General features: G+C 38.2%; 6 protein-coding genes and 1 long non-coding RNA gene across 7 annotated transcripts; 4 read left to right on the forward strand and 3 right to left on the reverse strand.

The window, feature by feature from the left end:
* The first annotated feature begins 6,023 nt into the window (after nt 1-6,023).
* On the forward strand, nt 6,024-6,894 carry LOC137716742 (protein GLUTAMINE DUMPER 3-like). Its single transcript, XM_068456120.1, has one exon. It carries the CDS (start codon nt 6,081-6,083, stop codon nt 6,666-6,668), a length of 588 nt encoding a protein of 195 aa, XP_068312221.1. The 5' UTR covers nt 6,024-6,080; the 3' UTR covers nt 6,669-6,894.
* A 9,373-nt stretch (nt 6,895-16,267) lies between these two features.
* LOC137718248 (protein BOLA4, chloroplastic/mitochondrial-like) lies at nt 16,268-18,012 on the reverse strand. The gene is made up of 2 exons (XM_068457763.1): nt 17,933-18,012; nt 16,268-17,010 (listed from the first exon to the last, which is right to left on the reverse strand). Exon 2 carries the CDS (start codon nt 16,923-16,925, stop codon nt 16,449-16,451), a length of 477 nt encoding a protein of 158 aa, XP_068313864.1. The 5' UTR covers nt 16,926-17,010; nt 17,933-18,012; the 3' UTR covers nt 16,268-16,448.
* A 2,718-nt stretch (nt 18,013-20,730) lies between these two features.
* On the forward strand, nt 20,731-22,101 carry LOC137717944 (zinc finger protein CONSTANS-LIKE 4-like). The gene is made up of 2 exons (XM_068457454.1): nt 20,731-21,503; nt 21,589-22,101. Exons 1-2 carry the CDS (start codon nt 20,805-20,807, stop codon nt 21,910-21,912), a joined length of 1,023 nt encoding a protein of 340 aa, XP_068313555.1. The 5' UTR covers nt 20,731-20,804; the 3' UTR covers nt 21,913-22,101.
* Nucleotides 22,102-23,707: 1,606 nt separating this feature from the next.
* On the reverse strand, nt 23,708-29,070 carry LOC137717723 (probable protein phosphatase 2C 59). Its single transcript, XM_068457180.1, has 9 exons — nt 28,873-29,070; nt 28,419-28,688; nt 27,114-27,241; nt 26,200-26,298; nt 25,924-26,082; nt 25,530-25,616; nt 25,359-25,450; nt 25,055-25,129; nt 23,708-24,179 (listed from the first exon to the last, which is right to left on the reverse strand). The coding sequence occupies exons 2-9, from the start codon at nt 28,496-28,498 to the stop codon at nt 24,021-24,023; spliced, it is 879 nt and encodes a 292-aa protein (XP_068313281.1). The 5' UTR covers nt 28,499-28,688; nt 28,873-29,070; the 3' UTR covers nt 23,708-24,020.
* Nucleotides 29,071-32,705: 3,635 nt separating this feature from the next.
* On the reverse strand, nt 32,706-38,610 carry LOC137718351 (uncharacterized). The gene is made up of 14 exons (XM_068457880.1): nt 38,315-38,610; nt 37,926-38,052; nt 37,593-37,827; nt 37,385-37,426; nt 37,144-37,215; nt 36,895-37,030; nt 36,570-36,727; nt 36,347-36,431; nt 35,635-35,837; nt 34,916-35,077; nt 34,132-34,281; nt 33,714-33,974; nt 33,303-33,581; nt 32,706-33,174 (listed from the first exon to the last, which is right to left on the reverse strand). Exons 1-14 carry the CDS (start codon nt 38,370-38,372, stop codon nt 32,926-32,928), a joined length of 2,217 nt encoding a protein of 738 aa, XP_068313981.1. The 5' UTR covers nt 38,373-38,610; the 3' UTR covers nt 32,706-32,925.
* Nucleotides 38,611-41,103: 2,493 nt separating this feature from the next.
* Nucleotides 41,104-41,638, forward strand: LOC137718685 (uncharacterized). The gene is made up of 2 exons (XR_011065911.1): nt 41,104-41,264; nt 41,341-41,638. It is a non-coding gene; the product is annotated as an uncharacterized lncRNA (long non-coding RNA).
* A 7,874-nt stretch (nt 41,639-49,512) lies between these two features.
* On the forward strand, nt 49,513-50,685 carry LOC137718565 (protein ENHANCED DISEASE RESISTANCE 2-like). Its single transcript, XM_068458118.1, has one exon. The coding sequence runs from the start codon at nt 49,572-49,574 to the stop codon at nt 50,487-50,489; it is 918 nt and encodes a 305-aa protein (XP_068314219.1). The 5' UTR covers nt 49,513-49,571; the 3' UTR covers nt 50,490-50,685.
* Nucleotides 50,686-72,089: the final 21,404 nt, after the last annotated feature.

Genomic DNA, 72,089 nt, shown 5'->3' on the forward strand with positions numbered 1-72,089 from the left:
AATTTAGTTAATGCTCAACTGTTTAACATAAAAAATAATGTGCAGTTAAGCCAAGCTCTTGTAACCAAATCTCAAAAATTGAACATTTTATTAAAAGAGGAACTTAGTAGACAGTATCGCGTTTTAGTAGCATAAACGAGTCACTAAAGCAGTGTCAAATCAGCATGATCAGATAAAAATCTTAGTCCAAATCACTCAGATCTTAATAGTTACGAAGAAAACCAGATTTGATATATTCCTCTCTCTCTCTCTCTCTCTCTCTCTCTCTCTATATATATATATATATATATATATATATATAATCCAATTTGTTCTACTCGCATTGGCATCCATGAATCCATTCCAAAAAATGAATCTGTCCAGTGGCCTCCACTGTGCACGTTGACTCTTTTGCGCTGTGAGTGAAAAAGGAAGAAAAAGAACATCCTGCAAACCCTGATCTTTTGTGAATGCCAAAGGCCAACACAGTGGAATTGAACATCTGATTAGAATCATGATTTGGAATAAATAATAGGAACAGAATTTTGGAATTTTGAATCCATCAAATTTTCACACCTTGCATGGATGCAGATATGCAAATATGCAGTAGTACTATGAGAAAAAATAGAAAGAGACATTATCCGAATATTAGCCAAAGTGCGCATAAACTAAGAAAACGACCCGAGTCTGCCCTAGCTGTAGCCTTTACTTCTGAAGCAAATATCTACTAAATTGCTCTACGAAAATGACATAAAACTAACTTAATTCCATATATCTGAGAAATACAACTTTTAAAAGTGTGAGAATATATGCAGCATCCAGGATGTTGCAGAACTCATTGCCCCAATTTAAGAATTGATTTTTGTCCAACGTATGTATATGCTTAGGTACATGAGAGAATTGCTTTGTAATAGTTGCAACTCTCATGGTGCATGTTTTGAGAGAGATAGATACACGGGTATATTGATTACAATCAGGAATAGCTAAGAATCCCCCAAAATACTGAAGAAAAACATACCTGGAATGGAACTAATATTTCTACACCAGGCATGTCGCTCCTTAGTATTGTAGAAACAATCGTCTTATTATTATTTTTTTTCTTTGAGCAAAAACACTTATATTTCTTAGAAAGTAATGCAATACGTGTGTGTGTGTGTGTGTGTGAATTGGTGCAATGCAGTATGTGACGGCTGATGTATGAGCAGTGCCAGTGCTAGTTCCCTTGTCTAAATCAAAAGGAGAATCATATATTAAAAGGATAACAACGTCACAAAACCACTCAGGTAGTGGGAACTAGTGCCCCCTCTTTCTCCTCATTTTCTATGTTGGGGCAGAAGATTCCAACACTAAACCCTCACCAGGGTTTCTTTCTTTCTGTTAATTAGATTAGTTTGGACGCTAACCTTTTGTTAAATACGAACAATTTTTTGCTTAATCATCATGCATCCTATCCAATGTATCCATTACAAGTACTGTACTATCCAATACATTATTACTATAATAATAATATATTTCACATCGTTCGGACAATCCCTTCATATGTATTTTAATTAAATCGATACGATATTATTCTCCTCTTTTAGTTTTAGCTATATGAAGTTTAATTAATTATAGAACTATCATCACTTAGCAATTAATTACTCTTTAAAAATAAAGTGGCCAGGCAGAAACCCTAATTGGTACTGCACTCAGAGTTGGTGATGTCAATCTGAATTTTATATATAGATATATAGATATACATACATATATATATGTATATATATCTGTGTGCGCGCGCAAGTCTGCAAAGGCTTTTTGATGAAAAGATATGATCCTTTCCGGTAATAGTTTTCTAAGTACAAACGAAAATAAAAACTAATTAAGTGGTTAAACAGGAAGGTTAAGTACAAAAGTTGAATGGATCTGCTTAACTATCTGTTTGAGTTTTGTGATGAAAAGAAAGGTGATACAAAAGTTAACGGTGGGGATATATATATATCTCCTAAGTGGCTTTCAGCGGCAGAAAGGGAATATATATTTGACGGGATGAAGTAAAAATGGTCTCAAATCGTGTTTAAAGGCTAATTAATATTTAGTAATGGTTTAGGCTTATATGCACGAAATTAATTAAACTACAATTAATGTAGAATATGGAATCCATGCCACAGCACAAAAAAGGAGAAAGAATATTGTTAAATACTTAAAAGCGTTGATTAACATAAAAACACTTTGGTACATGTCGTGTTTATGTTGATAAAGTTCATATTCAAGCAGTAATTTGGGTACCAAATGTCAGAAAACAAGGAAAGAATAAAGTTAACTTCCCTATTAAGTTTGCGTGCTATGCATGTCCCATTTTCGTTCGTAAAGTTTGCAATTAAACCATACATATTTTGATTGAAAAAAAAAAAAAAAAAACATGCATTTTGGTTTGAGGTCATGACAATTTTTTATTAACCATCACATTTTGATTTCTAACTGTTATGAAGCTTGTATAATTCTGATCACTGTATTTATATCTAAAAAAGTTTTGTCGAATATTTATCTCTAAAATTGATTTTGATCAATACATATGTTTCCATAAGTTAGCAATCATAGTCTTTCTGTTAATATTTTTAACGTCTGACTGACTAATGACTAAAGGACTAAGATTGCTAACTTATATATAACAACATAGTGACCAAATTTGTAGAAAATAAAACACAGTGATCAAAATCGATCTTAAACACAAACACGGTAACCAAAAAGTTCTTTAATCCATTTCTTTTATTTTGGAGGATCTGTAATATCAGGGCCGGTTTAAATGTCTATATGACACAGAACAATTAGATTTATGATTAATTTCCCATAAACCAAAATATACATACACGAGGTAATTTCCCTTTTCTCTACTTGTCTGTCTTCTAGCCACATATCTTTTTGTCATGTTTATAAAGGATCCATTATCATTGACAGCATTCATGTGTAAAAAGAACTGTTAATAAAAGGTACATAGACAGACACACAAATGGACTCGTGAGTCATGAAAGATGCTTAAAGATGATAAAACCCCAGCTAGCTAGTTACAACATCATGCAGCATGCATGCCTTCCTAGGACGAACCAAATAAATAATGAACCCACCTGACTCATCTTTGATCCCTCACTGTACATGAGGAACTCGTGTATTGTATCAGAAAAGGAAAAAGGAAAACATTTCGATTATCGTCTAGAGAAAATTGCAACCGTTACGTACGATTACTAGTCTTATGTATAAAGCATCAGCATGCGGGTTTTTCCCTGAGATTTTCGAACTTGAGACCTGTTCAATTACACATAAAGTGTTGAAATACATATACAGATAGAGATAGGGTGGGAAAACGCAGGGCCAAGTGCCGGAGGCGATGGGACCCGCTGGGCGGAGAGGGTAGCAAGCAAAACATAAAGTGGTGGCTCTGTGATCATGCTGATGCTGACGGAGGTGGGGGATATATTACAATGGCAACGCACCAAAAAAGTCATGATCCCCCACAACATAATTTTCTCAATGTTCCCTGGCCCCTACTCCCCCTATGTAGTCACAGTCTCCACCTGGTCTGCTTGGCTTGCTAGCTAATTCTCTTTACTTGATCAAATAATTGATCCTATGAAATTATAAATGGTTTGATTTGATCTCATTGTGGGCTATGTCTTACAATGGGCTAGCAATAATATGGTTTGACGAGAATCAAATCTAAGACCTCTCACTTATAAGTGATGAGAAATATCACTAGACCATAGTACTAAATGACAGCTGACCCTATCAAGTCAATCCAAATCTACAATTTATACTTCCACAATCAAGTGTTAACTATCTTAATTTTAGTATTCAGCAACAAAGCATGTGTCGATTCTACCACTTACCAGCTAGTTTTATGACTAGCACTCGCACGCGACCTATTTCATACACCATATCTCTCTGTTCTCTCCATGTATCAACCATGCATGCAATATGTTTCATACACTTCTATCTTTGTCTCTTGTCTTGTGTTTTCTGGTTAACCCCCCTACGAAAATTCAATTGGCAGCTTTTTAAATCTGGATTTCTTAGTTCATTCGGCTTTTGGAAAACGAAAGTTAGCTTTCCCTTCCCTACACAACCAAAACCTAGCTCAAAAAAATGGGGCAAAATCTATCTTGTTTTTCAAAGGCTGTGTAGCATTATTTGCCTATCATTTATGATACTGATAGCACAAAAATGTTTAGATCATGGAATACATCACTACATCAGCAAGAGCTACATGATTAAGACCTTACAAAGTATATGCCCTAATCGTGCTTAAAATCTCTTTTAAGTGGATATCAAAGATTAAAGAAGCATGTTTAAGTGGAGAAGTGGGATTCATAAATAATTATGGTAGTTTGAAATTGGACACGCCATCAATGAGATCACTAAGCAAGTGATGCAAGTTTTGCTGCCACTTTAACCACCAATTGCCTATTCTTTTCTATCCTTATCCAATGATTGTTGTCATTGTCATTGGATACACACAATCTAAATTTCCGACCAATTAACTTAGTGGGATTTTACTGTGGCTTCAGGTATGGACCCAAGCATGTAGCAAAACCTTAAAGCAGAAGAAGTATGTCCGAGTGCATTGTTATTACGACATCCTAAGCAACCGACACAATGACGTGTAAATGATAGCGGTGTATCCATTTTATGTATGTTAATATGCTAAAACAATATATTTGTTAGACTTCACCTTGTAATGGAATTCAATGTGAAATAGTAAAAACTGTTTAGTTACATCATCCACCCAAAACATTCCGTTCTAGAAAATGTATTCCTCACCCCACATCTGTAAAAGTAACGAGTACAAATTACTGTGGGAATTGTTATTGGCATTCCAAATTTCTCATTCTAGACTCCAAATTTTCTATATTTAGAAAAAAAATACATTTGTCAGGAGTGTAGAATGAGATTTTTGGAGTGCTAATAACACTTCCCATTACTGTTGTTAGTTGAATTATGTTCTTCAAGTACCTCCACTCTTATCAAGGTAATAAGTTATTTGATCTCTTCAAATTAAGAAATTCTAATCCATTTTAGTACAATATTGACATTTTTATTCATTGGACGACATATTGACCCAAAATAAATACAACGAAAATGGTCATTGGCCAACAGAAGTTGATTACTTCAGCAATAGGCACCATCTATTTTATTCTTTTTTTCTTAAACATATTGGAGCACTACTATATGTTGCTTTATTCTAAATTTGAAAAAGGTGTAACTGGACTCGTTTGGAATTACTTTTAAAATGACTGAAAACACTTTTAAAATAAGTGTTTTGGGAACCAATCCTTGAAAAAATGAAAGTGAATCCTAAAAAAACGCTTGAAGTGCTTCCTGCAAGAAGTATATAACTGGTTTTTTTTTGTAGAAAACACTTAAAGTGCTTTTGGAATACAAAATAAATTTCACCAAAATTGTTTTCAGTCAATTTAAAAATATCTAAAACGAGTATTATATAGCTTTACATCGATGGATATCTTAATAAAATTGTTACAATTTAAACTTCCAAATAAATGAAATGGTCATCTAATAGTATTGTTCCATTGTCAGACTTTTGTGCATCCAATTTTTAGATAATGAATCTGAACCACACATCATGACAAAGTTTTATTTTGATCAATAATTTAGAGTCTTTAAACTCACAATCTAATGAATTTAAATATTTTACTACAAAATATGACAAGAAAACATTAATAAATGTCCTTGAATCTTCTTCAATTTATTCTGTTCGATAGTTAAAAATAAAGAATATTTTAAAAATAAAGAATATTTTGTTAGAGGTAAAAAAAATTATCAATAGCACCACCGAATATATATCCATATCCTGGCCCCATGAATCATTGGTTCATATATTTTATAGGCCCATAAACCCTTAATGCTCCATCGGCATGAGCCAACCGTGAAGTACACACAACCAAAAGAGGCCAAATCCGTGACACCATTGGAGGAGTAGAAACACATGCATTGCCCCCGCTATAAATACCATAACTCACCACCTCCATTTTCATCAGCTCAAATTTCCTCACCTTCTTTCCATCTACTCAAAAACCTTTCTAATTTCCAAAACTCCAATTAAAAACAAAAATATGAGAACTGTAATTGCCTTCTCTACTGCAATTCCGGCAGCGAAATCTCCACCGGAATCATCACTGCAGCCAACTCCTACAACCATGGGGCAGCAGCAGCGCTCGCCGTGGCACTCTCCGGTGCCCTACCTCTTCGGAGGCCTGGCGGCGATGTTGTGTCTGATTGCTTTTGCTCTGTTGATCCTGGCATGCTCTTACTGGAAGCTTTCGAGTCGGCTGGAGGACAGAGAAGGCGGCGAGGGTGACTTGGAGAGCGGCGACGACGAGAAAGGCGACAGGTCGAATAAACCAGTGAAGGTGTTCGAGGAGAAGATTTTGGTTATCATGGCGGGGAATGAGAACCCAACTTTCTTAGCCACGCCGGTTTCGGTTTGCTCGAAAGCTGCTACTTTCGGCGGTGGCGATGAGAAGATGGTGGACGGTCAGGGCATGAGTAAAGACGGAGAGAACGAGGAGATTTCTGAGAAAGTGAAAGACGAAATGGGGTCCCATGATCACGAAGAACCCGAAAATATTCGAAACCAAGACGATGTATCGGAGACTCAACCGAGGAGATTACAAGAAGAAGTCCAACATGAAAACCAGTGAGCTCATCTCAGCTTGCTCTGTTTCAGTTTTGGCATGTTTACGAGAAAGAGAGAGAGAGAGAGAGAGTGCTTTGTTCTTTCTTTTTTTGGGTCTCCTCTGTTGTCGTCCTTTCTTTTTTATGGTGGGGTTTGGGGAATTTTTATGTTTTTGATCCGGAAATGTAAATTTTTGATGAGATTTATTAGTTTTGATGAGATTTAAAATTAAAACATAATTAACTAGTTGATGTTACAGGTTTTTGTTCTTGTTTCCATTTTAATTTCTTAATTAGTGGCGTATTGTACTAATTAAGAAGGATCATTTATCTTTCTTTGCCTTTCTTCCCCACGCATTTTTCCAAACATAGGAAAGGTATGGGTTTGGAGCACAAGAAGTTCTAATGATGTTGAGTTTCATCTTGACTTCTTGAGTTCAAATATCATGAGCGATAAGGATGTAAAATTAGGGATAGAAAACAAACTAGTTACCCATAGAAACCGTATTATTTAAATCTTCGCTTTGAATACCACTAACTCAAACATTATGGGAACGAAATTGGTATAAAATGTTGTGGTGTCATGGAATAATGTTTTAATGAATACATTGTATAAAGATAAAAATATATAATAGGAAAATGAATAAAGTAGAAAATGAAGAAGTTCTCAGAATGAGTGTAACCATAACATCTAAGCAGTAGTTTCTCAAGTCTAACATGCACATATAATATTTTGTAAATAATTGAAAATATTGGTACATTACATTCCAGTTACATAAGTTATTAATGAAAAAATGGTACACCTCCCAACTCCTAATTCGATGCCTAGAAATTTTAAGGTTGGCTTTGTTCGACCTAAATAGTTAAAACGAACTGTGCTAACCTGGAGCAATCATGGATCGAAGTTTTTGTTTACTTGAACCTCAAGGAATCTTCTACACGCTACTAACCCTTATGCATATGTTAGGCGCGAAGGAATTCCTTGTATTTATGTTGGGCTTGAAATTCACATTTTCGGTCGAGTTAATGTTTGGACCCGATTTTGCATGACTCGGCCCATATACTATAAGTTGTTGGATGAGATAAATATTAAGGATCAGGATTGGCTTCTAGATAAAGGTTGAATTAATCACATGATCTATCTAGATTCAAAGTCTTACACTATGTTTGGGTGAAGAAATTTAAGATTACTAAGGAATTTAAAAATGACGAAAATTGAAATGACGAAATTTTATTTTTTAGAATTTGTAAATTTTCTTGTTTGGTTACCTAAAATAACAATGGAATTGAATACGGAATTTGTTATTTTTAAACTCTCAATCATAGAAATTGAGAAATGACACCTATTTACATGGAATTTGAACTTGGGATTTGGTGGTCCCAAATTCCAAGTTTTTTTTCCACGCGGAAATTCTAAATTTCTATGTTTATGAATCCAAACAAGAGAATTGGTGCCTGTCAATTTATAAATTCCAACTTTTACCAAAATTCCATGTTTATTTCCCTCATCCAAACATAGTGTTAGTTGAAGACGACGAGACTTGGCGACGATAAAGTTTCAGGCGAGAACAAATCTGAGTATGTTTAGAGAATATGCCTAGAAATTGGAAGATTATCAGAATTTTACAACTCAGCAGACTTGGTCATCATGAAATTGCAACATGGAGAGGGCCATTCAACTCAACACATAAACCCAAATGCTCTACACAAAACCTCGCTTTACGTGAAACTTTCTCACACCTCCGATAAAAGTACTAAATTGATGAACCTAGTGCAAACGATCTTGAACTTAGTAGTGAATTGAATAACCTTGTCTTCAGATTCTAGAACTCTAGGCTGAGAGTGTTCCTTACTCAACCGTTGTCGCTCAGTGCATAAGTCAACAATGCGCTCGACACCACAGCACCACAACCATTTTACTCTTTCAACCAAGCTCGGTCATAAGTCAGTACAACCGCATTTACAAAACTCATCAATTGTTCGACCTGCACCCCCGCATAAGTTTTGTAATTTCTAAGGTCAATAACTAAATAAAAGAACTCCACAACTCACATGGAAAGCTTCTAAGACCATCTACAAATGAGATGTCAAAAATGTCACATAGATATATAACAGTAACAAATGACGTACCGTTTACTCCAATTGAGATGTTAAAGCTGACATGAAAAAAAGGCTAAGATGATATGAACAAAGAGATGTCAAATTGGAAGCTGCATTGAAATATGGTTTTTACTATTTCTAAAAGCATTCCAGTTGCCTTACATTAAATGTTAGCATATTTAATTATTTTTAAACTAACAACAACTTAATTTTTATTATTTTTATTTAAAAAACATAAACAAAACAATAAATTTTAGTATATCATGTGAAAAGAAAATATTGATAATATATCAAAATATCAATTTAACAATCTTTTGAATTTGACGTATCTTCTGAAAAAGTTCTAAGTGGACGCATGTTGTAGTAAGACCCAAGGGTGCGTTTGACAAGATGGACGGGCGGATTCAGGTTGGAGCACGAGAAAACTGAGGTCAGACTCGGCCATTTTCTTGGGAAGCAGGAGAGAGATACACGCGTAAGTGTCTGATTGGGTACGGGTCCATGGGAAAGCTGCGCGTATGCACGAGCCCTTGGATTGTCCGGCGCGGCACCACGCGAAGGCGCGTCCCCATCATGATATCGTGATTACAGTCTAGTGCACAGAAGTCAGGTGTACATTTGTAACTGTAGGCGTGCAGGTAAATATTCTTATTGGAGTGCGGTCCATTAAGCAGGTAAGGGGCCGGACCAACAAAATAAAAACCACTAGCCCAATTGGGCTGTTAGAAATCACATTAGGCCTTGGTTTGGCTTAACTTAACTTTTTTTTTAAATGGATATGAAAAAAAATTAAAGCATTTTAAGTGTTTGGTAAATACCTTAAATCAGTTTTTTTTCAAAGTTTTAGGTGAAAAAAAAAGGCTGAAAACCAGAAGCTGAAAATAGCAGCTTCAACAAAACAGCTTATTTTGGTAAAACACGGGTGAACAGCTTATTGTGGTACCATCTGATTATCGAATTTTAGCCTTTCTTTGAAATGGAACAGTGCCTTGGAAATGGAGGGTTGTTCACAACGGTTGCACCTTGGCTGCTGTTGCAGTGTGAATGGGATAAAGGAGGAAAACACAAGAATGAAGAAGATGAGAGAGAGAGAGAGAGAGAGAGAGAGAGAGAGATTTATTATTATTTTTTTTAAATTGCTTAATTATAAATATTTAAGATAAAGTTTATAAATATTTTTATTTTGAAAATAAAGTATATTTAATAATTCACCTTTATTTATTAAGAAAATTAAATTAATGGCATATCTAGTATTTTACTTTTTTTTATCATTTCACGCAGTCATAGCTGCTTTACATAAAAGTTTACTAAATACTATCATACTACTTTTTTTTCCAAAAACACTTTTACAAAAAAGTTTACCAAACACTTTACTACTTTATTTCACAGCTGCTTATCTTCATAGCATAGCAAAAATAGTTTTTTTTCAAAGCACAACAATACCAAACCAGCCCTAGGCCCGACCCGGATACAAAATTCGTCCTTCGACTTGGATTATTTTTTATTTTTTATTTTTATCAAACTGAATTTTACTTGAAATTGGTGAATGCAAAATGAGCTCTTAGAATATGAATTACAAAGAAAAGACATTTTTTTTATATACATTTTTTTAGAATATATAATTATGAATTTTACTTCAATCAGGGAGATGTGAATTTAAAATTTTATTTCACTTTTTCTTTAAATGACGGAGTCCACTCTTTGAAAGTGTAATTTATATTTTTCAACCAAGATAAAAAAAATTATATTATATCCAACGAAGAGCTTTCCAATCAAGAAGAAATATAAATACCCATTTCAAAGCATTTGAAATCTCACATTGGCCATTGGAGATGTTCGTCTAATTGTAATTCTCTTCGCGCTCTCAGAATAAAAAATTAATATTGGCAGAAAATAGTTAAGAACTTGTTTAAAAGTATTTTTAAAATGGCTGAAAGTGTTTTTTATAAAATTATTTTTTGAACTAATTTTTAATAAAAATAAAATTGAATCTTAGAAAAGGACTTGAAATGCTTCTTATAAGGAGCACACAACTTGTGCTTATTACAAAAAGTATTTTAAGTGTTTCGGAACTCAAAAATATTTTATCTACTTTCAGTAATTTTAAAGCACTTCCAAATAAGCCCAAAATTCAAAATTTCGAATGCTCGTCTAAGAAAACAAATGTACATTTCATATTAGGTAGTAAATCTATATAGCAATCTCATTAAAATTCGAATCCAAAATTGCAAAAGTAAAAAAAGTCACACTCAAAAAAATCCAATTACGATTGGCAGTTACAAAAATATTAAATGCGTTTCCATAAAATACTGACAGTGTGAAATGACGTTATCACCTTTTTCTGGGTATATAAGGAGGAACAGTGTAGCACTCTTGAATGCTACATTGACAAAGACAAAGATGAAGGGGCAGGCTTTCTTCCCTCTGCTTATAGTCCTCTTGGTTTTCTCTAACGGTAAATGAAATTCTCCTATCTTCATTTCGTACACGATTATACTCCAAACTACTTTAATTTACTAAAAATGTATTCCAAATTCAAGTCCAAGGACGACAGATGCACTGCATTTTAGAAATCCCGTCATCTGTTTGAGAGAAATTATATTAATCAATTACGTATTTAACCTTGTTTTAACATTTTCTTGTTTGCGGATTAGGTACATTGCAAGGAGAGGCTGAACGATCATGCTCCAAGTCCATCCCTCTCGAGGGTTGCTCAAAAGAGGAATGTGTCTTAGAATGCGTTAGAATAATTGGCGTAAGTATCAACGGTTGCTGCATCGATGAACATACATGTTGTTGCATAGAATAGTGTATATTTCTCCATCATCGACCGAGGAAGTAATCGATAAAGTAGAAACTAAGAGCTGATAGAGTAAATGATTATGTCTAAAATGTTATTTTGACTTATCAATGAATAAAATTCGGCTCAAAGGCTTGCTCATGTGCTTTTTATTTTATTTTTTTAAATACAAAGGTATATTTACGCAATTGGGTGGGCGAATAAATTGTTCGAACCGCCATCAACGAGATTCAAACCTAAGACCTCTCAGTTACAGGTTATAAGTGAAGAAAAATATCACTCAACTTTAGTACTGAGTTACTCTCATATGATGAATCTGAGACTCAGCCGGGGAGATGTAAATTTTTATGTTTTTGATCCGGAAATGTAAATTTTTTATGAGATTTATTTGTTTTGGTGAGATTTAAAATTAAAACATAACTAACTAGTTGATGTTAGAGGTTTTTGTTCTTGTCTTCACATTTTAATTTTTTTAATTAGTGGCGTATTGTACTAATTAAGAAGGATCATTTATCTTTCTTTGCCTTTCTTCCCCACGCATTTTTATTTCAAACATAGGGAAGGCATGTGTTTTGAGCATAAGAAGTTCTAATGATGCTGAGTTTCATCTCGACGTCTTGAGTTCAAATATCATTGAGCGACAATGATGTAAAATTAGGAACTGAAAACAAAACTAGTTACCCTATCTCCTCGCTCCCACGTTCTCTCTCTCTCTCTCTCTCCTTCAATTTTAACAACCAAAGTAAAAAAATTTCACAGACTTTTGTGAGTGGGCATATACTTGTGGATTACAAAGAAAAACCTTATTTTTATGTTATTCTACATTTTTAGTATATATAATTATGAGTTCTACTCCAACGAGGGAGATGTAAATTTAACATTCTATTTCACTTTTCCTTTAAAATGACGGAGTCCACTATCTGAAGGTGGAAAAAAGAAATTTTATATTATGTCCATTGAAGAGCTTTCCAGTCAAGAAAAATAATAATAATAATATACCCATTTCAAAGCATTTAACATCTCACAGTGGCCATTGGAGATGCTCGTGTAATTGCAATTCTCTTCACTCTCAAAATAAAAAAGCGTTATTGAGTGAAAATGATTAAAAGCTCGTTTGAAAATATTTTTAAAATAACTGAAAGCGTTTTTTATAAAAATATTTTTGAAACCAATTTGTAGTAAAAATACAAGTGAATAATGCTTCTTACAAGAAGTACATAACTGATGCTTCTTGCATTTTAAGTGCTTTTGGAATCCTAAAAACATTTTCTCTACTTTAAATCATTTAAAAACATTTCCAAACGAGCCCCAAATTCAGGATTTCGAATGCTCGTCCAAGTAAACAAATGTACATTTCTTATTAGGTAGTAAATCTATATAGCAATCTCATTAAATGCAAGCACAATTTAATGCCACTAATTCGAAATTAAAAAATTGCAAAAGTAAACAAAGTCATACTAAAAAAAATCCAATTATGATAGGCAGTTACAAAAATATTAAATGAGTTTCCAAAAAAGACTGACAGTGTGAAATGACGTTAATCACCTTTTTTTGGGTATAAAACGAAGAACAATGTAGCACTCTTGAATGCACATTGACAAAGACAAAGATGAAGGGGCAAGCTTTATTCCCCTTGCTTATAGTCCTCCTCTTGTTTTCTTTACTCGTAAATGAAATTATCTTATCTTCGTTTCGTTGATGATTATACTCTAAACTACTTTAAAAAATGTATTTCAAATTCAAATCCAAAGACGACAGAGACACTGCATTTTTGAAATTTCGTTATCCGTTTGAGAGAAATTACGTTATTTAATTACATGTTTAACCTCATTTTAACATGTTCTTGTTTGCGGGTTAGGTACATTGCAAGGAGAGGTTTTATGCTCCAAGCCCATCCCTCTGGAGGGTTGGTCAAAAGAGGAATGTGTCTTAACCTACGTGAGCATGGGTCACGCAAGTATCAACGGTGGATGCAGCGATGAACATACATGTTGTTGCAAAGATCCAAGGCATATTTCTCCATCATCGACCGAGGAAGTGATCGATCAAGTAGAAACTAAGAGCTAATAGAGTAAATGATTATGTGTATAATGTTATTTTGACTTATCAATGAATAAAACTCAACTCAAAAGCTTGCACGTGTGATTTTTATTTATTTATTTATTTTTATAAATACAATGGTATATTTACGCAATTAGGTGGGTGAATAAATTGGTTTGAATCTGTCACATCCCGGCCCGGGCGGGACTACTTCCCGGGCCCGACTCCACTACCATAGCATGATATTGCCCGCTTTAGGCTTACCATTCCCTCACGGTTTTGTTTTTGGGAACTCACGAGCAACTTCCCAGTGGGTCACCCATCATGGGATTGCTCTAGCCCCCTTCTCGCTTAACTTCGGAGTTCCGATGGAACCCGAAGCCAGTGAGCTCCCAAAAGGCCTCGTAGTAGGTAGAGATGGGAATATACATATAAGGATCACTCCCCTGGGCGATGTGGGATGTCATAATCCACCCCCCTTAGAGGCCCGACGTCCTCGTCGGCACATTCGCGGCCAGGGTTAGGCTCTGATACCAATTGTCACATCCCGGCCCGGGCGGGACTACTTCCCGGGCCCGACTCCACTACCGTAGCACGATATTGTCCGCTTTGGGCTTACCATTCCCTCACGGTTTTGTTTTTGGGAACTCACGAGCAACTTCCCAGTGGGTCACCCATCATGGGATTGCTCTAGCCCCCTTCTCGCTTAACTTCGGAGTTCCGATGGAACCCGAAGCCAGTGAGCTCCCAAAAGGCCTCGTAGTAGGTAGAGATGGGAATATACATATAAGGATCACTCCCCTGGGCGATGTGGGATGTCATAATCCACCCCCCTTAGAGGCCCGACGTCCTCGTCGGCACATTCGCGGCCAGGGTTAGGCTCTGATACCAATTGTCACATCCCGGCCCGGGCGGGACTACTTCCCGGGCCCGACTCCACTACCGTAGCACGATATTGTCCGCTTTGGGCTTACCATTCCCTCACGGTTTTGTTTTTGGGAACTCACGAGCAACTTCCCAGTGGGTCACCCATCATGGGATTGCTCTAGCCCCCTTCTCGCTTAACTTCGGAGTTCCGATGGAACCCGAAGCCAGTGAGCTCCCAAAAGGCCTCGTACTAGGTAGAGATGGGAATATACATATAAGGATCACTCCCCTGGGCGATGTGGGATGTCATAATCCACCCCCCTTAGAGGCCCGACGTCCTCGTCGGCACATTCGCGGCCAGGGTTAGGCTCTGATACCAATTGTCACATCCCGGCCCGGGCGGGACTACTTCCCGGGCCCGACTCCACTACCGTAGCACGATATTGTCCGCTTTGGGCTTACCATTCCCTCACGGTTTTGTTTTTGGGAACTCACGAGCAACTTCCCAGTAGGTCACCCATCATGGGATTGCTCTAGCCCCCTTCTCGCTTAACTTCGGAGTTCCGATGGAACCCGAAGCCAGTGAGCTCCCAAAAGGTCTCGTACTAGGTAGAGATGGGAATATACATATAAGGATCACTCCCCTGGGCGATGTGGGATGTCATAATAATTGTCATATCCCGGCCCAGGGCGGATCACTTCCCGGGCCCGCTCCACCACCGTAGCACGATATTGTCCGCTTTGGGCTTACCATTCCCTCACGGTTTTGTTTTTGGGAACTCACGAGCAACTTCCCAGTGGGTCACCCATCATGAGATTGCTCTAGCCCCATTCTCGCTTAACTTCGGAGTTCCTACGGAACCCGAAGCCAGTGAGCTCCCAAAAGGCCTCGTGTTAGGTAGGGATGGAAATATATATTTAAGGATCACTCCCCTGGGCGATGTGGGATGTTACAGAATCGCCTTCAATAAGATTCGAATCTAAAACCTCTCACTTATAAATTATAAGCGAAGAAAAATATCACTCGACTGGTAGTATTGAGTTACTCTCATATGATATTGAGATGATGCGTAAATAAATAGGAAAACTTTTTTAGGCTTTGCCTCAACATGATGCAGAAAGAGGTATTAGCCCAATCGAAATATAAAAAAAAGATACAGAACAACGAGGGAGGTTGACGTCTAAACTTCACTGCACAACGGAGTAACGAAGAAACTCTTAAAATAATTCGGCTAAAATCGACATATTTCATTGATATTTCTGATATTTCGGTTAAATATCGGAGAAACTCTTATAGTTTGGGACATTCTCTAAAGTTTCATTTTAAAATTTTCATCATTTCCATCGAAAGCAGAAATTTATATCAAAATCTCCATCAACACCGATAATTTAAACACTAGCTGCCACAAAGAAAAGAGAGCTTAATATAGCATTTGTTCTCAAAGACACAGATGAGGTGTTTCTTCCCTCTGCTGACAGTGCTCCTGCTGTTCTTCTCTAATGGTATATTAACATCTAATCTCTTCTTAATATCGGGTTCTTTCTCTATTTTTTGCATTTTCTAAATTGTTTTGCGATTCTGTGCACTTCGAGGAGAGGCATGAAACTGCTCGAATGCTCCTATCCCTGTTAAAAATGCTCGAAATATAAATGTCTTAGCCTGCACCACGACTATAATCAAAGTTTCATCAATGGTGGTTGCATGGATTACCATACATGTTGCTGCAAAGATTTAGAATAGCGTACTCGAGCTCCTCTGCCCGATTCCCCTTCTTCTAGTATCTCTTATGTCCGAAGAAATGGTTGCACCCAAACAACTCAAAAAAATAATCTTATTCGAGGATGCATAGCAAATGCAACAATGTTTTTGCACTAGACTAAGGGGAGGGGAGAGTTTGAACCCGGACGTAGTGGATTTAAGATAAAATCTTATTCACCAAGACAATCCACCGACTAGCTAACAAATGCAACAATTAAACTTCGTCAACAAACGCTTTGATCACTTCTTACCAGAAACTTCATCCGGGGTTTTGGTAGTCATCTGATCAACTGCATGAACTGTGTTCTGAAGCTCCTCCCATATGGCTTTGTACACCATCCTCTGCCTATTTACAGCCGACTGTCCCTCGAATGACGAGGAGACGACATCAATGACCACATGTCGGCCATCCCCACTCAGATCTTCTACGCTAACGGATTCAGCATTTAGCTCCTCCTTGATCTTTTTCTTCATGGACTCTATGAGGGGGGAGTCGATGGAGCCAGCATTGCCCACGCTTGAGGATCGAGGACTGAATCTCCTCACACCACCATATTCCAGTCTCATATTCCTCCTGTTTTCATTGCTGATTGCTCTATGGTGAAGCAATACCAACTGTGTTTTCCTTGGTTGAGAAAATAAGGATGGCAGAGCTCGACTAAGGGCGCAGGAGGCTGATAACACGTATGGACGCAACATCATTGACTTCACCGCCATTCTTCCCTTTCTACACTTCTACTTGAAACCCTAAATCTCTAAGCTACGTATGGTTGCACTCCGTTCTTATGCAAGAATTGGGCACCTGCACGAATATGATGGTGCAAATTAAAAATGGAAACATCAAGTTTTGCTAAGCCAATTTTATATGAACATTCCTCCCTGCAAGTTCGAATAACAGTCAATATTACTGGGGTTGCTGATTGCTTCTGAAAGCGCTTCTAACTATGTTTGGCAAAAAAACATAAAAGTGCTTTTACCCATAATCTCCTTTTGAAGAAGCACTTGGAATTTTAATAACAAACTCAACATGTTTATAATACAAGCTCTTAAGCGCTTATGAGCAGGTTTCCTACAGAAGCATTCCCAAACAATCACCTTATAATCTGTTTCAAACTGCTTTTAGAATGCTTAAAAGCGCTTTTAGATAACCAACTAAAAGGGCTTCTTTTAGCATTTGGCATAAGTGCTTTCAAGAGAAGCACTTCCAAACTGCCCTTAAACTACACAATCTCCAATAAGTTGCAAAAGGGTCCAAATTTTGGCTCGCTTGGAAGTGCTTTTAAAATAATTGAAAGTGTTTTGGTGAAATAATTTCTAGGTTCCAATAACACTTGAAGTGTTTCCTACAAGGATTCACTTGCATTTTTACTAAGATTGGTTCCAAAAGCACTTTCAGCAACAGTGTTCGGAGTCATTTTAAATATACTTCCAAACGAACCCTCTATCATTAGCTAAAGCCTGTACCAAATGAAATTATCATTTACCATGTGTTGCTGAATCCTTCAACTAAATTCACACTAATCTTCAAAACTCACACTACCAAATCCAGTGATTAACCTAATTAACCATATTCAGTTAAATCTTGAGTAAACCCAGAAAAAGCAATCCGCTATTGAAGCCGTAAAACAGTAAAATCAGAAGGAAATTCCACAGCAGAGGTTAAAAAATGTAAACTTTACAGCAATTCGTAGGTTTTATTTACTGAGTCGGAGAAATTTACTTACCTCGCGGTTTGAATACGCTCGATGCGAGAGAGAGGTTGGGCGGAACAGAGCGGCAGAGCAAACAAGAGGAAAGAAAGAGGGGAATTCGGTACGTTAGGGATTTTCAAGGGTAATTATGTAAAATTATAAAAAGAATAATGGAATATTTACTAGCAATTTGATCTGAGCTGTTTAATTTTCTTTAGGTACAAATCCGACGGTACATTCAATAACCACGTCGTCTAAAACATATGCTTCCACTTAGTACTACGATCTAGTGGTATTTCTTCACTTGTATGTGAGAGTTTTTAGATTCAATTTTCGCCAAAGATGAATTTGAACCATATTATTGCTAGCCCATTATGAGGTTAAACTCTCTTCCTCTCTATCTTATATTATAAATAATATCGTTAGTTCAAAAAATAAAAAATAAAACAAAAACATATTCGTCCACATATTTTCTTCTTCTCGCGCCTCGGAGCAACTTCACCCTCCCAATTGCTTGGGTGATTGAATACCCAAAAAACCCACAAAATCCTTTTCACCCTAAGCCCAACCAGTCGGGCTACAGAGGAGAGAAGAAGAGCCCGACCACTCAATCGGGCAACTATAGTCCAACCCATCGTCTGAAGCCATTTGACGTCAGCTGACCTCAATTACGTTATAATTTTTTTCCACCAAATGCGTGCGCTTCATGTGAGCGTGAGTGGTCCCACATAATGCAGGCGGGGAAAAGGATTCTCGTCGGATTCTTTTCTTAGGGATCATAGAGATCTTGTGATCTTATCCGTTCATCGTATATTATACGGTCAGAAATCATTTCAAAATTTAAAAATTAAAAATAAATATGAATAGTACCTAACGAAAACTGACCGCATGTGGCACAACATGCATTGTTAGATTACAAAAAAAAAAATGGCATCCAACGGTTCATATTTATTCTGTCAAAAAAAATTTAAAATTCATAAAAAAAATACAAAAAAAAAAAAAAAAAAAAAGTAAGAGAATATGAACCGTGATGTGACAGAGACGAGATTGTGATTTTGGAGAATAATAAGTTATGTGATGAGATTGGTTAAAAATCCTATTTGAACTTATTTATTGAAAATAATGAATTTGAAGTCTTACATATTAATAACATCGTCTATTCATAATACTTAAATGACTGTAAGTGGTGGATTGACATGATGATTTGTGTCTTCCTTTTCAACCTCTTACCTCCCGAATTCAAATTTTTTTTCCACTCCTTTTAGTCTAAAATAACTATCGCTTGTGTCTAAAAATAATAATACATAAATGACTAATTTCACATAATGCTTCTATTAAAATAGGATAATGTTAAAGAGATTAAATTTTTTAACGAAATTATGTGTCACTAATTAGAAACAAGCACGTTAATAAACACTTAATTAAAACTACAACTACATCATTTAATTTGTAAATTTAGTATTCTTAACATTACCTATTACCATAATCTAAACATCATTTGACCGTTTCAAATGAATATTGGTGACTGAGATTGGAAGAGAAGAAAAATTGACAGAAATTGTTTTTTTAAACGTTTTACACATGTGCACCGCGATTGCACAAAATCCTCTGATTTGAAATATATGCCGACACACATAACAAATCTTTTCGAATTATATGTGCATTATTGGTGACATTTTTTCCATGTGTGGCAAATCATTTGTTACTTGCTATCTACCCGTTAGTCGAGGTGTTCATTTGTTATTTGCTATCTACCCGTGGTAGTTAGGCTGTGCCCATACCACCAGAGTCATACTCAACATTCTCATACAACTGTAGATCACCCGACAATTGAACGCGAAAATTACACGAATGTACTCTTGACGGATCAGAGATACTAAATAATTCAAATTCAGAAATACAGACTTAGAGTTCATCACAAATACTGGACAACTCCATAGTGATTGACACAATAGGTTTTAGTGATTTGCTTACTAGAAATAAAGGAACGAAAAACTTCCGGTACTGTTTATTTTAATGAAAAATCACATTTTTACACTAAAAAGTCAATACTGGTATTATTCACTTTATCATTTATTTTATTCTTATCGTTAAAACTCAAAATTTTCAAACCTCTTTCATTAGTTTTCGTTATAAATAATACACCTCTCCTCTCACAATCAGTTGAATTAACTCCGGTCAATTTTTCACGCGCAAGTTGGCACATCATTAATTTGAAGCGATTGATACAAATTACTCCACAAACATCAACGGTCAAAAATACATCTGGTAGGAGTAGCCCTAGCGTTTCCTAACCTACAAGACGGTCGATCTTCTTCTTCCTACATACACAGCGTATGGCTACTCCATTGAACACCAACTTTTTGAGCTCAAACTCGAGCAACGCGTGGGTCACTCACCCACCATTATTGTGGGCCCCACACCTACCCACGCTATCACGACACTGAAAAAGCTGAAGCAAAGGAAACTCAGAAGCCAATAAAGACGGAATAGGATCCTCTCCTGAGCATAGGATGGGAATCCTCCTGCTCAGCCTATCTGGACTGTTTAAATTTAATCAAACGGTTCCAAATAGAAAATTCTTTAAAAGTTATAATAATTACAACCGTTAGATTAAATTTAAACGGTTCAAATGAACTGATCAGAATATCCCCTTCTTGAGCTCAGAAGAGAATCCTCTTCCAATAAAGACCATGTCCCGTTGACCCCACCGTATGGCTAAGCTTCGCCCACGTATCGCCCCCCGATTGGGCGTTACCTAGATATCGAGGGCCCACAGGATAGACACCACACGCTGAATCCAAACGCACAAAAGGAGAGAGAAAGAGAGTCTTTGTGTGTGAGTGACAAGAGTGAGTGCTTTTTAAAATTTACGAAAACTATTACATTGCAGCAGATTTCGGTCATGGCATCGAAGCTCTGCGACTCTTGCCAATCGGCGAAGGCGACTCTGTTCTGCCGCGCCGACTCCGCCTTCCTCTGCGTCAACTGCGACTCCAAGATCCACGCGGCCAACAAGCTCGCCTCCCGCCACCCCCGCGTCTGGCTCTGCGAGGTCTGCGAGCAAGCTCCAGTTCACGTCACCTGCAAGGCCGACGACGCCGCCCTCTGCGTCACCTGTGACCGCGACATCCACTCCGCCAACCCTCTCAGCCGCCGCCACGAGCGAGTCCCTGTCACGCCGTTTTACGATTCCGTGAACTCAGCTGCAGACTCGGTCCCCGCCGTCAAATCTGTCGTCAACTTCCTCGACAACCGTTACTTATCTGACGTGGACGGCGAGACGGAAGTGAGCAGGGAGGAGGCCGAGGCCGCCTCGTGGCTGCTCCCGAACCCCAAGGCCATGGAGAATCCAGATCTGAACTCGGGGCAGTACTTGTTCCAGGAAATGGATCCGTATCTGGATCTAGACTACGGCCATGTGGATCCGAAACTTGAAGAAGCTCAGGAGCAGAACAGCTGCGGCGCGGACGGCGTCGTTCCGGTGCGGAGCAAGAACATGGAGCCTCTGCTAGTTAACGACCAGAGCTTCGAACTCGACTTTACCGCCGGCTCCAAGCCCTTCGTCTACGGCTACCACCACGCTCAGTGTCTGAGCCAGAGTGTAAGTCCTCTCAATTTTCTCCGTAACCAAACAGATCCTAAGAAAATTTTGCATTCAATCTCTGATCCTCTGCTTTGCGCCTCAGGTATCATCGTCGTCGATGGACATCAGCGTCGTGCCGGATAGCAACGCGGTGACCGACGCGTCGGATGCATACACCAAGTCACTGACCGCCGCTGTGGAGACATCGCAACTGGCGGTCCAGCTCTCGTCCGCGGATCGCGTGGCGAGGGTGCTGAGGTACAGAGAGAAGCGGAAGAACCGAAAGTTCGAGAAGACGATACGGTACGCTTCGAGAAAAGCGTACGCGGAAACTCGGCCGCGAATCAAAGGCAGGTTCGCGAAGCGCACGGAGGTGGAGATCGAAGCCGAGCGGATGTGCCGCTACGGCGTCGTTCCGTCGTTTTAGGTTAATAATGTAATTAACCGGTAATCAAGCTTTGTAATTTCGTTTTTGTTCCCGGGAAATCGGCTGTGGGTGTAAATATCGGTCGAGATCCGGTGTACTGTACGATCCATGGAATCTTGGCCGTCGATTTTGTACAAGTTTTTCTTCTGCAGTACTGAAATTTTAATTTGGTATTGGGCCGTATCAAAATCTGGATTGCTATTGGTTTTGGTGATTAGCATTAGGATTAATTTACTATATTAGGGAACCATTAAACTATTAATTTACTATATTAGGGAACCTTAACTTGTTAAAGCCCACATGCTTTACTTATTTTATTGTTAATTATTTCTTTTGTTCATAGTGATTTCTGGGGTCTTCCATTAAGGTCGGAGAGCAGGTGAACGATGTTTTCTGGGTCCCATTTGATTGAGCCGTGAGAGACTCACCTACTTATTCTACGTAACATGTTACGTGACGATATTTCAAATTAATAAGTATTATAAAAATAAAAATTAAAGTTATCGTATTATTGGTTTGAAATAATGTAACAGTGTTGAAAAATGTATAAGCAAATGTCTAGGCTTTGATTTTTCTTGATCTTATCATCTCAAGTAAGGCGGAAGTTCCGCATGCATTCCTACAACGACCCAATTATGTAATTAAAGAGTTAAGGTTTCATCTTAAGGTTTCTCTTATTTCTCTGATATGGGGTTCATACTTTCAAGATTATATCCTGATCACGTCTATCTTTTCTTGATCCCACCTAATGAGTCTTTGATTGACCAGTAATGTGATCCGCGTTCGGGCTAAAGAAACTTAGGCCTCATTTGACACACTGTGAAGAACACCGGATAAGACTATTTTATACGAATCCGATGTTTGAAGCACTTTCGTATTAAATAGTCACCAGATAAATAAGCGGGCCCATATCTTTATTAGTACGCTCCATGGCGTACTAACAATCCACTCCAAAAACCATGTATAAATCGAGCTCAAAATAAACTAAACACCAATCCAAAACCAAACCTCGCATCATCATCATCCTGCTCTTCGTGATGCCCGTTGCTGAATTAGTAGAACAATATTTCATACAACGAGAGTCTATAATCTATATATCCATTCAACAGGAGTACTGTGAGTATATATTATTCAACAGTGAGTCTATATATTTATTCAAACTTATTTTATTAAAATGAAAAATACATTTCTGTACAGTCTACGGTTTTGTTGAGTTTTTGTTTTTGTTTTTTTTATTTTTTATTTTTATTACCACTCAGTAGATTGTAGACTGTTATATATAGAACACTGAAGAAAATTAATTCCTAATGATACCTGATTGTTCAAGGTATAAACATGCCCGCCTTGGTAAATTGGTAATGACACCTGAACGAAATTGGGTATGATACAGCTAATTTCAACAGTGAACTCACTTTTTCATTCCTTGCGTGTTAGATACGTCAGAAATGAAAAGATATAAATCATTTTGCATCAATTCCTAATAAGTAAACACGCCAATAGAGCTAAATTAAGAGTAGATGAGTTGGATAGAGAAGGAAATCAAATTGGCAATTTTAGTTTTGTTTAGTCTCAACAGTCATTTGAACTTAAGGATAGAATAAGAGTTGAGAACTAAACGGGAGATTAACCGCATACATAAATTAGGCCTGTTTGCTTGGAAGCGTTTCCACCACATTTTTCTTCCTTTTGCACGCCCTTATTCATTCCTATCTTTTGAATTGAACGAATCAAACGAGAATCAAGAGTTTCAGTAAATAGAGTGCGCCGAAGGAGAAAAACGGGGAGTGGATGTTACTTCCCGAACAGAAGACCTAACATTTCAAACAGTTATATAACAAAAGAAACACTAGATTTACAGAAAACATAACGAGAAACACTTTACATACACATTGACATTTTTCTGCTACACTTACCAAGTTCTATGCTAGAGGCTGATGACATGTAATACATATTAACAGCCCGATAAGTTTCGATTTTGTATCTCTATCCTTGTTACAGTACATTGCTACCACAGGTTTTTCTAAAACTATACCGAAATTTATTGCAACCCCGCCTACCAATCTGGAGCTCTGGTAGGAATCCAAGCACTTTGCGTCGCAAAGAGGTGGTTAGCCAGAATTGCTTCGTGAGGAACCCCCTTGGTTAGCCAGGAAACGCACCACAACGCACGTGATGTTATCTGCACTCCCCCTCTGATATGCTTCCTGCATTAGCCTCTCCGCTGCCTGCTTTGGGTCCTGAATTGGTTTGATCATTGCGACGGCCTCCTGGAAAAGAAAATGAATGATCAGTTGCCATACCAAGCCATCAACACAGTTTACTAATTGCGACAAAACCGTATAATCCCAGGAAAGGAAGGAAGAGAACGCCACTGCCACCGCAGTTGGCAGTCCCACATCGGTGGGGCAAGTCAACAAGGGTGACTTTAAATATGATTACCGTACTCTAACTAATACTGAGGCCTTTTGTAGTAAAACCCCACACTTGACGGATTAAGCAAGTGGTAAAGTTGGGATAGTATCAGTGTCGTTAGAGTGCCCCCCAGGCCTGTCGATCTAAGAAATTTCAACATGGTATCAAAGCCCACGATTATGGGCCCATACAAGCCAAAGGCTTGTCACTAGGAAGCGTGAGCTTGGAAACAAGCTTGGACTAAGAGTCAGCCTTTGAGTTCTTAAGAGGCACTTCCTGAAAAGATTGAAAACAAGTCTGGACTCCATTGGAATTTGGAGCCAACCTCTGAGTTTCAATTGCCGATGTGTGGATCTCCACGTGTGAACCACTAAATGGGGTTACACGTGAGGGGGCGTGTTGGCAGTCCCACATCGGTGGGGGAAGTCAACAAGGGTGGCTTTAAATATGATTACCCTACTCTAACTAATACCAATGCCTTTTATGGTAAAACCCTACACCTGACGGATTGGGCAGGTGGTGAAGTTGGGGACAGTATCGGTGTCGCTAGAGTGGGGACCCCCGGACCCGTCGATCTAAAAAATTTCAACAACCACATCGAGTAGTTAAGTAGTCAAATGCTGAACAATAATATTTTGGCTTTTGAAGGCATGCTGCCATTCACCTGCACTATCAAGTGCATGGACAACAAGTACAGAACAGTAAATAAAAAGAAAAGTCAGGGGCAAACCTCATTGGTGACAACATCCCAGAGTCCATCACTTGCAAGGATAAGGAACTCAAGAGAGTTGTCAATCTTTTCCTCCTGCCAAAATAAAGCAAGTTAAACAGATATGCTGAAAAGCATCAGACAAGTATTATATACTAATAATATATACATATATATATATGTGTGTATATGGGTTACAATCTGGAGACACGCATTTGACACCCATTTTGTAGGGCCCACTTTATACTGTATTTTAATAATCCGAACCACCATATGTGTGTGCATCAATATATTGACTATTAAATATCAACACAAAGGACCAAACCTGGATTTCTGGATCAGCAACAACATACTGCTTCAACAGCCTATCACCAAATGCACGAGAAACAGCAAGAACACCTCCAACCCTCCAAGTTCCTATTGTTACAACCTCCGTTGTCAAGAACACATTCATATGCGATTTCATGAGAAATCTTAAAACAATGATAAACCTTACCAGCCCACATTACAAATCCTCCTGCATCCTCAATCCGTTGCCGCTCATCAGTCTGGTCTGGCTTGTGATCTCTTGAAGCAGCTATAGCTGCAGGATACAACAGAATAATATTAAAGACCATGAAACATGTTAACACTATAGAAATAGACCAATGATCCACAAAAATCTCTATAATCATTAAGTAACAGAACCCTATATCCTTTTAGGTCGAATCATTTTCTTCCATACAGAGCTAAGATATTGGCGGTCAAAATTTCTCTCTCCATTCAGCGGTTATCCAATCTCACCAAACAATAGACACAGGACACAAAAGTCCCTTTACCCTGGAAATTGTAGACTTTGGTACAATTATTATACTAAAACACAATGGAAGTGGGGAAGTGCAAAGGCTTACCATTCCCACCCCTGCATATCACAGCTCTGGAATCCCCAACATTTGCAACAAGCAAACGGTCACCAACTAGGATCGCAGTAGAAGCAGTTGACCCAGCATCTCTATTCTGATTATTTTCTGATTTCAGAAATTCAGAGTCGGTATGGCTGTAAGCATCAGCTGCAGGAACAGGGAAATATTAGTTCTGAATACTGTTATTTACTTCCAAAATAGAAAATTGTAAAGCATTAATTAGAAGCAACCATAACGTTTCAGGTTACTAGTAAGAAGACAAACCTATAGCAGATTTGGTGTCAGAGATAAATTTTGGATGACTGATCAAATTACTGAAAAGATTTTGCTTGACATACTCAGCAGCACGTGCACCTCCATGGCCTAATTCAATGAAAACACAGCATTTCCATGTTACCTGTCTTCTTATTTCCAAAGGTATGCTATGCAAGTATATGATGATCAATCTTCGTGTTTTCAGAGGTATGCATATATATGATGATAGATGTATACACATATACTAAAACCATATGAATATATATATCTTCTCTGTGTGAGAGTATGGTTATGGACAAATGTACTTACGAACTTCTAATCACCAACCAGCCATTAGCACATCAACCATGACCGACAAAATGACAGCAACAAGAAAATAATAGAAAGAATGATTACACAGACAGTCAAACCAGATGGAAACACAACCGAACTGCTGTTCCATGAGATAAGATTCAAGTCTGATTAGCAATTGAAAGTGAATTAAGCGTGTAGAGCTTTAAGTATCCCAAATTAGAGCCCTAGAGGTTCATCTTGTCAGAGATGACCACGACAGTATGGTAAAGAAGATATTCCACTGTCCAGCTAGAATAGCTCGAACCCCAAGACCAAACTGGCAAGTGGATCAAGGGTGAGATCTCAATTATGAGGCAAAGTAAAATCCAGTAAGCATTTGTAACGACAAATGATCATACAACTACAATATTATTCAGTTATCAAATAATAAACCAAAGAAAACGAATGAAGATTATACCAAAAATAGAAGGATGGAAATTAACAGAGATCAAATACATATCCACACACCCACATGCATCTGCCTAATTGTGTATACATCCCATCCTAAGCATGATATTATTTACACTTATCAATGTGTGTGCATGGGCATGCATGTGTGTGTAGAAAGAGTGAGAGAGCGATGTATATACCATCGAAAACTCCAAAAAGACCAACTACTTCTCCCTCGACACCATCAATTCTTGTCTCATAAAAGTCTTCCATAGAAGATCTTTTCCCTGGAGAGCTTGCATATCCATAGCTGAACTTTCCATTCTGACTGTTGCCACGTTTAACAACACACTTAGTGAGACAAATCCCAAATCATGGTTGAAAATTCTATGTAACAGAAACAGTGTTGAATTAAAAGGGAATATCATTATCCAATTCCAATCTCACATTAAAGAACCAAATTTCAGGGATCAACGCATGGAGGGAAATAACCGACTCTTGAGCAAAATTGGATGTAAGCTCCAAGTTTCCCATAGGAGTTCCATTCTTGTACACACACTAACACGTGGAGAAATAAGCTGACAAATAAACACAACTCTCTAGCAAAATTGGATGTAAGCTCCATGTTTCCCATGAGTTTCATTCTCACAAACGCACACGTGGAGGTAAAGAAAAAAACGGCTATTATGCGCACAATCATAACGCCAATGGAAAGCTTGTTTCTGCTTGTCCACAATCACAATATTCCAGAGAATACCGTTCCGAAGATCCAGCATACGCAAATCAAAAAAATTAATTTGCACAACCTTTAGGTTTGTCTGTGACGAGCACGACAAGCCGTAATTAGGCAGACGTACAAACAAGGGCACATCCCGACATGAAAAAACATATATTTCAAGTTTCTTCGATCATGCATGTCATATCATTTTCCTCTCTTGTTTTTGTCAAACATCTTTAAATGATTGGTGAATAAACTCTATCACCCTTTGCCTGAACTATCCAGTTAATGTCAAGATATATCACACACTTCAGAACTAGTGGAGCATCCAAATCATCAACACCAAGACCAGGAAAACAACATAGGTCATCTCACGAAGGCATACAATATACAAAAAAACACATCATACCATCCAAATCACACGCCAAAACTTCCTTCAAAATTAGAATGCATACATTCGATATGACATAAAATTCAAATAGAGAACTGCTTCCTGGACAGCTAAAAATGACTTAATAAATGTACCAATGAATCACAAATCACAATAATTACACAAAACAAAACACAAAATCTAAGACCTCCCCATCACGAATGCGAAAATAGAAAGAAAATATGACATATGAATCATGATTTATCTCACATGCTTACCAAACACAACAAAATACAAATAAAAATCAACAAATAAATCAAACAAATTGCACCAAAACAAATTACAGCAATCCATGGAAATAAAAGGTAAAAAATTTAGATCCAAACAAAAAATTGATGAAGTGGAAAAGTGAACGACCTGAGGCCGCCACCGCTAACGGGTGGATCATCAGCTTGGACCTGGGTCGAAGGTGACAAAACCGAATTGAGATAACCCATCTTCTTCTTCTCGCTCGAATTCTCAAATTCCCCACTTCCTGTTTCTTTGAAAGTAATAAAATACTGAAGAAAAACAGCTCCAGCAATTGCTATATATAGAATTAAACGACCAATTGTTTCCACGTCAAATGATAATTAGCACTAATCACTCGAGGATCATATCTGAAATCATAAATTCTCAGAATTTAACCTGCAAATCACGCCAGAAATCAAAATTAAAAAAAAAAGACACCCAAAATTTCTCAGATATTAAGAAATTAAATTAAATTTGATTAAAGACCCAAATCACGGATCTTGATGTTCGTCAATGTAAGGTGTAAAGGAAACACCTTGGAAAATGAATGCGAAATTTTAGAGAGAGAGAGAGAGAGAACCTGAAGAGAAATGAAATGAAGGTGTCATGGATGGAGGAAGCGAGAAGTGACAGAGAGGTACAAATTTAGAGAGAGAAAATAAAGGGGAGGGAAGAAAAGGACGACGAGAGTGATGAGAGACGAGCCAAAGCGGATTCTCTCTCTCCTCTTCTATTTTTGGTTTCAGTTTTTTTGCAAACGCAAGCAGAGGAGGAGAGAACAAGCGATAATCATCACGGGAAATTATAGGAATAGTCCTCGACTTTAATTTAAAGGAAATTAATGAAAATGATTTAAGCATTTTGAGTTTTAATGATAAGAACAAAATAAGTGATACAATTAATAGTATTATAATTGACTTTTTAGTATAAAATTATGGTTTTTCGTTAAAGTGAACAATACTGATAGTTTTTCGTTAAAGTTCTCTTAATTTAATTAGAGTAATGAACACTCAACTAAAAAATTTCGAGCATTTATCTCTTAATTCATTATAAATGAGTTATTTTTTGTCAATTTCGTTAAAATTTCAGTCAAAATAAGTATTGTGTCATGTTAGTGAGGCTGAACCAAAGCACAAATATAGAAAACTAAATAAGAAAATTATAATAAGTGTCTCTCAACTTTAACTTATTGGAGAAATCGTTTCTTAACTTTAGTCCAATTAGAGCAGTGGTTTCTCAACTTTAACCCAATTATAACGATGGTCATCCAAGAATGACTCATTTTGATGGAAGTTCTGATGAAGTTGGCCAAAAGGATCATAGTTCCATATTTTAATGAGTTAAGGAGCCAATAATCATGAATTTTTACTTGAAGGACCTTTGCTTGAAGTTAAAGTTTAGGGACATTACTATAATTTTCTATAATGATTATTGGTTATTAAAAAAAATTGAGGAAAGAAAAAAAAATGCAAAGTTCATGAAATTAATAATTTTGGTGATTAAAAATGAAATTAAGATAAATAATAAGGGATTAGTTTTGTTTTGATTTTCTTTTAAATAGATAACTGGTGACAAATCACGATTATCTATCCCTTTTGGGGGCCAGGAAAACTCACATAAACATTTCAACCTTCCTCTAACCACAAGTTGAACTTCTACAACAACAGTGAATTTCGAATTCAAAATCTTCAGTTTTTAACTTGGAAGAAAGTCTCAGTTTTGTTTGTTGGGTTCGTCCGAAAAAATGGAACGAGTCATACGAGTCGCCTTCTGCATGAAGCGAGCTTACACGTGGAGGCTTGACAAAGAGTCAAATATAATACGAAAAATGAAATGAATATAAATAGAAATTCAAATGCAAATGTTATGACTTTCGTTTTGGGTCATTTTCTTTTGAATTTTAGTGATTTTTTGCTTGCTTGTTGGAGTGGTTTTAGGGTTTTTATTTTTTATTTTTTTGAAAACAAGGGGTTTCTGTTATTTGCATCAGTAAAAGTTGACTTCTTTTTGGTGAATCAAATTATTATATTTTATGTTTAAAAGAGAAATTTTGAGAATGTTGTCGTACTATGATAGTTTTTATATAAGGTGAAATAAGTGCGAGTAGAGTAATACTAATGAGAGGAGTCAACAGTTGGGCACTGGTTTCCCTTGGACTTAGAAAACGTGCGGCGATGAGTCTGAATTTGGTGAACCGATTGGTCGCTCCTCTAGTTGAAGTAACGTGCCCCTTTTTCGTTGCTTAGGTTTTACCTTTGGAATACCCCAAAGAGGAATTTTGCTATATAGAAAGGAATTCTGTGAAATATTTCTTATGTCTCCCGCCTAACGCATTTTGACGCGCAGTGATACTTGATTGACGATTAAAATACATATAGGTCTCGTGTTTTATATTTTACGAATGACGTGATCTAGAAAGTGTTTCGATACAACTTTTTCTCTTATGTTTACTGCATAATTTAACATGCATGAAAACTTTTTATTCACATTAACTATTTTACAAAATTTATCCCGCATTGGAAAAAAAATCCCTTACTTTTGAAATGAATACGATAGTTTTATTGCATAAACTCAATGAGATAACATATCTTGGTTGAGAACATCTCGAATATCATCTTGGTTGAAAACCCCTTATGGTTGTTCTATATTTATTTTATAAACCAATTTACAAGGAAAAATAAGGCAAATTGGTGATTACAAAAAGGTCCAAAGTTTGCCATCCAAGTCAAACCTCAATTAACACATGCATAAAACAACCAACACTAATTTAATTAAGTTAATATTATATGCTTAAAATCTTAAAATTGAAGGTAATTATACTAATAGTTTTAGCTAGTCTAAGTGGTAAGTATCTAAACAAAAATCATATGTGCCAATTTTCTTTTGAATTGTTTTATGAGAATTTGAGGAGTTAAACCAAATATTGAAAGGTGGAAAAAATTTCATTTATGATTAATGGATTTTCATCCAAAATGTTTAATGAGATTGCTATAACTCCTTATTTTAGGTTCTGATAATAAAAAACGGTAGAAGTGGTCCATCCACTGTAAATTATTAAGGTCTTTTTGTGAAAAATCTTTCAATATCCATGTTAAATTGTTACGTGAATGACCTTGTGACTCCCTTTTTGAGGTATTTTTGTCAAACCAACCCCTATACTTAACGAAAATATTGACAAATTTTTTACGGAAGGAAAAAATAGTTTATGGTGGACAAGCTTAAAGACTAGTTCTATCAATTTTCATTGTTAGATACCAAAATGAGGAGTTATGACAATTTTAAGAACTATTTTAACTAAAAAAACCTTAATTAGAAGAACGAGATACATCTTCTCATAATCTTTACGAAAAGAAAAATACCGATTTAGCATTGAGTGCATAAGATGATGAGTAGAAGTAGGTTAGAGATTTTTACACCAAGAAAAATATTTTATTAAAAATTTATTTACAAAATGAGTAAAAAAGAATATAAATTTTAAGACAATAAGCAAATATAACCTAATAATTTCTTGATGTTTTGTCCAAATGTCATGCATTACAACTGTAAGGCTGCATGAATCACAACTTATTTTCTAAATTTAATTATTTGTCTTAATTGTAACCTGCTCTAATTTTTAAGCAAAAACCCAACATTGGATCTTAATAAATATTAAAAACACCAGCCGACCAAAAAGAAACATTAAAAACACCTTAATCATGTACTTGTTACTAATAAAACTTGTATTAAAAAAGATTGGAAGATCCCCTTTCCAACGACATGGATTACCTATCCATAAAATCCGAAAAATCCCAAATGAACGAGGACAAAAATATGATGCTACATAACATTGTATCATGCTCCAAAGGCGTGAAACATTGAATTCACCGACAGAAACTAGCGGGTTGCTCTCTGACTCTACAGAAATTCTACTATGCTCTGATATATTTAGAACTTAAGAAATATTCAAACTACTTTCAGTCTTGTAAAGTGGTTCTTTTTATCCTACGAGCAATGGCAGCTCGACATGTATTAACAAGTCAAACCGCTCAATATGTATCAACAACTAAGAGTCACACATTGGCAATGACGAGTAGTTGCCCACGAGCGGTGACGAGGAATTTCGGACACGCGCATGGGCCGACTATCTCTAGAAAGATCGTTATCGTATTTTTCAAACTTGTCAATGCAAACGATAATTCACGTTCCCTCACACATCATTCATGAAAATAAGTTGTATTTGACGATGGACAGGTCATTCTCAAATCTCAACGAACGAGAGCTATAAAATCTTCTAATCTTATCTGGTTCTCCTTGGTTCCCTTGCGACAAGGGCATGACGCTGAGGCTACGGCCGGTGCCCGGTACGTGCGGCCACGGTCCATCGTGGTCGTTGAACAACTTCTTCGGGTTCTCGAGGGTCGGGAAAGATCGCATAGACAAGAAGAAAAGAGAGAAAAATGGTTTCGAGGTTACTGCTCGAAAGGTAAAGCTTAAAGCAAAATAATCGATCTCACTGACAAAATTTACCGCTCGGTAACTATTTCTCTTTTCATTTCGAGTGTGAAGTACTCCTTACAGTATATACAATTTCGGAACTGTAACGAAACAGGCAAGAATTAAATTCGACGAAACTTGAACAAGACTACACCTAATCTCAAAAATCAGATGAGCTGCGGTTTTTTTCCATCTTGTGCATAAGTCTAGACATACAAACAAACGTAGTTTCTGGAATTTTGCCGTTAAAATGAATGATTAACGATGAAACGACGTCTAATGTAAACTTATGAACCTCGGGCGTTACTGCCATGCGTATAAGCATTTCCGTCCACACCTCTGGGGCCAACTTTATAGCTTGACGGAGATACCGAAACCCATTTACAACCCTCATGACCATGGTGTGTGCCTGCAGAAGCAAAAGTAAATTGGATAAGCAATCTCACTATACAAGATAATACTGCATGTTTCCGGATCCACTTGCTTGTTATTTTTTCGTCAACTATGGCAGAGTAAACGTGAAATTTATATACCAACCTCTGACTCAAGTGAGCCACTGGATTCAGGCTTCTCATCGAACATACGACCAACAACTTCATCCTCAAGAAAAGCATCAGCTGCAGCAAGTATATCCCGAACAAGGAATACACGCACCCTCTCACCCTTCTTAGAGAGAATGAAGTGGAAAAGATCTTCAGTGGCGGCAACAACTGAATGCATGTCAAACGATTTACTTCTCAACGGATTTGGAGTGCTCCCTGCAGAATTTGGGGACTCCTCAGCACTCTCGGAAGCCTGTTCAGATATTGCTGCAATCTGGAACAACATATAGATCCTGATTAACACATTGAAAGTAGAAAGAAATGCAAATACTTGACTAATTAATATTGTAGTAAACGGAATAATAAGTTGTTATGCACAAATACAAGTATGCTTTAGGCAACCTACCAGGCGTTCTAGCCTATTCCACCTTATCGATCCATCGTTGCGTATAAGAAGTTGTCTTAAAATTCTTCTCATATCAGGATTTGGGTCAGCCAGAAGTCTTCCAATCACAAAAGGATATGAACTCTCAATAACTTTGAAATTAGGATCAAGGACTTTGGCGGTGCCTTCTAGTGATCCCAGTGCTCTTATTACCAGGGCATAGTCCGGAGGAAGAGAGAAATTAAATTCGTACATAACATCGTAGAGTTGGTCCATTACTCCCTGGAATCCATTGCAACGGTTAGATCTAAGGAGATAATTAATTCTTCCATAAATTGTGGTGTCTTAATAACCTTATGCTGATTTCCATAATGAAACACTTGAACAGATAACTACCAAGTATGCTCATAGGATAGATAAAAGGAGTGGAAGCACAAACCTGGAAATCTTGAGACTGTCTAGTCCGGTCGCTAAAGGATGCTTTCAATGCATCCGAAACTAATTGTATATCAACCACTTCAGGAAGGAATCCCAATGAAAGAAAGTCATTTGCCAAACCCAGGGAGTCTCGATTAACAAAATGCACAAGCTGAAAGATACAGAAACTTATCAAATAAAACAACCATAAGTCAATTTGCCAAAATATTTAGCAAAATCATACAAAAAAGAACAAGCACAAAACCGATTAACAGAACGAAAAACTACTCATGAGGCAACCAAATACAAACTCCTCTTGTTTTTGGGTGTCCAAAGAAACTCATCAAATGTGATAAAATATTTATACATACCAGTAATCTGAAAACTATCAAAGACTATAAAATCCAAGCATAACAAAGCAATGTATGAAGCTATATAATTCCTTCAGAGTCAACAAGAAGTATCACTGCAATCTAAACACTAAAAAATTCAAGAAATGAGGTGGGTAAAGAAAACTGGACCACCAAGAAGTGTTAAACGTTCATAAGTTGATAACAAAGCTAGCTTAACAAAAGGTAGCTGCCACTCAGCCCATCTTCCCAACCTCCCATGCAATGCAATAGTTTGGTTAACATCAGTACAAGGCATCAGATGGAGGTGAAAAATGGCCATAAAAAGCTTAATACTAACAAAGGGCCATAAATGCATGCTTAAAAATTCTACGTTGAAGAAAAAAAAAACCTAAGCCACACACATGAATGTTTTGGACTTGTGCCCCAAGAAGATAATTATTCGATGGTTCTTACCACTTGAATAAGTCCCACACGATAATGTCGAGGAATTTCACCCATCATTCCAAAATCAAAATATGCAAGAGCACCAGTATCAGTAGCAACAAGGTTACCGGGATGTGGGTCAGCATGGAAAAATCCCACCTCAAGCAATTGTCTCAAAGAGCAGTATAATCCCTATAAGGAAAGATAAAAAGGATGAGATATTTTAACAACACAGCCAAATTACGTGCAGTACTAGTACATAAGGACAACTTGTAAGCCCAAGCAGTCCCAATAAGCTATTGGACCAACCCTCTAATTACCATTTATCATATTCTTTAACTTACAAGTGAAGTTCATTTTGTTTCATGTTATGTTATTACCATCGAATACATGACTATAGTTGGTTCCAAAACGGTTAAAAGTTCACATGTCTAACATGTGACTTTCTAAGGAGTTTGGATGGCATTAATAGAGAAGCATCTGCAAGGGCAGGCTAAGATTTTTCCAGTTTTGCTATAGCCTAGAGTAGAAGACTTCAAGAGTAAAATTAGTTAGTTTTGCCTAAGTAAGCACTATTAAACCAAATCTGATCCAACTTTCCTATGGTGTTTGAATCTATAAACTTCATAATTAGCCATTCAGAATTCAATTACTAAACTCCGCTAATCTGTAGCCCTACACTTTATCTTTTCCTTCTATAAACTAAAAAGTGTGAATGCACTAGATGTTGAGCGATTCCCTCCAAATACCTGGTCAATTAATCCTTTTCTGTTCAAACCAGCCTTCTCTAGGCCAATTTCATCTGTAAGCTTAATTCCATCAATCCACTCCATTGTAAGCACACCCCTACGGGTAAAATCCCAATATATTTTTGGAACTTTTATACAGTTCGCCTCATTATGTTTAAGACTTTTTCCAGCTGCAGGCTTTCGACCGGTCTTTTTCCCATCACCTGTCGATCACAAAGAAAAAATCTACTCATATAACAGCTCACTTTGTAGAGAATTAACATAAACAGGACATGATGAATTCTGCTATAAAGCCAGTCCAATACATTTTGTCCATCCAGCATGGCACACTAATTTTATGGCATGCATACTAGCTCCAAAAAATGAGCTAAAGCACCAACTTATGGAACAAATTAATTCTTATAACTGAAAATTCAAACGAACTTATTTAATTTTTTATCCATGTCTCTTTTCTAGAAAGAAAAAAAAAATCCATGGCAAAATAAGTAAAATATAAGCGTTTCAAAGCACACATGAAGATATTGCTATTAAAAATTTTAAATGGGCTGACATGGCATGTATTTAACACAAGTTAAAAATCCTACACGAGAGTATGAGGAGATCATCATATATAATGAAAGTGGGATTCACATAAGAGGCAGAACTATTGTGGAATGACTTCTGTATCTAATACAGTGCACTCGTTAGTCATTACAAACGTATAAAAACTTACTTGGGTCTGAACCATAGAGAGAGGCAAAACGGTCAGCATTCTTTGCCTCTCGGATGTAATCAATTTCATCAAACATATGCCTCACCTGTAGAGAGGGGGCGAAATCACACACAAATCTATGTTTAGGCATTAGATAAGATTCAGAAGTTTAATTTCATCTACAAAATGGAGACATAGAGAAATGATAAAATGCATTCTACATGAGATGAAATCCACAACGCACCATCTCATTCACAGCCACTAGTAGATCTTTGCGGGCCTTGGCAAAACGCTTTAACTGTCCCCCAATCATATTGAACAACAAGGCATCAAGGGTCAATACAAGTGACATACCCGGCCTTTGTACTTTAACTGCTACCAGCTCCCCAGAGTGCAAGTGAGCTGCAAAACTTGAAACAACAAAATAAACAAAATAAACATTTCCTGAATGGTTCTCACAAGTACGTATTTATTTTGTTGAACATCCATGGGCGACGTGCCACTAAATCAAAGGAAAAAAAATTTCCCACCAAGAGAAAGAGCATGACATTAAAATGGAGCTCTCTAACCTTTATAGACCTGACCTAGGGATGCTGCTGCAATAGGCTCTGGGCTGATGTCGGCAAAAAGTTTTGAAATGGGGGCACCTAGCTGAGATTCAATAGATTTAATTGCAACACGCGTTGGAAATGGGGGTATTTGATCCTGTTAGGAAAGGGTTCGATAATGAATAAGTAAAGAGATCTATAATACCAAGGGCTATAACCTTCAATCACATAACCATTATCATAGGTGCCTGTGTGAGAAAGAAGCTAAACCTGTAACTTAACAAGCTCTTGGCAGTATATAGTTGGCAGTATGTCTGGTCTGGTGCTCAAAGCCTGCCCGAGCTGTGAATTCAAAGTTCAAACATAATTGGATAAACTAGGTACATCTTGCATTGCACAATTAGAAAGAAACTGAATGACATAAGATAAGATTACATTCATTAGACATTAACCTCTCACTCGGGGAAAGAAAAGGTATCTTGAAAATTTCAAAACAAAGAAAGTGGCTTACCTTGATGTAGAAAGGTCCCAAGCGAATTAGAGTTTCACGAAACTGCAAGATCACATTAACCATTTCAGATATATCTAACTTTAGGATCATAAAAGGAGAATTACGTACATCTATCTACACACCAGCATCACTAAATCAATGCAGAAGTAAAAGCACATGCAACACCATATCATGTAAAATATATAAATAAATGTATCCTGTCGATTACCTTGACGGCACGTTTCTTTATGTCATGGACAAAGAATTGCCAGATCGTGAGCTTCACCACATGAAATGAAATAATTGCAGCTCTATACAATGCCAAAAAGGGACCAAAACGGTAGACAACAGAAATACTTTTGGAGCCTGCATCAAGAGCGTGCCCGAATTCACTTTCTAGTGATTCCTTCCTCAACTTTGCATACTCTGCAGATGCCATTTCACCATGCACACTGGTGGAAATACTGCATAAACCGATGAACACGAAGCATTTCAGATTTCAAACAAGAGAACACAAAACAAATGCCTTGAATTCCCAACACACAAATACTCATAAACTTACGAATTCCGTTGTAACAATTGATGCGGAAACAATTTTTCTTGCTTCCATCTAATTTCAACGTAGTTATTGTAACCCAATGGTATGCATTTTCGAATTACGGTCTCCACGTTTTTTTCATGGCGTAAAGCTGCACAAAAAACCCAATACGTAGAATTACTCATAGCTTAATCCACGAATGTAACAATCACAGCTAACTTATTGATCCAATTACGTAACCTAAGTGAGCAAATTCGTTATAATTAACCAAACAAATCGAGAAATTAGGAAGTAAGAAATTGGATTGGGTTACGGCAAGTGCGATTTTCTTCCCACATTTTCTCAGGAACCAAACAGACAATAAGTAAAATCTAGACGCGGGAAAACGGGGTGATCGTGCGAGCGGTGCTTACTTTGGGTTAGCAGAGTGACATGGCGGTGGCGCTTGAGCGCGGCAAAGACATTCCTCATCGGCGGGGAAAATACAGTGGAGCAAAAGCTCACGAAGCCATCACAGATTTTATAGATTTGCAAAGTGCACCGCAAGTGTATGTAGTATTGCTCCAGTGGAACGGAAACCAGAGAGATTGCTTTGAGAGCGAGAAAGCTGCCACGTTTAACAGTGAACTCGACACCTCTTACGGAAACCTAAACGGTAAACCGCCTATTCGGCTTTTTGGTTTTCTTTTCTTTGGTCCGTTTAAGGTGTTGATTTGGATTTGGAGATGATGATTCTGAAAATATGCAAACTTGAGGTTTTAATTTGTTTACGTTTTCAAATCGGATCAATTTATGCATTATAATGTTTGATTTTTATTAAATTATGATGTTTGGTTATGTGATAAATGTAAAAGCTCGTTTGTAAATATACGCAATACAACAATGTATGAAGTGTGTCATTTACTACTACAGTCTGATGATACTTATTTTCATTTGAAAGTAAGAAGTTTTAAGTTTGAATTTCGAAAATATATATAGATGTACTTTGGAAAAAGTCTTACAAAGCCCACATCAAGAAAAGTGAGTGATTTATATATGTAAAACTCACGTATTCATAACTACGGTCTATTGATATTCATTCACTTGTAAGTGAGAGGTTTTAGGTTTAATTCTTGCCAAAAATGAATTTGAACAGCCCATTGTGTGGTTAAGCCTACATTTTCTCCTTAGTGTAGATAATATCGTTTATTAAAAATAAATAAATAAACAAGTAAGAAGTCTAATGACTTAGATGTCATGTTAAATTATGACATCTATGTTGGAGAAAATTTCGATATCTATTTGTTGACCCTAAAAACTAACAAGCCTACGTGGTATGCATATTGAGTAACTAATGAGCTAACTAAGTCCTTCGGTTGATGCAGGGCGTGCCAACTCGTCGGCCGAGGAGTAAAATATGTTGATGTTGCGTTGAGTGCGTTGTTGACTTCTTGATCTTGCAACTGCGGCCGAGGAAAGAACACGTATTGGCCTTCGGGTTCTAGAGCCTAAAGACAAGGCTGCTAATCTCGCGAAGTTCACGGATCATCGGCGCTAGGTTCATTCACAGTGATTATATTCATAAGAGTATAAGCACGCCGAACCGACACCAAACTATACGGATACAAGTACTCAAAAGAGATGTATGTCTTGATGGTGATTGTCGTTCGGGCGTCAGAATGCTGAACTCTAAAACTTACTTGTGAATATCCAATCATAAACAACTCGACGATCAATATGCCGAGCCTAATAGTCTGTAACACCTCACTTCGCTGAAAAGGCTAATGAGATGACCTCTGCTAACAACAACTTGAAAATCTTTCTTAGCCGAGACTTGGATAGGTAACCAGTCAGCCTCGACATAGTGCTGTTTATCCAAACTGAAGGTACTCCGGGATTGGTTGATTCTACGGCAACAGTGCTGTTTATCCAAACTGAAGATGTGTTGGTGGAAAAGAAAATAAAAATATCAAGATGTTTGAGAGGTTCCGCGTAGAGCGAGAGTTTGCGCAAGACAGTTTGTGTGTTGAATTTGAGGGCTTTAATAATGCACTCCCCTCTATATATATAGCAGCAAACCTACTCCTAGCTGAACTAGAGTTGTATTCGGACTAAAACTCCCAAGCCTAATCTGATTAGGATTCGGCCAACCCGAGTTCCAATAGGTTTCTGAACCAAGCTCCATAATGAACCATGTTCACTCCCATCTCCTCAACGTCTTCAACTCTGAAATCCTCTTGTTGTATCAGGACTTGACTTATTCGCTTTTATCCAAATTAATCCCTCTTGCAATAGGACTCAGCCGACCTAATTGGGCAGCTTGTGACCACTGGATGGCCCATAACATTTTTGGAAGAGCCTTGGGCCAAACATAAACCTAAGCTCGGCCGAATAATATTATTTTGGACCCAAACACTATTAGTCCTAGTTAGCATATTTGACATCTCCACATCTCTTTTGGAGATGATCTTAAGAGTGAACCCATGTGGGCTAGTTCTCAAAGTAGACAACATCCCAGCAGAATCCTAAGAATCCATGAATTGTGTCCGTTCATCGTACATTGTGCGGTCAGTTTTTGTCAAGTACAATTTATGTTTAATTTTAAATAAAAATATTTAAAATAATTTATGACCGCACCATGTACATTGAACGGACACGATTCATGAATTTCCAGGATCCTCACAAAGAAGATCCGGCGAGGATCCAGATTCGACAATATCTTACTAGAGTGTGAGTCTCGAGGGGCTTATTGAGTAAGACATAGTGTTGTGTTCAATATCTTTTTTGGATTTAGATCCTCTCCGGATCCCTCACTGGGGATCCCGGAGATCAATGTATAGCAACCTTTCATCAAAGAAGATCGTGCGGCCACATTTGAATGCTTTTAATATTTCTAAAAGTAAAGTAGTCTCGTTTTGCGTGAAAAAAAAATATATATAAAAAAAAAATATTAGCCGCACGATCTTTGTTGAACGGTTACTATGTCCCCAGCGTGGGGATCCGAAGATGATATAAATCCGTCTTTTTTCATTCCCTTTTAATTGACAAAGATGACTTTGAGGCCAATAACAAGGCCCAATATTAACCGGGCTTATTTTGATACTTAATCGGGTCAAAAAGGCCCGAAGCCTGCTCCGTCCCAATTTGCCTGTGACGGTCACGCTCCCCTCTGTCTTCTAGTAACTTCAGTAAACCATCGAGCTCGAAAACCCTCTCTGATTGCAGTGCTTCATCTCTCCATCTCTCTCTCTCATCTTTCTCTCTCTAGAACCTCATTGTTCCCATCGAATGACGAGTCCGCAGCCGGCGTCTCTGCGGCCATGGTTCCTCGAATTGGTGCCGATCGTGGTGGTTCTCCTAATAGTAGCTCACGTCCTCGCTCTGGTACTCGCTAATTTCCTTCCTCTTCCTGATTTTTCGCTTCAATTAGTGCCTAAAATCTGATTTTTCATCGTGTTAGGTGTACTGGATATACAGATTAGCTACTGAGAAGGAGAGGCAGCCCCAAAGGAGAAAAGCACACTGAGGAGGAACAGGTTGATTTGTGAAATTAAATAAATTAAAAACCCTAATTTGTTGATTTCTTGTGGATTAGTATTAATTAAGTTTGATTAAGAGCAAGTGATTTCTGTTAGTTATCTGTGTACTAATAGATTGTGGATTTCTGAGAAATTGATCAATTACACGGTATAAGAATTGGCAGAGATCCATCTGAGTGTTGTGAATTATTATTATTATTATTTTTTTTTAATATTTAATTGCAGTTTTTTATTTGTGAAAGTATGAGTTCAGTGTATTTTACAACTAGCTCCTTTTCGGTTTCGAAGAAAATGTATTAGAGGGATGAACAATCTGTTAGATTTAGATGCTATTTCCCATCAAGCTTATAGCTTGATATATGTTTGATTTGGTTGCTGAGTAATCCGAGGAACAATGTTCTTATCGTTCGAATTACCTAGCAAGACGGGCAATTTACAATGTGATGGTACCAAACTTGCTGTGATTGGTTCTCTATACTTAACCCCGTGTCAAAATGATCTGTCCTTATACGATCATGCAGCACTGGTTTCCCGGTCATTTTTAGACGTTGGTGTTGTGCATCACCTTAGTTCTACAGCCGGTGCTGGCCATACAGTGCCGGCCAATCCAATGTTGCAGAGGATTAATGTTTTGTCCTTGCTGTTTGGTCAAAGTTAGGATGTGTGCGTCGGAATGGATTTACATGTTATGAAAGGTACTTAGGGGGTTCTTTTAGTTGGAAAGTAGATGGATGATCCTAATATTCAAGGTGTTTTTATGTGTTCTGGATTGCCCTTTCTTCTGAGATATTGGTCGGTGTGTGAAGGCTTCTTAATATGAGTCAGAATTTGGTGTGTTCAGATACTGAAAATGTCATTACAAATCTTGACATGCTGAAAAGCTTTTATATCATGTCAGGATGAGCAGCTGTTATCTATTTGTTGAGTTTTACCTTCTTTTTCTTCGACTTTTGCGATATGAAACCATATTACTTGAAACAATTTGAGAATCAAACTAGTGAGAAAATGTTTTCTTTCTGTAGATGACTACCAAATTCTGGCGTTGTGGGATAAGGCTTTGTTGTTGTAGATGAATACCGAACTTGAATGTTTATATGTTGTCTTACATAGCATGTAACTTGACATTTGTGTATTCTTCCCCCAAAACATTATGGAAGCGTTTTCTTCTCTGTTTTGGTCATGTTTGGATTTCTGCACACCAATTTTCACCTCTTGCATGCTCTTTTTAATTCCGGCCTTTGAATCTCCTTCGGTTTGTTCAATCCAATGACTAGAAAAAGGAGGGATTTGTGGAAGTGAAATAACAGTGTGCAAAAACCTTAATGGATGAAGCTCAAGAAACACACTTCTTTAGAATCAAAGCCCTGCCTCATATATATTTGTTTACGTAGGTATCTAGGTCTATGTCTCGTGATGTTATTCGAGTTGATTAGGCAGTGTGCTCCTCGTCGTCGTCTTACACGCAAGTTCAAGTTGCATTCTCGAAAATTAGAGTAATTCAAAATATCTCAATCATATTTTTATACTTGTTATAGAGTCTGTGGACTTTTTCCTTGGATTCTCTTTGAATTTTCATATTTCGTTTTCTTTTCTATCATTTCCAATGTTTAATAGATATTTAAATGAATACAAAAAAAACAGTTAGAAATTAGTTTTGAAGTTAACAATTGTAAGCCGTCTACAGAGTCTCCGTCCCTCGACAAAAGCCGTTAGGTCGGCATGCCGTATACGACGGAAATTAGAACAATAATTCTCCGAAATTGACAACTAAATATCTAATATGTATGTTTTGTACCATACTGTAACTAATTCTTTTTAAATTAAGTAAATAATGGGGCTTCATTACTGAGTGGTTTTATTGATACACTTATTTTTAATCTCTCACACATTACTTTTAATTTATGTCTTTTGATTTTTAATTTATCTAATTCAATAGTCGGAAATTAAGAAGGTGTGTGAGAGGTAAAAAAAAAAAAAAAATGTGAATAGCAAACCTAAATCAAAATTTCATGAGTTGTTAAAAAATAGTGTCGTGATATAAACAGACAACATAATAATCAAATATGATACCTCAAGCATAAACATGTTGTTCGCAAGTGATTTACTTTTTCATTTTTTTTGTAAGTCATATACTAAAATACTCTAATTTCTTATGTTATAGTCTATATAAATATGTCTTATAATTTAGTTTCAAAATTTAAGGGCTAGCTTGGTATTATTGTGCTTTTTAAAAAGACTGATTCTGATGTGTTGTGGAAATAAACAGCTGTAAAATAAAGTAGTTGAGTGTTTGGTAAATTTTTTTTGTAAAAGTTCTTTTAATAAAAAAACAAAAAAAGCAATGTGTGAGTATTTGGTAAACTTTTATATAAATTGCTTTGAATATGTTAAATGACTAAAAAGGGTATGGTACTTAGGGTCAGTTTGGGATTGCTGTGCTTTTTTAAAAAAACTATTTCTGCTGTACTTTAAGAATAATCAACTGTAAAATAAAGCAAAGTAAAGCAGATGAGCGTTTGGTTAACTGTATTTTATAAGTGTTGTGAGTATGAAAAACAATGTAAAAGCGTTTGGTAAATTTTAATGTAAAAATGATATAATTGTATAATGACAAAATGGACCTAGTTGTAAGAGTGGGGGCAACAACAGTAGTGGCAGGGATGCTAGCATGGCAGTGGTGACAATAGCAACGATGGAGGTGTGATGGTGGTGCTAATAGTGATTTGATGGTGATGGTGCTAATAGTGAGATTTGATGGTTGGGGTGCAGATTTAACAATAGTGCTAGGGGTGGTAGTGTCGATGGTGGCAGTTGTGGTTGTGGTGACGGTGGTGACGGTTGCGGTTATGGTGGTGGTGATAAAAATGGTGGTGACAATAGTTGTAGTGGCATGGTGGTGATGGTTGGCCTTGCCCTTGGCTTTTTTGCTATCAAGACATTCTATGCCCTGCCCTTGGAGGTTGTGGTTATAGTGGTGGTGGTGGCAACAATAGTGGTGATAGGTGGTAGGAGTCAGTTTATTCTCTAAGGGATAATATGTGTGAAAGGCTAAATATGTCATTTCCATTTTTTTATTAAAACAACTTTTAAAAGCAACCTACATGCTATTGTTAAAATTTGTTATTTGGAAGTCATTGCTTTTAAAATAAGCAGGATATTTTACTTTTACCAAACACTTTTTTACAACTTAACTTTAAAGTGAACCAAATTTTGGTGAAAAAACCAATACTAAACGGAGCCTTAATGTGATATAATAATTGTCAAAGACAATAATATAGGAGGAAAATTATAATTTTGTAAAACATGTGGGGATATACTTGCTATTTCAAAATTTCATTAAATGAGCATTTATTGCTATGCTTTGACAAAAATTAAAAAATTAAAAAAAATTAAAAGCATGCTAAATCTTGCTTCTTCTTTTTTATGTTTTTCTACTTTCATTGACAGCAATTTTTTAAAAAAGTTTTTTTTATTATTTTATTTTACCAAACACATTTAATGTTCCAGATTTTTTTAATAAGCTACTTTTTTAAAAGCACCATAATCCCAAACCAACCATAATTCAATCAAAACGTAGCATTTAGTTTGTTACTATCTTGACTTTACCCAACGCGTTCTCTCTCTCTCTCTCCTAGTTTCTCTCTCTAAAAACCCAAATCCAGAGCCTTTTCTCCGACTTCAACTTTCAGTCGCCGCCCCTTGCTTTTGCTTAGGGTAGGCGGCAACCCGCTACCTCTTTCTCTTTTTAGTCTCCTTCTTCCCTCCTCATTCTCTCTTTCCCTCATTCCCTCACTTGCCTTTTTCTTATTTTCCTCCCTTTTCACTTCTTCTGCTCCATCCCTTCCCATCATCCATCTCTTCCTTTCCTATTTCCAGTCTCCTTCTTTCATTTTATTCCCGGTTCTCTCTTTGTTTATCTCAGTTTTTCCTGTGCTGGGTCTCAACTATTCCCTGAGTTTGTCTCATATCTGGGCTTCATGCCTCTTATCCGGCTTTTGCCTAATTTTACTGCTTTCTGTCTTCCCATCTCCTTAGCTATGATACTACATCCTCATCCCACCATGTACTCGGATATGCGCGCTCTGATTAGGAAACAGATACTAAATCTACTATCCTCCGTCACTTCCCCTCCCCCAATTGGCATACCTATGCAAGATCCCATTGAGGGCAAGTGTTGGGTATTTTACATATCCCCTTAGCCTCACCCTCTACCCGTATAATACTTTGTTTGTATATATTTGCAGGGGTAGCAATGTGGGTTTTACTGCTGGAGATAAGGGTTTTTTACTCTATTTTCTATTGCCTTCAGGCTTAAAACTTATGTGGGCATCTCGTTGTATCTTGGGTTATTACTCTCATTTTGCTTGGGCGTTTTACTTTCCCTGTAGTTGTTTACCGAGTTCTTTTTGGGCCTTGTACTAGTTTTTATCTTAATGAAAGTTGACTTTCTGATAAAAAAAAGTTTGTTACTATCTCAACAATTCTATTATCCGTTAATAATAATTTCATAATGGGAATTGTTATTAGCACTCTAGAAATCTCATTTAGCATTCCACACTTTCTATAATTAGAAGAAAAAAAAATACACTTATAAAGCGTGTAGAATGAAATTTTTAAAGTGCTAATAACAACTCTCTTTCGTAATTTGTTTGGTTTTGGTACTTTCAAATAGCCATAACCAAATAGACTACCCATTTATTTATGACTACTCAATTATGCCACAAATGTTTCAATATCGTAATCACATCAACGAATTACAATCAATAATACAAATACCAGTTGTGGAGACTGTTAGCACAAGCCTCCATGTGCCACATGTCAAATTTGAGCCACTAAACCAATGAGATACTTTTCAGTGCAATCGAAACATAAATTGGTACACAGCATGTCGTACGTAGTTGGAGCGAATTTTTTTTAAGGTATCTCTATAATTATATAATGATATGTAAACTAACGTCTTTCGATCACACAAAAAAAATCTCTTTAAACGAATATGAATTCTCCAATTATTCAACATTTTGTTATATTTTTATTTTCTGAGTACGGATATTTGTTTTCTTAGTTAAGACTTAGAAGTTGGCATGAAAAATCAGATTGTCAAAGGACGAAAATGTTGAGGAGGCGAATGCCCTTTACATAAAGATATTAACACGTGTCGCTTTCCAGATGCTCAGATTCGTCAAGTCAAACGGTTTGTCAAGGCCACACCGTCCTAAGGGAGTACGGACCAGTTCTCAGTTTTTCATATTCCCATTTCACTTCCGGAAGTCCCCCCGTTGTGTTGAGGAATTTACAGAAAATGCCCCTTACTCTTGCTTTACTCTTAAGAAAAGTAGAAACTAGGAAAAACAAAAGGTTTATCAAAGTCAGTTTTCAATATTAAATAGAGAATTTCGTTTCCTGATGAAAATACAAGACAGAAATTTGTTTTAAATATTAATTTTTTTTGTCAAATAAATATTATTCTTTTTTTATCGAATAATTTGGATGTTAAAATCATATCTGGGTGATGCTTAAAAAAAAAATAGTAAAATTTATAATTTTGTAATTACTAAATTGCCTATAATTTTTATTTCTATTCAATTTTAACTAGAGGGTCATAATAGTAATTTTCTTCAAATTTTAGTTAAGAACCAGAGTTTTATTAATACGTAGTTTAAATATAATTAAATGGTAAGAATCAAATTAGAAATTAGTAAGGAATCCAATATTATAGGAAAATACAATTTCTTAGTTGTCATGCATGATAGAGCTTCACACCTTATTGATTACATGGAATCAAAAGAGCAACCACGCTTAGATTTAGTGCTAATTATATAGTTCGCTTTAATGAAAGTGTTAGTCAGTTATCCGCACAAAATAAAAGTAGAAATTAGTAATTTTGCAAAAAAAAATTGTTAGTTATGCCCTTCCATGATTTTATGTTGCTGGGAAGGGGATTAAATATTTAAAATTGAATATATGGAAATTTTTTTTTTAATAGAATGATGTTAATCTTGCGTTTGGTTGGAGGTGTGAAGCATGATTTTTCAATTTTTTGCTCCATTCAACATATCTTTGCTTCTCATAACAATTTCAAACAAAAATGGAAACAAAATAGGGGTGTGTAGATTTCCACTATCAAAATGCAGGCATGCATTTCATTTTGTTTTTACAAACGATAGAGTCAGTGTCACATCCTGGCTCGGGGTCCACCACATCACGAGCCCGCTCCACCACCGTAGCACGATATTGTTCGCTTTGGGGCGTGAGAAATAACAGGCGTTACGGCGAGGGGTTACTGCCTTTGGTAATTGAAATTGATTTGAAAAGTTTTGTTTCACTCACTCACATTTTCTATTTTTGCACTCCTCCAGGTTCTAGCAGCAAAGTTTCGTATCGACGAGGATTTGTAGCACTTTTCGGTACATATGTCTTCTTATAATGGTATAATCATTATCTTACCTTACTATACTATACCTATGCTCTGTATCACGCGTGAAATGGGTCCAGACCCGCTCACCGTGCACTCGTGTACTTAGGCACTTTTAGATTTTAATTTATTCACATTTTTTACATTATCACACTTTATGGCTTCGTCACCTTCTAAGTGTCGACCAGCATGCCTCGATTCAGGGTCCTAGTGGACATTCCGGGTCGAGATGTGTCAGTTTGATGAGTGCCCCATTGGGAAGTTCTCGTGTGAGTTCCCAGAAACAAAATCGTGAGGGCGTGGTCGGGGCCCAAAGCAGACAATATTGTGTTACGGTGGTGGAGCGAGCCTGGGATGTAGTGGACCCCAAGCGGGGATGTGACAGTCAGTGAGGATCGAACATTACTGCATTTTAAACATTACTGTTTTCCGTTAAAGCGTCATCTGCAAAATGTAATCATACGTTTTTGATACTTGAATTGACAACAAGAGTGACGATTGCTTCCAAAATAAAAATAATTTTATAATACAAAATCATTTCACCAACTGCATTTTAAAATTAATTTCCAATTTAGTGTTTCACTATTTAAAATTATTAAGTTTTAGACTGTATTAAGTTTGAGTCTGCCTTTCATTATAAAAAGTTAAGCACACTAACTATAAAATAAATTAGGTACAATGGGACATTATTTTATACAAGAACACATGTGAGTTTATTGGTGCACACAATTTTATTAGTTTTTATTCAATTAATATGTATTCTAATTCTTTGATTTGCTACATGCGGATTTATTTAATCCAAGGCATGTATCAAAGTGAGTGTATGAGTGTGTCTTCTTTTCCAAGAGTCAATGGAAGGTTCAAGCAGAGACCAAATCTTTTACATTAAAAATGTGCGGCCTTTCTGCGGCCCCAATAAGTGACTGATACATATATATTATTTTAACTTTTTTTAATTTTGTTGTTATAAATTTAATATATGTCAAATACATATTGGGATCATAAAGAGATCACACCTATTTTGGGTGTAGAAGACTTGATCTCGCATGCCAAATTATAAATCCATTTGAACATGTTATGATGATAAAAAGAAAATAAATGTGAATTAATGGTTAAAAATGAAAAACAAACAATTAAATTGTTTTTATGATGTGGTATTTTTTTTACTATAATTTTAAAGTTAATATTTTTGAGATCTTGTATCCCTTTTTGATGTAGGGTTGAAACTTGAAGTTATGAATATCATTTCTTATAAAAAAAATTATTTTAATTTGTAGAAAAGGGAATTTGAAGACACCGACTCTCTAAAAAGTAAGACTGTTCATAGACTTTTAATCATTTTATGTTTTTTGATGTTGATACGATAATTAATATAACAGAAAGTCTATAGAGAGTCCCTAGTATCTCTTGAGAACAAAGAAATAAACAGACTACGTATAACCAGCATTACTTGCTTTCCGAAAAAGGAGAAGAAAAAAAAAAAGAACAAAAGAATATGAGCCGTGTAAATTATCTTTCCCAGATGCGATGAATAATCAAATAGGAAATAAATATACAAAATTAGCTGTCTCAGAAACGATGGCAGTCTCGTAGTTTTCTCCAAAACGAAGGGCACTTGTGTTTCCCTGGCAATTAAACACCGCGGTGGCCTCGACAAATGAGGCGCTCGCTTCTAAACAGGAGAGAGTCATAGTGCGAAACCAAAATAACAGAGACGAGTAGAGAAGCACCACTGCCACCATGTGTCCAACAAAGCAAAAGCACCGGAGCTCCGTCGCCGACCACGCCGGAAAATGCTCCAAATCGGAGGATTCTACAACCTCCACCGCCGACTGGATCTCCGAGTCCGTCCACGGCGGATCCTTGCGCCACGTGGACCTCACCACCGGAACCAACGGCTGGGCGTCCCCTCCCGGCGACCTATTTTCCCTCCGCACCAAGAAATACTTGTCGAATAAACAAAAAGGCCCCGCCGGCGACTACCTACTCCAGCCGTGCGGCACCGACTGGCTCAGATCCAGCACGAAACTCGATAACGTACTCGCCCGCCCCGATAATCGCGTGGCCAACGCGCTGCGGAAGGCTCAGTCGCAAGGGAAGTCGATGAAGAGCTTCATTTTCGCTGTGAATCTCCAGATTCCCGGCAAGGACCAGCACAGCGCCGTTTTCTACTTCGCGGCGGAGGATATAATCCCCGCCGGCTCTCTCCTCTACCGGTTCATCCACGGTGACGACGCGTTCCGGAATCAGCGGTTCAAGATCGTGAACCGGATCGTGAAGGGGCCGTGGATCGTCGTGAAGACGGTGGGGAATTACAGTGCGTGTTTGCTGGGGAAGGCGCTGACGTGTAATTACCACAGAGGACCCAACTACCTGGAGATTGACGTCGATATCGCGAGCTCGGGGATCGCGAAGGCCATTTTGCGACTCGCATTGAGGTACGTGACGAGCGTGACGATAGACATGGGGTTTGTTGTGGAGGCGCAGGCGGAGGATGAGCTGCCTGAGAAGTTAGTCGGCGCGGTTAGGGTATGCCAGATGGAGATGTCGTCGGCGACGGTCGTGGACGCGCTGCAGACGACGATCGTAGCGCGTGGATTGAGTTTTGCGTCGAAGGTGAATCATCATAAGTCCGGCGACGACGACGACGACGATTGAGAATCTTAACCGGCGGTAGCTTTTTATTTTTTTTATATTTAAAAAAACGTTTAATTATTATTTGTTGTTAATTGTAATTTTCACTTGGTGGGTTCATCCCTTTTTTCATGGGGATTGATGTGTAGATAATAAAATTGAAAATCGTAACAACAAATGACAATGCAACTGATTTCTCACTTTCCACATGTTTTTAAGGTTTCTGGATTAATATGGAAAACACAAATTTCTACCTTTAAATTCTTTTAATGATAATAAATAGTGTGGCGAGTAAATAATTCTCGCGGATGTAGAGATCTTGGTAGTGGGATATGGTAACAGTAAACACGTCACAAAAGGCACAAATGCAGCATGCCTATTAAGTATTGGGTTTTCAAGTGGTTACAAAAATATTTTTATCAAAATCGGTTTTAACTATTTTAAAAGTACTTTTAAACGAATATATGTCGTTTTGCTTGTAATGACATTATTTGTGGTAGTACATTGTACCCTAAGGCCTTGTTTGGTAGTGTGATTGTGACAATACTCTTCCATTGGAAATGATTCAGTGTCATAGTCTACATTGCGTTAATTTATAAAATTTAGAAGTAAAAATAGACCTTATCTCCAAGAATTACGGATTAGAACTTTTTTTCCCATCCTATATCATTCCCTTCCATTCTCTTGTCTCACTCTCTTTTTTTGTCTTATACTCTATATAAAAAATTCAAAATAAGATGTAGACGTGCCGTAATTGCAACTGTTTAAATAGAAGGGGATGAAAGGAGAAAGAGATGAGGAGGGGAGGGAATCCTACTCCAAGAATTAGACACTATGGAGATATTTCTTTAGAACCAATACATAGGACCTATTGTCCTTATCCGTTCAATAGTTGCTTAGTTTAGCAGGTGTCCAATAGATGATGGTGAATTGATTACATGAGAGATATCTCGACATTATGGGATTAGACGCAGTATTGTCTTGAAGTGGCAGAGAACTAGGATATAATTATATTATAACATCTATCGTTTATTTCTCATATGTAAGATAATGTGGGAGCAGAAAAATTACTCCACTAAGCAACCCATTAAGATGTCAAACATGGGGAGTGGAGCTACAATTAATCAACCTAATATCCATTCCACAAAACATGGAGAAATAGAAGGAAATTGAAACTTGGAGCCCAATACTTGAATGCCAAAGGCTAATAATCCCACCTGTGACATCCCGTCCCGGGATTATTAAACGCACGTGTGAAATTACCTTTTTGCCCTTAGGTTGTTTTGTCACGTTGTGGGTTGTTTTGTGTGGTGTGGCATGTGTTGGACCACACACACACACACTCACACACACAGCCACTCTTCCCCTCCCTCTGTCTCTCTCCCCCGTGCCTCTCTCTTCCTTCCCGTTATCACCATACGTACGGACAAACACCAAAACCACCCAAACCATCACGGATCGAGGAAACCAAGGACACCATTCAACTCGTGAGGACAAGGGGAGCACGACCATAGCATTTTCAGGTAAGAACTTCGACGTTTTCATGTCGATATCGCGAGGTCCGTTTTGAGCACTGTTCATGCAACATTAATTTACTTAGTTTTTGGACATTTGAAGCTTGTAGGTGTGTTGGTGAGGTCCTAAGGAGCGTCGGGAAGGCCTAGTTCGAAGTTGGCCGGTTTTTGAGTTTTGAGACAGGTGTGATCGCGTAACTTTTAGCCTTTAAAAGTGGTCCATCGTGATTCTACTAGTTTAGGGCTTTCTTTTGGTCCAAGAATCATAGAAAACGGTTGAGAAACGAAGGAGAATAGTTAGTTTAAAGTTTTTCCCAGTTTCCGGCGACCGGAGTCCGGCGAGGGTAGGCCGGAGAAGAAAGGGGAATATTCCGTCAAGTTTGACGGAATATTCCTAACGGCAGTGACGGAATCCGGTTAGATTTGACGGAATATTCCGTCAGTTTAACGGAATATTCCTGACGGCGTCTGTTGACACCGTCAGTGTGCCTGGCACGTGGCCGCGCGTGGGGGGCGCGTAGGTCCGTGCCTGTGCTGGCGCGTGGGGGCGCGTGCGGGGTCCAAAAATTTTTCTAAAAATATGGTTGTGACCCTGAGGTTGTGTAGAGCACGTGGGTATATTCATTTGTCCATTTTGAGCAATGTTTGAGAAGTTATTACGAGAAACGGGTTATGTGCTTTAAAGTTAACGTTTTTATAGTTGTTTCGCATTTAGGTGACACGTACCCAGAGGACGAGCGTGCACACGCGAGGCAGGGGGGCTACGACCCTTCTACATACCAGTGAGTGGGCTTTTGTTTTCCGTATATACCTATATACATTTATATTCCCAGAAATTGATTTAAAAAGGGTTATTTGCCTTATGCCATGCATATTATTATTATCGTTTATGCATCATCACATTTATTAGTAGTGGCATGCATATACATATTTATATGTGGGTGCTGTGGAGGCATAGGTAAGTGCCAGGTAAGCGTTAATTAACGATTGCATTAATTAGTGGTTAAAGATGCTTAGAGAGCTCATAACCTGCACCCCCGGTGTTAGTGCTCCCGCCCAGAGTAGGGCACAGTCCTTCACGTGTTGTTCACCTCCCGCACCATACGCTCAGCTTGGATCCAAGCTAGGTGCATAGGCCTGTCGTACAGACCACAATAGGTGGTTCCGACTCGTAGGTGACCCGCGATTATTCGCACAGCCTTCACGTGATCGTAGCACTAGAGCGTATATATATGTTACACCCAGGCTTGTCGTACAGACCACTTTAGGTGGTTCCGACTCGTGGGCAGGTTTAGATATTGAGATTGAGATTTGAGCTCTAGATGCAGCCGTACAGGTCACGTTAGGTGACTCCGGCTGCCGGATTACATGATATTGATATGGTTATACCTGGGCACATGCATATCACTTTGAGATTGTGGCATGGCATATTTTGAGCATGATTGGTATACCCTTGAGCATGGTTTGCATGTTTACACATACGTATATATGTTTATTTTCTGGGAGGTATACAGGTTTTACGGCGAGGGGTTAGAAAGTATTTTGTAAATGGTTTTAGAAAGAATTGTTTTTGCCCACTCACGCTTTTGTTTTGCGCCCCTCCAGGTTCTAGTTGCTTAGCCGTTGCGGTGGTTTCCCTTGTGAGCTTTTCGGCGTTCTGACAGACACTCCACATCGTAGGGTCGCCTTCGGGCGTACTATTGTTGTCGTTTTATTTGGACTGCTATAGACCTGCTCTGAATTTGTATCGCACTAACTAGCACTCATTTTAGTACTTGTATGCTAGTTTTTAATTATTCGTACTTTTATATTACTACTTACTAGCTTCCGCACGTGCACATGGCTACGTCACCTTTGTGCGACGGCCAGCACGCTCCGATCTCGGTCGGAGTGTGTCAGTTTGGTATCAGAGCCTAGGTTTGGCAGTCCTGTGTCCTTGTGAGTATTCTAATAATTTTGGTGTCTTCTGTCAGAACTATGCCGCCTCGTCGGGAACCCCGTCGCTCTTCTGAGCCTATGTTCCCCGATATTACTCAGTTGGGGGAAGCTTTTGCTACAGCCCTTCAGGCAGTGATGCGCCCTCCCCAGAGGACTCCTCTGGAGACCATGTACAATCTGAAGTTGGATAAGTTTAAGGGCAGTGAGGGACCCGAGAGCGCAGAGCGCTGGCTAGAACACATAGAGAAGACTTTCCGGGTGCTACATAATCAGGGGAACTTGCCTATGGAGAGGTGGGTCGAGACGACCGCTTGGTTTCTGGATACGGAGTCGGCAGCTTGGTGGGAGCAGGAGCTTCGTAGGTTGACTCCGGATCAGAGGATTGATTGGAACGTGTTTACGGGGTTGTTTAGGAGAAGATATGTACCCCCTGAGTACATTGACCGCAAGAAGCAGGAGTTTTCCGAACTGAAACAGCGGAAGATGTCAGCGAATGAGTACTACCGTAAGTTTACGGACTTGTCCCGTTATCACCCTGATGTCGCTGGTAATCCGGCGGAGATGCTCCGTCTTTTCCGTCTGGGCACCAGGAAGAAGTGGCGTTCTATGGCGTCTACGGTCCACAGCGAGACTTATCGGGACTTCTATGAGATACTGTTGAGGATCGAGGATTCCGAGAATATGTCGAGCGATACTGATGAAGAGAAGGACGGCAACCAGAAGAAAGATGACAAAGGCAAAGGTCAGGCATCGCTCGGGGCCCGTCAGACTCAGAGCTTCAAGAGAGGTGGAGCTAGTTCTAGTTCTTCGAGTGGTGGCTTCAGTGCCACTGGGCAGGGTCGTGGGGGTAGATTTTCTGGTGGCGCTAGAGGCCAGAGGCAGGGCGATGGTGGGCGAGGCAGAGCCCCTATTTGCCGCAGGTGTAACAACCGACATTTCGGTGAGTGTAGACGTGGTAGCAACGGTTGTTTCACATGTGGACAGGTGGGACATAGAGCGGCAAATTGTCCCCAGGGTCAGCAGCAGCAGAAACCACAGCAGACCTTTATGCCACCGCCTGCACCACTCCAGCAGATCCAGGGTCCTAGTAGTTACAGCCAGACGGGTCGAGGTGGTGCTTACCACTATCAGGGTGATGCTGTCCCTTATGCTCCGGGGCAGTATCAGTACCCTCAGGATCCCTATTCCCAGGGTGGCTATCCCCAGTATTCGGGCGGCTATGTGCCGTATCCTCCAGCCCCAGCGGGTGGTTCACAGTGGTATCAGGGATGACAATATCAGCAGGGGGAGATTGCCACTAGCAGTGCAGGATCTTCGAGACAGTCGGGCCAGCCCAGTCAGGGGCGTGGTGCTCAGGGACGCGGTGTTCAGGCGAGCCGAGGCCGCGGTGGGCGTCAGCAGGGACAGGGGCGTCTTCACAATATTTCTCTGCAGGACGCTCAGAACAACCCAGACTTGATTATGGGTACGTTGAACATTCTTGGTTGTTTTGCTAGAGTCTTAATTGATTGTGGAGCTACACATTCCGTAATTTCTCATACATTTGCTCAAGCGACGCAACCTCGCCCCACACCCCTAGGGTATGATTTAGAGTTGGTTATGCCTAGGGGAGAGAGTTGCGTTGTAGATTGTGTGTACCCGGGGTGTCCAGTGATCGTAGAGGGTGTTGCTTTGTCAGCCGATCTTATCCCGTTAGATATTGTGGACTTTGATGTGATTCTGGGCACGGATTGGTTGCACTTCTATCGTGCCAACATTGACTGTTATGGAAAAGTGGTTACGTTTCACCGACCTGGACTACCTGTGGTTACCTTCGTGGGTGAGCAGAGTGTTGGAAATGTGCCCTAAAACCAATCATATGATGATACTTTATGGACATTTCACATGTTAAACTAATCTAGTTTAATATTAAGGGCAAAGATTATTGTTTGAGCCGTCTCATATAAATGTTATATGCTTAAACGATAAGTCCAAGGAATATGTGATTGGAAGAATGCGATCTAAAGAAGTTAGATTCATGAGACCATTCTTTCGTTGACACATCCTAAACGTTCCTGATCATAGGATTGTCAATTGGGCATTGACAGTCCGTTAAGATCAGTACGTGCTATGTCTTCTCTCAGGGAGAGTGACTAGTCTCGAGTCATTGGTGTGTGTGACATCAAGACAAGCATGTAGGTGCTCAATAGAGAATGAGTTCACTGAACACGATCAACGAAGAGTTCTCATATTCATGTCACATGAGAACTCATGGTTGGGATAATGCAAATTAGTCTTTTGACCTGAGGCATCACAGTTGTCTTGTGGTTAGGTCCTTAATCTTTGATTATGTCAAAGTCACTCCATCAGGAGGGTGTCCACGACATCGTTGGGGTTAAGCCACTTAGCCATGGAGGCAAGTGAATGCGCAACAAGGGATCTCTAACCTTCAAACTGTTTGAGGGAGAATACTCTATGATATGATTTAGAATCTCTGGCCAGAGTATGAATGAGATGTTGGAATGTGTTCCAAATCACATTCAAGGTAATCATATAAGCACAAGACTCACATTGGATAGTAGACATGAATAAACTATCAAACCAAACAATGTGGTCAAGAGTATTGTATTAGAGAAAGACCGTATTGCATTTGTAATCCTAAAACTGAATAGGTTCTCCACCTCTTCTGATTAGCTTGGGTAACCATGACATGCTGCTAGGCGTCAACCATGGTTTGTGGAAGCCCTAAAAGTGTATTATCACTAACGGGAGAATTGAAAGTAAGTTTCAATTCACAATCGATTTGAAAGAGTTTGAATCGCCCACTACCTCGCTAAAAGGAACCTAATGGATCGTACACCGTGTAAGGTAGAGATTGAAGATTCAACGGAGATGAGTAAGAATAATTAAATGGTTTAATTATTTATGGTAAGGATTAATTAATATGATTATTAATCAAACGAATAAGTTCGTTAAAAGACCTCGGGATAGTTTTGGACCTTAAGGCCTAATGGGCTTCGAACGTCAAGTCCATTGACTTAAGTTGTATGACAACTTAATGAATAATGATTCACAAAGGCCCAAATAGCCCAATAAATCCCCTTAAATTCGGCCATTTAGAGGAGGGTAGTGAACTTGGCTTAATTGCAAGTTTGCCACTCCATTGTGAGGTGGTATAAAGACATCTTTATAGCCATTTCATCTTTAGGGTTTTTCTAAGGAGAAAAGATGAAAACAAACTCTCCTTTCTCTCTAAAATGGCCGGCCACTCTTGAGGAAAACATCTAGCAATCTTACTTCCTCAAGGTCACTCATTTCTTCTCCAATCTTACCTTGGTGTGGAGACTTAGAGGTTCTCAATTTTGGGAACTTGGAGAAACCTTTTCATCCATCCAAATCCATGGATCTAAGATGCAAGGAATGAAGGCCCTCTCTTTGGGTGATTAGCCTTTGCTTATGCAAAGAGGAATCTACAAAGGTATTGATTTCTCAACTCACTTTGTTTTGAGTTGAGTCTTGGTTCACCTACTTACTAAGCTTTGAAGTTCATGGGTTAAGTTTTGTTTTTGAGTGCATATAAACATGATTCCGCCTTTTAATTGTTAATTGCATGTTGTTGATGTTGCTCAAATGAACTTGTTTTTCACAAATTTTCCTTCAATTGGTATCAAGAGCCTATGTCTAGTAGTTGGTGAATCCTTTTGGGTTTTGTAGTTCATAGTTTGTGATTTGAATGTTGTAATTGTTACAAGCTTTATTCTTGCTTCTTTGAATGTAAATTTTGTTAGAAAATTTGCCATCTCAAATGTTGTAGATGTAGTTCATATGAGCATGAATTTTGGAGCTAAAATTTGGTGCCATGTTTTTGGGGAAATTCGGCCAAATCCAAAGGGTGGATTTTTGGGTTCTTGTTTGACTTGTTAAAAGTGTTTTAAAGTGACTTTTGGAACCCCTAAGTACCCTAGGATATTAACCCTCTTTTGAGTTGTGAAAATTTGAGTTTTTGGTGAAAGAAAACATCCATGGAGCTATTATGAGTTTTCATGTATGTTCTTCATATTTCTTGAAGTTCTTACCAAGAACAAAAAGTTTTGAAGTTTTGATTCAAAAGTTTTATGTTTTTCATAAAGTTTTGTTTTTCAAATGGTGGGTGATAGTTATTGGTGAGATGTGACTAAAAGAATTTTAAAGTTTTATAAAAAACATTTTCTTACAAACCATCAAAGTCACCTTTGTCTTACCTACCAAAAACCACTTACAAAACTTTAGATTTTTTCAATTTTTCAACACTATGGCCGGCCACCTTTGGTAAAAGGTGATGGAGGGACTTTTGTGCAATTAAATAAAGTTTTGTTACTTTTGTGTATTTGCATTTTGACCCCAAAAGTTTTTGTTTTAACAAAGTGACCCAAATTGTTGTGGTCATTGTTTTTGGCCCAAATTAGGTAGAGAACAAAATTGTTTTGTCTCTTTAAATGAGAATTGGATTTTCATTTCATTTAGCTCCATTTAAATCAATTCTATGGATACAAAAACCAAATGAAAATGTTGCATTCATGTTTAATTAGTTAAAGCGTTAATTAATTAAAGAAAGGGTGATTATGAACCTTAGCCTACGATAATTGAGCTATGTGAAAGGCCGTTTCAAATTTGTTTGAACCATGGGAATGTGTAGATTAAATTTTGGTTGTAATTTGATATTATCAATTGTTGTAAAAGAGCATAAGCTCTTCTTTACTTTAAAGTAATTTGATTTGATCAATTGTTGTAAAAGAGCATAAGCTCTTATTTACTTTGAAGTACTCCTTTCTTGTTTTATTCGATATGCATGAAATTGGAGTAGTTGGGTCCAACGCCCATTAAGATAACACGCCTTAATGTGATTAAACGCGTAACTAAAATCAATCACCATCCCTAGACTGAGATTCAACACTAGGCTCGTGTTGAATCGAATCAAAGGTTCATAGTCATCCTAAGGCCCTAAGGCAACTATATAGTCCATCAATGAATGCAAATCTTATGTAAGTAGTACCATATAGTCTTGCTTTAAAAACCGTTTTAAAAGCATAGTGGGAGTATTATATACTACTAAATCAATCATATGGACCAATAGTTGTAATAGGACCAAAATGTTTTAATTGGATTAAAATGTATGTTTATATGTGATGAGACCTAAAAACCCTCAACCAAATCAATATTAAGTTGATAAGCGAGAGATGCTTTGAATATCTCTTCGTGGCCTTCCACCGTGGTGGGCTCCAATCGTTTGTGACTTGTACACCGGCTTCACCCTATCATGGGGGAGTACAAAGTGCATGCTTACACTCAGGAGGAGTCCATAAACATATGATGATGTAAGTGTAGGCAACGAGGATGGCCAATATCATATCATTGTGAGGCTATTCTTGAACCCCTTCATGAACTAAGCATGGTGGGAATAACTTAACTAAGTGCAATGGTGCCGATATCGTATCATCGTGAGGCCACATTCTCTAGAGGCCAAACTAGATGGGTAATTACAAGAGTTGTAAATGAGTAAAGTGTTATTCTCTCATCATTATTTTTGCTAACCGATATCGTATCATCGTGAGGTGGGCTTGGTAATGGTGAGTCTCCCATACCCCACTAAGAGTTCAACAAAACTCTCGAATTCCGATGAGGGATATGGAATTTGCCAAAAATAGTGGGTGGTGCTATTTTGATTTAAAGACCCGGATCAAATAGCTTAAAATCAATCAATTTATATTCGTTATGTATTTGTTTACCAATATATTTGCAAACGCTATCCAAAACTTGACAAAGAAAAACCGAACGCTTAAGTTTCCGAACTTGGTACCACAATCCCATAGATTGTCTTGAATGGATTGTAAAAGTGCCTAAGTAGTCTCATCCTCACAATCTTCCTATTGATAATGTATCAATGGAAGAACATGTTAGATAAGTCTACCACGAAGAGGACAATGCAAACTCTAGTGCTTGTCTCTTTGTTACACGAACAAGGAACTTGAGAAGTAAGCACAAGGGCATGGACACTTTATGTGCCATGATTCTTCACTTACAAATTGTTGTATGAAGAAATGAGATTTGCCTTGAACAACTCTTGAAAGTTTGTAATTATATTGAGAACATAATGGTTGGTTGACAAAAATAGTCCATCAACATGGACTAATGATGATTTTGAATCATTGAATGTTGAAGTGTCAAAACACTTAACGAGACGGAAACTAGGCAAGGACTTCACCTTTGTGTCCCTATCCTAATGGTTCACTAAGTTTATTGTAAACTATATAGTGAACAATAACCGCACACTCTCCAAATCGTTTGATGTGTATAACACATTTGAAATAAGTTTCAAGAGAGATAGTGGGAGTTTAGGGACCATGACTATTGTGGTCAAAAGAGAAGTCAAATGAAGAAAGCAAAAATAACTCCAAGGGAACAAACTTTCTTTATGAAAGGATGGACATTGGAAGGGGTATTTGCAAGAAATGTCTTGCAAGTGTCAAGAACACACCTTTTGAAGGTGTTGTAAAATGTTCTTGAAAAGTTCATAACAGTTGGTTCTTCTACTTGAATGCATGATTCTGTATTAGTAACTATGTTTTACAATTGTTGTAAAAGTGTGCTAATAAGAAGTAGAAGATTAATGAGAGAAGAGAAAGTACTTCACATTCGGAAAGTGAATAAAATATAGATCTCTGCGAAAGCGGATTGTACTTACTTCCTCATATGAACTACCAAAGAAATTGGAAAATACTAAAGATTGTCTTTACATTCCAATTTTAAGGAACTTAAATCCGTCACTATAGTAGAGATGGATAAATGTTTTGTTTGACAAAACATTGTTCTTTATTAATCAATAATTAGATTATTGTAATTTAATTGGTTATCTCTATAGTAGAGATGATGTGGTAGTTTAACTGTTTAGAATACGATGATGCTTAAAACCCAAAAGGTTGCAAGGTAGTGACTAATCTCAACTAAGTTGTGATACCTCTAAAACATAAATTACGAGTTGGTAATAGATGGATGCATTGGATCGTTAGACCCGGATCCAATACCTTCTTGTTATATTGTATAGAGGCGAAATGTTCGAATCTTTATTCTTTTGGAAAGAAGAAAGAATCACAAAGTTGTTAAGGATAATTCACTTAGATGTTAGTGGCACTTGTCCACAACATAATACTACTCATGTTGTATGACATTCACCGAAGATCACTCTCGGTTGGACTATAATTTATTTTGAATAAACACAAGTCCGAATACTTTGCAAAAGGTTTCAAAGAATTCAAGAAATGCAAGTTGATGAGTAAGACGTCTAAAGTATTTACTTCCTTGGATTTGATCCAAGGAAAGATAACACTTTAGATGAGTTTCCTTGAAAGATATCAAGGAAAATAGCATCATAAGATAATGAATTTCTCCATTAGGAGAAGAACGAACTTGAATAAAATTTAGTTTGTTGGATGTTATCTATTACCCATATATAGGATATATATATACTTCTAAAACAATATGATTGTCAATTAGAAGATCTTCCGAAATTTTCATAACTCCATAAGATGTAGTTGGAAAGAAAGGCAAATCTTAAACATGTTAAGATCTGGGGTTGTGTGCTAATAAGCAATATTTGTTTGATATGATCAACAAATATAACAACCTAGTTCCTACACCACAAGCTCCAAGGTAGTCGAGAAGGATTTATAAATCGTCTCAGTTGAATGGTTTGAACTTTATGACTATGTCATAGAGTTACACCTCTTAATTCGAAAGAAATAAGAATGAAAATCCTTATGACTACACTTAGTGGGAGCTATAAGCATCTTATGAGAAAAAGGATCAAATCGTTTGATTTCTCATAAAGATGTAAATGAATCTTTTGTTTACTAGGTTTACAAAAGATTAGTGGGAGTTAATCATATTCCTAAATTTGAATATATATACATGATATATATTAATTTTGAAAATGAAAGAATTCTTCATCGTTAAAGTTATGACTTTAAACATTCTATAATGATAGAATGTATATGGGAGATATAGTCTATGGGATGGAAATCTATAATGATATATTTCAAGATATAATTGGATTATATCAATCCCTAAAATAGACAAGAGATGCTAGGAAGTTTCTCATATGATGATAAACTTCAATTAGAATGACAATTCTAGTGAGACTAGGAAGTTGTTCTTCTCAAAGGGAATGTACCCTTTGACTCCCAAAGAAATAATGCGTAAATAGAATCCTTTATGCATACGCAGAAAGGTGATTTATGTATTTCATATTGTATGAAAACATTGATATAAGTTGTACCTAGAACAGGTACAAGATAATATCAGTGCAAGCCCAGGATCAGAACCATGGCAACTGTCAAGTGAATCCTTAGGTATTTAAGAAATACTAAGGATGGATTCCTCAAGAATGAGGAAGAATTAGAGTAACGTAATGGAAGCGTAAATGTATTAGATTATGAATCTAATCCATCATAGAATATCTCTTCATTTTGAATGAAGTGATAAATGAGATATCTCTTTATTATGACTAAAGAGATATTTGGGTGGAAACGTTAAAAGTAATGACTTTAATGTGTTCCATCATGTATGCAAAATATATTGCCATATAGAAGCTTACAACATTGTTGTTTGGATGGGAAAGTTCATTTATGAACTCTCCATTCGGTTCCAACCAGAAAGTGTATGACACTAATGGGGCGATAGCTCAAGCCAGGGAATCAAGGTCTCATCAAGGTCCGAACTCAAATGAGAGACTGAACCACATGATTGAGAATCATGTATAATGGTGACGTCGTTATTCTCAAGGTTGCTTCTATGGATAACATATAGATATCCATTGTCTAGGCCTACTACACAACCATTTATGAAATGACTACAGAAGAGGTATCATCACTGATGACTAAGCTGATTGGCTCTAGTGCAAGTGGGAGATTGTTGGAAATGTGCCCTAAAACCAATCATATGATGATACTTTATGGACATTTCACATGTTAAACTAATCTAGTTTAATATTAAGGGCAAAGATTATTGTTTGAGCCGTCTCATATAAATGTTATATGCTTAAACGATAAGTCCAAGGAATATGTGATTGGAAGAATGCGATCTAAAGAAGTTAGATTCATGAGACCATTCTTTCGTTGACACATCCTAAACGTTCCTGATCATAGGATTGTCAATTGGGCATTGACAGTCCGTTAAGATCAGTACGTGCTATGTCTTCTCTCAGGGAGAGTGACTAGTCTCGAGTCATTGGTGTGTGTGACATCAAGACAAGCATGTAGGTGCTCAATAGAGAATGAGTTCACTGAACACGATCAACGAAGAGTTCTCATATTCATGTCACATGAGAACTCATGGTTGGGATAATGCAAATTAGTCTTTTGACCTGAGGCATCACAGTTGTCTTGTGGTTAGGTCCTTAATCTTTGATTATGTCAAAGTCACTCCATCAGGAGGGTGTCCACGGCATCGTTGGGGTTAAGCCACTTAGCCATGGAGGCAAGTGAATGCGCAACAAGGGATCTCTAACCTTCAAACTGTTTGAGGGAGAATACTCTATGATATGATTTAGAATCTCTGGCCAGAGTATGAATGAGATGTTGGAATGTGTTCCAAATCACATTCAAGGTAATCATATAAGCACAAGACTCACATTGGATAGTAGACATGAATAAACTATCAAACCAAACAATGTGGTCAAGAGTATTGTATTAGAGAAAGACCGTATTGCATTTGTAATCCTAAAACTGAATAGGTTCTCCACCTCTTCTGATTAGCTTGGGTAACCATGACATGCTGCTAGGCGTCAACCATGGTTTGTGGAAGCCCTAAAAGTGTATTATCACTAACGGGAGAATTGAAAGTAAGTTTCAATTCACAATCGATTTGAAAGAGTTTGAATCGCCCACTACCTCGCTAAAAGGAACCTAATGGATCGTACACCGTGTAAGGTAGAGATTGAAGATTCAACGGAGATGAGTAAGAATAATTAAATGGTTTAATTATTTATGGTAAGGATTAATTAATATGATTATTAATCAAACGAATAAGTTCGTTAAAAGACCTCGGGATAGTTTTGGACCTTAAGGCCTAATGGGCTTCGAACGTCAAGTCCATTGACTTAAGTTGTATGACAACTTAATGAATAATGATTCACAAAGGCCCAAATAGCCCAATAAATCCCCTTAAATTCGGCCATTTAGAGGAGGGTAGTGAACTTGGCTTAATTGCAAGTTTGCCACTCCATTGTGAGGTGGTATAAAGACATCTTTATAGCCATTTCATCTTTAGGGTTTTTCTAAGGAGAAAAGATGAAAACAAACTCTCCTTTCTCTCTAAAATGGCCGGCCACTCTTGAGGAAAACATCTAGCAATCTTACTTCCTCAAGGTCACTCATTTCTTCTCCAATCTTACCTTGGTGTGGAGACTTAGAGGTTCTCAATTTTGGGAACTTGGAGAAACCTTTTCATCCATCCAAATCCATGGATCTAAGATGCAAGGAATGAAGGCCCTCTCTTTGGGTGATTAGCCTTTGCTTATGCAAAGAGGAATCTACAAAGGTATTGATTTCTCAACTCACTTTGTTTTGAGTTGAGTCTTGGTTCACCTACTTACTAGGCTTTGAAGTTCATGGGTTAAGTTTTGTTTTTGAGTGCATATAAACATGATTCCGCCTTTTAATTGTTAATTGCATGTTGTTGATGTTGCTCAAATGAACTTGTTTTTCACAAATTTTCCTTCACAGAGTGGGGTGAAATATGGCGTTATTTCGGCGCTACGAGCGAAAAAGTTGTTAACTAAGGGTTGTCAGGGGTATCTGGCTCATGTGGTGCTGGATGAGGTTGTTACTAGCAGAATAGAGGATGTGAGAGTGGTCAGACACTTCCCTGATGTATTTCCTGAGGATTTACCTGGGTTACCCCCAGATCGAGACGTAGAGTTCACCATTGAGTTGATTCCAGGTACCAATCCTATTTCTTTAACTCCTTATCGTATGGCTCCTGCGGAGTTAAGGGAATTGAAAGTTCAGCTGCAAGAGTTAGTAGATAAAGGATTTATCCAGCCTAGTACTTCGCCTTGGGGTGCTCCAGTGTTGTTTGTGAGAAAGAAGGATGGAACTTTGAGACTGTGCATCGACTACAGGCAACTCAATCGGGTGACGATTAAAAACCGTTATCCATTGCCTCGTATCGATGATTTGTTCGATCAGCTGAGAGGTGCTTGCGTGTTCTCTAAGATAGACTTGAGGTCTGGTTACTATCAGCTGAAGATCAGTAGGGATGATGTCCCTAAGACGGCGTTCAGGACTCGTTACGGTCATTACGAGTTTCTGGTTATGCCATTTGGGTTGACGAATGCACCAGCCGCCTTTATGGATTTGATGAACCGAGTATTCCAGCCTTACTTGGATAGATTCGTCATTGTCTTCATTGACGATATTCTGGTGTATTCTAAGTCGAAATCGGAGCATGTTCGACATCTTACTTTGGTGTTGAAAAGGTTGAGGGAACACCAGTTATATGCTAAGTTTAGCAAGTGCCAGTTCTGGTTAGACCAAGTTGCGTTCTTGGGGCACGTCATTTCTGCTCAGGGTATTTTGGTTGACCCTCAGAAGGTTGCAGCGGTAGAGAGTTGGGAGCAACCGAGAACCGTCACCGAGGTGAGAAGTTTCCTTGGTTTGGCAGGGTATTATCGGAGATTCGTTAAGGATTTTTCGGTGATTGCCTTACCACTGACGAGGTTAACGAGGAAGGATGTCAAATTCGAGTGGGATGATAAGTGTGAGCAGAGTTTCCAACGGTTGAAGCATTATCTCACTCATGCACCCGTTTTGGCACTCCCAGACGATAGTGGTGATTTCGAGGTTTACAGCGATGCTTCCTTGAATGGTTTGGGATGTGTATTGATGCAGCATGGTAGGGTGATTGCTTATGCTTCGCGGCAGTTGAAACCTCATGAGAGGAATTACCCTACACATGATTTGGAGTTGGCTGCTATCATTTTTGCGTTAAAGTTGTGGAGGCACTATCTTTACGGAGAAAAGTGCAGGATCTTTACGGATCACAAGAGTCTCCAGTATCTCTTTACTCAGAAGGAACTCAATCTTCGTCAGCGGAGGTGGTTGGAGTTGCTCAGCGATTACGATTGCACGATTGATTATCATCCTGGTCGTGCGAACGTAGTGGCTGATGCACTTAGCAGGAAGTCACAGGGCCGTATTAATGCGTTGTACGCTAGTCGTGCTCCTCTTTTGGTGGACTTGCGTACTACGGGGGTAAGGCTAGAAGCCGAAGATCGAGATGTGGCATTACTTGCTAATTTCCAAGTTAGGCCGATACTTGTTGATCGGGTGCTTGAAGCCCAAGTAACTGATCAGGAGACTCAAGAACTTATTCAAGCTCGAGAGCAAGGAAGGAGGCGAGACCTCAGAGTTCGGGATTCGGATGGCATGTTGATGCTAGAAGGTAGAATGTTCGTGCCTAAGAGTGTGGAGTTGAAGAAAGAAATTCTCGATGAAGCACATATCTCGGCTTATGCCATGCACCCAGGAGCTACTAAAATGTATCATACCATTCGACCGTTTTATTATTGGCCGGGTATGAAGAGGGAGATAGCCGAGTATGTGAGCAGGTGTGCTGTTTGTCAGCAAGTTAAAGCAGAAAGGAAGAAGCCGTTTGGGTTGTTGCAGCCGCTTCCCGTTCCAGAGTGGAAATGGGAAAATATCACCATGGATTTTGTGTACAAGCTCCCGCGTACACATAATGGCTTTGACGGCATTTGGGTGATCGTCGATCGACTCACTAAGTCGGCTCATTTTATTCCTGTGAGAGAGAAGTATTCTCTGAGCCGTTTAGCGGAGTTGTTCATTTCGAAGGTTGTAAAGTACCACGGTGTTCCAGTGAGTATTGTCTCGGATCGTGATCCACGATTCACATCGAAGTTTTGGGTAGCTTTCCAGGAAGCTTTGGGCACGAGATTACTTTATAGTACGGCATATCATCCACAGACCGACGGGCAGTCAGAGAGAACTATTCAGACCTTGGAGGATATGCTGCGAGCTTCGGTGTTGCAGTTTGGTGACGCTTGGCACCAAAGATTGGATTTGATGGAATTTGCTTACAACAACAGTTTTCATTCGAGCATTGGCATGGCGCCATTTGAGGCCTTGTATGGTAGAGCTTGTCGCACACCGTTGTGTTGGTCAGAGGTTGGCGAAAGAGTTTTAGTGGGTCCAGAGATTGTCGAGGAGACTACTCAGAATGTTCAGGTGATTAAGTCTAACCTGAAAGCAGCTCAGGACAGGCAGAAGAGTCTAGCGGATCGGCGTGCTACGGACAGAACATATGAGGTCGGAGATTGGGTATTTCTAAAGCTTTCACCGTGGAGAGGTGTTGTGCGGTTCGGAAAGAAAGGGAAGTTGAGTCCCAGGTACATCGGACCATACGTGGTCACAGAACGAGTTGGCGAGGTAGCTTACAGGTTGGAGTTGCCCCCGGAGTTGGCTAGAGTGCATAATGTTTTTCACGTGTCTATGCTCCGACACTATGTTGCTGATCCATCTCACGTGATACCTCCTCAACCGCTTGAGATTAACCCAGATTTGACGTACGATGAGGAACCGGTGACGATCATTGATTGGAAAGAGAAGGTTTTGAGGAACAAGACAGTGAATTTGGTGAAGGTTTTGTGGAGGAACCATTCAGTCGAAGAAGCTACGTGGGAGACAGAGAATCGGATGAGGGATTTGTACCCTCGATTGTTCTTTGACTACTAGGGGGTTGCTGCGTTGTTGTTTTGAATTTCGGGACGAAATTCTATTAAGGTGGGAAGGTTGTGACATCCCGTCCCGGGATTATTAAACGCACGTGTGAAATTACCTTTTTGCCCTTAGGTTGTTTTGTCACGTTGTGGGTTGTTTTGTGTGGTGTGGCATGTGTTGGACCACACACACACACACTCACACACACAGCCACTCTTCCCCTCCCTCTGTCTCTCTCCCCCGTGCCTCTCTCTTCCTTCCCGTTATCACCATACGTACGGACAAACACCAAAACCACCCAAACCATCACGGATCGAGGAAACCAAGGACACCATTCAACTCGTGAGGACAAGGGGAGCACGACCATAGCATTTTCAGGTAAGAACTTCGACGTTTTCACGTCGATATCGCGAGGTCCGTTTTGAGCACTGTTCATGCAACATTAATTTACTTAGTTTTTGGACATTTGAAGCTTGTAGGTGTGTTGGTGAGGTCCTAAGGAGCGTCGGAGTAGCTCGTTGGACGAATTTGGACGTCGGGAAGGCCTAGTTCGAAGTTGGCCGGTTTTTGAGTTTTGAGACAGGTGTGATCGCGTAACTTTTAGCCTTTAAAAGTGGTCCATCGTGATTCTACTAGTTTAGGGCTTTCTTTTGGTCCAAGAATCATAGAAAACGGTTGAGAAACGAAGGAGAATAGTTAGTTTAAAGTTTTTCCCAGTTTCCGGCGACCGGAGTCCGGCGAGGGTAGGCCGGAGAAGAAAGGGGAATATTCCGTCAAGTTTGACGGAATATTCCTAACGGCAGTGACGGAATCCGGTTAGATTTGACGGAATATTCCGTCAGTTTAACGGAATATTCCTGACGGCGTCTGTTGACACCGTCAGTGTGCCTGGCACGTGGCCGCGCGTGGGGGGCGCGTAGGTCCGTGCCTGTGCTGGCGCGTGGGGGCGCGTGCGGGGTCCAAAAATTTTTCTAAAAATATGGTTGTGACCCTGAGGTTGTGTAGAGCACGTGGGTATATTCATTTGTCCATTTTGAGCAATGTTTGAGAAGTTATTACGAGAAACGGGTTATGTGCTTTAAAGTTAACGTTTTTATAGTTGTTTCGCATTTAGGTGACACGTACCCAGAGGACGAGCGTGCACACGCGAGGCAGGGGGGCTACGACCCTTCTACATACCAGTGAGTGGGCTTTTGTTTTCCGTATATACCTATATACATTTATATTCCCAGAAATTGATTTAAAAAGGGTTATTTGCCTTATGCCATGCATATTATTATTATCGTTTATGCATCATCACATTTATTAGTAGTGGCATGCATATACATATTTATATGTGGGTGCTGTGGAGGCATAGGTAAGTGCCAGGTAAGCGTTAATTAACGATTGCATTAATTAGTGGTTAAAGATGCTTAGAGAGCTCATAACCTGCACCCCCGGTGTTAGTGCTCCCGCCCAGAGTAGGGCACAGTCCTTCACGTGTTGTTCACCTCCCGCACCATACGCTCAGCTTGGATCCAAGCTAGGTGCATAGGCCTGTCGTACAGACCACAATAGGTGGTTCCGACTCTTAGGTGACCCGCGATTATTCGCACAGCCTTCACGTGATCGTAGCACTAGAGCGTATATATATGTTACACCCAGGCTTGTCGTACAGACCACTTTAGGTGGTTCCGACTCGTTGGCAGGTTTAGATATTGAGATTGAGATTTGAGCTCTAGATGCAGCCGTACAGGTCACGTTAGGTGACTCCGGCTGCCGGATTACATGATATTGATATGGTTATACCTGGGCACATGCATATCACTTTGAGATTGTGGCATGACATATTTTGAGCATGATTGGTATACCCTTGAGCATGGTTTGCATGTTTACACATACGTATATATGTTTATTTTCTGGGAGGTATACAGGTTTTACGGCGAGGGGTTAGAAAGTATTTTGTAAATGGTTTTAGAAAGAATTGTTTTTGCCCACTCACGCTTTTGTTTTGCGCCCCTCCAGGTTCTAGTTGCTTAGCCGTTGCGGTGGTTTCCCTTGTGAGCTTTTCGGCGTTCTGACAGACACTCCACATCGTAGGGTCGCCTTCGGGCGTACTATTGTTGTCGTTTTATTTGGACTGCTATAGACCTGCTCTGAATTTGTATCGCACTAACTAGCACTCATTTTAGTACTTGTATGCTAGTTTTTAATTATTCGTACTTTTATATTACTACTTACTAGCTTCCGCACGTGCACATGGCTACGTCACCTTTGTGCGACGGCCAGCACGCTCCGATCTCGGTCGGAGTGTGTCACACCAGTATAGGGGTTGGGGGAAAATGAGAGGTATGAGATTGTTTTATGTTTTACAAGTATCCTGAACAAACATTGACTTGAGCGTAAAAGTGTTTTATTGTAGGTCTCCCTCCTTCCTCATTGATAGCGAGCAAAGATGGTTTTGTGGACTTCTCAACATGGTTACAAGATTACTTTGTTGGTGGAGAATTGAAATACTTGAAATTTTCCGCTCCAACAGATACTTATCACAAAAACACAACACCTTGAAAAGTTTAATGCCATTTGATTCAATGTGAAAACTGTAATAAGCATCTGAACAAGATTTCTCGGTTTCTCTCCTCCGCAGGAGACCTAATTAGGGGTGGTACTAGTACGATTACCATACCAAAACCCATGTACTAATTACCATACCAAACTTTTGGTATGACAAAATCTATTACCATTACCGTGCCAAACTTTGGTATACCGAATTTCGACATGCCAAATAGTTTGGTTGGCATGGTATGGTAATGGTAATTATCACTTTGTTTTGGGCCATTCTTTTGGCCCAATATTTGATTTTTTTTTCAACCCAATTCAAGGCCCAAATGTGTTTTGGCAACTCGCTTTGGGTTTCTAAATTTTTTTTATTTAATTTTGAGAATTTTATAGAGATTCATTTAAGAAACAAGAAGTAAATAGATAGAAGAATTGATGAAAGAACCCAACATCCCTAAAAAAAATAATACACAAATTTCTAAGTTCCATCTCTAAATTCTTTAAAATTATACAAAAATTAACTTGATAGATGAAGCCAGGGAGAAAGACATCGCAATTTGATGAAGGAGAAGATGAGATGGACTACGAAGAGACAGAGAGAGAGAGTTGCCGGAACGGGAGCAACATAGATGAAGTGGATGGCTAGATGATTGAAAAGATGAAGAGTCGTAGCATAAGAAGGCTTAGGTTTTTTTATTGGGAAAATAGATGTTAGAGGATGAGATGATTGGATAAATGACAAGGAAAAAATAAAATAAAGTGCATATATAATGATAATAATACCTAATTATATATATAAATGAATAAATAAATGATATAATATTAATAGTAATGGTACGGTACGGTATACACTGGTAATGGTTTTGAATATCATTACCGTACTGAAAATATATGATACAGTACAAATACCGTACCATTACCAATGGTACAAATTTTTTGGCACAACTTTGGTATGGTACGGTTGGTAATTTGGCAAAAAATTCTTCCCTGCAGATCTAATAACTTTCTGATGTGGGGTTGGGGTTGGTGGGTACGAAGGGGCATGCCTTAGCCTAGCTTGCTGAAGTTACTAGCCTACTGTGGTAGTACCTTTTACCCAAATGAAACAAGAGGTTAATGTGTTTCCGATTAGGACCTTTCGCCCGATTATTAAGTGGCTGAGGGAAGTTTCTATCGAAGACGAACAAATAATACTTTAGTTGTACCGTTTGTTTTGGTTTTTTTTAACTCGTCTTGTCACGATATTTTTCTTGTTTTTTTATTGATAATATCCATATATTTTTGTTGATTATAATTTATAAACTATATACAAAATGTCCGAGTTTGAATCATTTTCTCTTTAATACTTTTCTAATTTAAGTCGTTACCCCTTTAATTTAAATTAGTTTTAAATAAAAACATTCAGTGTTTCTAGTGTTTAAAATATTCACGAAATTATCGATATTTCTATCAAAATATTTCAAAAATCATGAATTAATATGGAAAGGGGGTGAAATGCAAACTTCACCTTATGTTGAGAACATATAGCAATTATAAAAATTTCGTCATAACCCATTGCAGATTTCGAACTTTAAATTTTTTTCTTTGAGAAATTTTTCTCTAATTTCGATTAAATTTGAATGAGTTTGTTATAAATAGACAAAAGTTAGAGAGATAACCTTTCTAAGGACATGAGCGAAGCAGGTGCAAAATATCACACTATGACTTTAGTAGCTATAACACAAAAAAAGATGGCAGATAGAGAGAGGGAGGGATACTGATATTATTTCTCTTTCTTTCTTTCGCAGTGCATTTGATAATAGACAGAGTGCTCTATTTATAGAGCGACTCTCGTAACTACAACCATCAAAATACAATGATGATACTTTTGAAAGTATCAAACA

This window comes from Pyrus communis, chromosome 15 (genome assembly GCF_963583255.1).
Source record: "Pyrus communis chromosome 15, drPyrComm1.1, whole genome shotgun sequence".
NCBI lineage: Eukaryota > Viridiplantae > Streptophyta > Magnoliopsida > Rosales > Rosaceae > Pyrus > Pyrus communis.

Coding starts and splice junctions, on each gene's coding strand:
- LOC137716742 (XM_068456120.1), top strand. CDS start 6,081: ATGAGAACTGTAATTGCCTTCTCTACTGCAATTCCGGCAGCGAAATCT.
- LOC137718248 (XM_068457763.1), bottom strand. CDS start 16,925: ATGGCGGTGAAGTCAATGATGTTGCGTCCATACGTGTTATCAGCCTCC.
- LOC137717944 (XM_068457454.1), top strand. CDS start 20,805: ATGGCATCGAAGCTCTGCGACTCTTGCCAATCGGCGAAGGCGACTCTG. Junction 21,504..21,588: donor CTCAGTGTCTGAGCCAGAGT/GTAAGTCCTCTC, acceptor TTTGCGCCTCAG/GTATCATCGTCGTCGATGGA.
- LOC137717723 (XM_068457180.1), bottom strand. CDS start 28,498: ATGGGTTATCTCAATTCGGTTTTGTCACCTTCGACCCAGGTCCAAGCT. Junction 26,083..26,199: donor TGACACCAAATCTGCTATAG/GTTTGTCTTCTT, acceptor CTGTTCCTGCAG/CTGATGCTTACAGCCATACC. Junction 25,451..25,529: donor AGGATTTGTAATGTGGGCTG/GTAAGGTTTATC, acceptor TTGTAACAATAG/GAACTTGGAGGGTTGGAGGT.
- LOC137718351 (XM_068457880.1), bottom strand. CDS start 38,372: ATGAGGAATGTCTTTGCCGCGCTCAAGCGCCACCGCCATGTCACTCTG. Junction 34,282..34,915: donor GTGTGGGACTTATTCAAGTG/GTAAGAACCATC, acceptor TGTATCTTTCAG/CTTGTGCATTTTGTTAATCG. Junction 33,975..34,131: donor GACAGTCTCAAGATTTCCAG/GTTTGTGCTTCC, acceptor AATGGATTCCAG/GGAGTAATGGACCAACTCTA.
- LOC137718565 (XM_068458118.1), top strand. CDS start 49,572: ATGTGTCCAACAAAGCAAAAGCACCGGAGCTCCGTCGCCGACCACGCC.